This window comes from Sceloporus occidentalis, unplaced genomic scaffold (assembly GCF_023333645.1).
Source record: "Sceloporus occidentalis isolate IW3139 unplaced genomic scaffold, rSceOcc1.0.p SCAF_32, whole genome shotgun sequence".
NCBI lineage: Eukaryota > Metazoa > Chordata > Lepidosauria > Squamata > Phrynosomatidae > Sceloporus > Sceloporus occidentalis.
In genome coordinates this window covers 2,704,012-2,776,100 of record NW_028317012.1, presented here as the reverse complement: position 1 = coordinate 2,776,100, position 72,089 = coordinate 2,704,012, and the positions used below count along the sequence as shown (strand labels likewise).

Sequence of the window (72,089 nt, the reverse complement as noted above, 5' to 3'; positions counted from 1 at the left end):
GTTGCCGGGAATAAACTACTGGAAAACTGTAATATGCAGTCTGACAACATACAACTCTTAAAGAGCTTGTAGCCCCGGTACAGAGAATTTGCTCTAGAGGGGCTTATTTTAAAAAAAAAAAAAAAGTTTAATAATGTTTGCATCCTTCTCTTCTAGTTTATATTTTATAAAGATCTAGACATATGCACTAATTAGGATGATCATGGCGGGGATAATTAATGTTTAACTATAATTGTCTAAGCAGGAAAAGAAGAAAGCTGAAATTAATTATATGCTATGCAGGATAATGGAGTTTTTAACTTTTATACTGGCTCTGGAATTGAGTGTCGAACAGGGCAATAGAACCTTTCACCCGTCTGAAAAAGTGGCGGAGTAATAAAGATGGAATGGTTTTAATTTCAGGACAATGAGGTGAAGTGAATAACACTGATAATCTTGTTTTCATGGCGCCTGTCAGTGGGTGGGATATATTGGGCAGCAAGTGAGCATTTAATTCTCAAAGTTGATGCGTTAGAAGCCGGAAAAATGGCTTTGAAGAGGGCCAAATGATGATGAGACAGCTGGGTCAGAGCATCTCCCAAACTGCAGCTCTTGTGGGGTGTTCCAGGCCTGGAGTGGTCAGTAACTATCAAAAGTGGTCCAAGGAAGGAAAAGCGGTGAGCCATCGACATGGGCATCCAAGGCTCATTGATGCACAAAGACTGGCCCGTGTGGTCAAATCCAACAGAAGAGCGACTGTGGCTCAAATTGATAAAGTGTCAGAAAACACAGTGCATCAGAGTGGGGACACCACAATATCAGAGGTCCAGAGTGTAACCCAGGAATCAACAGGGGTGCAAGATCGCAGAAACCAGAAGAACTGCTGGACTACTGAACGCTGGGCTTCGGTACAGAAGGTGGGGCTTCCCCATTCATTATTGAAGATCTTGGAGCTGTCGGAGTGATTCCCCAGCCTTTAGGTTGCGCTTTTGGAATCATGGATGTTAATAGAGGGATGCACACGCACAACGGCAAGGGCCGAGCCGGTAGGAACAATCTGGCAAGCCATGCATGTGATGGATATCCTAACAAGGCCAAGGACAAATGATTTGAGGTTATTCCGGAGGAGAGGAGAGAAGGGGCAGATTAGATGGTATCAAATTCTTTCTATCTCACGTTTCATATGCGTTTCTCAGAATGCATTAGACCTTAACAAGCATGGCATGGTGTCACCTGGGAATCATACGTATTACAATGATTCCTGCATTATACACAAAATGCATTATAGACATTAGTTTCCATTAATTAATCTGGATTACATATTATGCGGCCATTTTTTGTAGATTAATCCATGAAGAAGTCTCTTTGCCAGCATTTGTGTGTAGATATCTTAGTTTTTGAAATTAGAAAAAAAAAACATCTTTGCAATATCCCAGACAATAATAACTAACTCTTCCTGGACAGCCCCAGGATAACATATCAATGTCTGTCTGGAAAGATATGAAATTAAGTTTCAGTTGGATTTTTTCCCTTCCTCTTGCTAGTGGCAATTTACAAATACAAAAATAATAAAATATTTTCTTCCAAAAAAACTCCTGTTAATCTTGCGATTCAAGCTTAACCCCATTCAGCACAAAAAATATGTAAAAACCTGAACAGTAATATGATAAGGGGCAAAGACAGCCCACTCCCTGCCCACTTCCCTCTTACTCCTCCACCCCCCCACTAATGGCTGTCTGGGGCTAGTCCTACCCCTACATGCAGCGAGACCTACCCCTTAACAAAACTGCTTCCCGAGAAGAAGGAGAGATCTTGGTAATCTACCATAGAAATTTTCTTGGCATGCCCAATAAGAATAAATGGTGTTATGCCAACATTAGTTAGAAGGAGCTGAAGCAGAATGTTTCACATACTTCAAGTAAAGTTTATATAAATATTATGCTTCTGTAGGAAAAAATCTGATTTTTCATGTCTTATGCTCGTAGTCAGAAAACTGCAGACGCTGATCTTATTTACATATTGCCAAACAATGATTTGATTTACCTTTTTTTTCAGGTTTAATTGTGAATTGCTGTAGGTCAAAGACAGATTCTTTACTATAACAAACTTTTGATTCGTCAATCTAGATACAGAAATTCTGGATTGATTTTCATCATAAAAGTCGTGTAACAGACGGGACTGAGTAGTGGGGGATTAAGTTTTGGGGTTTTTTTGTTTTTTTTAAATGTAATGTATTTTGTCAAAATAATTTTTTTTTTTTTAAACTCTGGCATACATTTGCTTAAAGTCTCTAACCCAAGAAAGAACCATTCTTCAAAAATAGAAAGAAAGGAACAGACAAAAGTTTCAAGTAGTTAATTGCCAAGTAATTTACAAAAGATTAAAAAAAACTTGGCTTTTGTCAAGGTTCCATCATTCAATCAGTTCTATCTTTCTGTAGTCTGTATCCTTCTTGGTGATTCCATTAACAAACAGAATGACAGACAGAGCAAACACTTTCTGACACACTGGGCTAAAGTGCCATAAAAATACCTAAATCAATCCAATAATAGTCCATGCTTTTTCATTTGAGTCTCTTGATCGTCTTTCCTCTAATTTCTCCTGCTTCTGTTGTGAATCCAATTATTTGTTATTTTCCTCCAAGCCAATCCCTATGTATGTGTCTCTCTTCCATGCTTCAGCTTTCTGCACCCCTCCCTTGATTCGACCCTGTTCAAACCTGAAAATGTTCTCTTTCTAACCGAAACAAAGTGTCCAAGAGCACAATGGCACCAGAGTATACAAACCTGACCATGGAACTCTTTTGACAATTGTCAGGAACTCTAGCCTCGCAGCAGGGTAGCTGTTCTATAGCTCAATTTAAAAAAAAAAAAAAAAAGCAGCTGAATGCTAAGTCCCAAGTATAACGTACCGCAGAAAGTTATACTCACTGCCAAAGAACTTCTTAAAAGTTATGTATATATACATCTTACATTTTATATTTAGTGAAGGAGAGTTAACCCAGGCAAAATATTAACAGTGTATTTACTGTTTGCATTGTTTCACACATGTATGTCTTAATAACTAAAAAAAAATAATAATAAATAAAAATAAATTTCATGAAATAGAAACAAGGGCAGGGCTAGAGAGCATTATATGGGTTGGGAATGAGAGGAGAATTGGGTGGGGAGTGGGCGTGGCTAAACATTGCTTTCCTGCCCTGTAGAAAGAAGAGGGTGACTTGGAGACCTGGGGAAGCAGCAGGTTACCCTGAGACTCTGGGTAAAGCCAGAAGAGATCCCATTTATGATTACCTGTTTCCACAGATGTGATCACCTGAGAAGGGGTCCTGAAGGTGCTGTCTCATCTTAAATACTGCATTAAATGATGTCATTTCAACTTCCCTTCTGTTCTTGTGGATCTATATAAAGTTGGAATCTGTTTCCAGATTCTAAATGTACCTTAATTTGTTTATATATTTGGCTGTGATTTGGCAGTCACAATATTTATCAACTATGATTTAGGTGAGTTGACACACATGTCTGATGGCATGATGGCAGACAACAATGTATGTAGAATCATCGAATGAATATAAAGTGGTATTTAAGTTAGCTATTATTTTACTAATATAAGTTTTTAATATACAGTATTTCAGAAATTAACCATATGAGAAATCTCACCCAGTAAACTCCAAAATCCTATGAAAGCCTTGTTGTCAAAGGAACCAGCAAGACGTGTGTGTTATAGAAGCGTTTGCCTGAAATCTAGAGCACAGTCAGAGGTAAAGAAATAAATTCACAATTCCACTTTTGTTTCTCCGAAGTCCAACAGAGTAAAAAACATTTCCGAATTACAGGTAACGCCACGAAGTAGAATTGCCTGATTCCTAAAAAAAAATTCCTTGTAGTGCTTCCCATTAAATGTCAAAACGCGGAACTTTTTTTGTCTGACCTGTCTAAGGCTACATTTACACAAAAATATAGAAACACTGATTTTGAATTCAAGAAATGAGTGTCTCTACAGCGATAAATAGAAGGACTGAATGGATGTGACTTACTTTAAGGCCAATCTCAGTTTTTAAAAATTCCAAGACTGTTTTTTTTTTTTTTTTTAAATCTACAAATCATTAATGTTTAATTGAACAAACTTTCTTCATTTTGTACTCTGCATAGATTATGAATCAGAATAGGTAAATGGATGAATGCTCACGTTTGAACTGAGACAGATGCCCAGGTTGGTCTGGCCCAGCCTTAATAACACAAAATTAAGCCAGATCCTCGATCAGTTTAATTGTTCCTTCCTCTACTGGCAATGGATTCTAGCGGTGTCCTCCTATACACACATTTTTATGAGAAGCAAGTCTGCTCAGCTTTTGCACATGCTCTATGAACTGGGTCAGGGTCTTCATTGCCTTTCTTACTTTGTCTGAAGCTAGAGCCATTGCTGGGGAATCATTAAGTTTGGCGATGCTCCAAGTCTTGAAAGCCCTGACCCTAATAGATGAGGAATATGGAATGTTAGAGTATGTTAAAGCAACTGAGCTGACGGAATATAGCATGATCAAAGTGCTTCAGTCCCTTCACCATCCCCTGCCAACACTCAGTGGAGTATTCTGGACTAGGGCAGCAGGTCCATTGGGCGGCAGCCCCTCCAATGCCTAACAGGGGACTTTGAGGCAATCAGTGCATCACTGCTGTTAAGTGGGATGTTAGCGGCCAAAGTAAATACGTCACTGGCTAGACTGGTATTTGAACCTCAAGCACAAAGGTTACGTATTTATTCACCATCATTTTATACAATATTATTTTCCACATATTACTTGTAGCAAATGACCCTCCCATCTTACCTATGCCTGCAATCCAAACAATAATAATTAATTTAAATACTTTTAAGGCTGAAAAATAATCGAAAAATTCCATTCCAGTCCGACTAGTACTAACGAATGATATTTTTTCACATAAATCATATTTGTATTAGTGTGTTCATCAATCAAACATGTGGTCGTACATCATACTTAGTGTGCCGGATGGAATGCAAGCAAAAACAAAGACCTTCCTACTGAATAAGTGTGTATATGTATATATGTGTGTTCTTGTATGTTTAAAATCATGTTATTGGAAGATGGTTGCTTTCTTTGTTGTCCTTTCCCTTTGATAATGCTGGTATCATCTTGACAACAAGCACAGTTTTAATGCTCTAGTCAAGGGTTTTGATAGCTGAATCCCATGCTGACATCTTACTCAGAGATCAAGGAAGCAATTATCTTTCAGGAACCAGTGAGGACTCAAAATGATGTGGACACTGACACCCTCAGGTCATCTCAAGACTTTGTTTTGCTGCAGGGATATTTCAAAACACTGCGGGTTGTTTGCTCTACAACTATGTATCCTCGGTCATGCAGCAAATAGAATTTTATTGAGTTTTCTTATCATGTTCCTTAAAAAAAAAAAAAAAAAAAAAAAGACGTTTAAAGGAAAAATGTGTATATTATAGTTACACAGAGAAATCAGCCCGGCTGGCGACACCAATTTCAGCCCTTTTACAATTCCCAAATCCCCTTCTTACATGACACCTTCTGCCGATTTAAGAAGAAGAAGAGTCAGTTGAAAGGATCTGTTTTCCTGACACCAGCCAGTTACATTCTTCCCAGAGGGAAACTGTAGGATATTTTTATATTGTAGGTCTGTCTTATTTCTGCAGCAGTGGTTTAAAACTGTTAGGTATGAGCAGATCTATAATGGTTTTCGTATGTTCCATTCCCGTGAATTATTACAGTTAGGAGGGTTTTTTTTTAATCCTTGACCTTGTTGAAATCTACACAATGGGAGGTCTATAACAGTGTCTCTGCGGCACAACTAATGGAACTATGAGATAAATAGTAAATTAATTATATATAGGTAGTGGTAGGTCTTTTCCCAATTTCTATCTTCAGACTTTGGGTGCAGATAAAGTTCTACCATATAGCAATGTATTCAAAATCCACAAATAAATCTTTGTGGGGGACCTTTACAAATTGGAGTTATTTAATTTTTCCATATGAATTTTGATGCAATAATTGCCCCAGAAGAAATGTGCCTTTTATGAACAAGGTATACGGTCATCATTGACTCATGGAATTGGCCCCAGTAATCCTTCACCATCTACTTGCCATCTTTCTTGCTTCACACATCTTCTGTGCAATGGGCACGATTATATATCCTAGTGCTCCATCATAGAAAGACTTATAGTGCCAGGTAAAGATACTACCGGCTGTGCCAGCTTGGCAAAGCCCATTAACCAATCAGTCCACTAGGAGCCTGAGCAACCAAGAGAATGATCTGGCCTCCAGTAATGCAGCAGATGAGATTGTTCCCTGGCATAGACCTACGATCTTAAGCCTTGTGCTGAGGCATGGTTAGAACAGATTGGCGCATCTCTTGTCTGCTTTATGGGAAATTACCATGCTTGTTGAGGATGGCAGACAGAACTCTTCTCAAGAATACCCCGCGGATGGGGTTCTTAGGACATTTTAAGACCTTCTGCAAAATTACAATGTTCAATTTCTGACAAAATGTATCTGAGCTGGGATCATACGATGACACTTTAACTGCAACGCTTATTCTCAGTGTCAGTATTTGCACATGACTCTATGCGCTACTGCACAACCTTTCTGTGATGTTACAAAAATAATTCAACTGGGCATACTGTAATATCCTATATGTCAACCAATGTAATAGAAACATCCTGCATTAAATTGTTTAAGATGTATCATGTCTTTTAGGCGCGTATTGAGGGTTCTGCTGTTAGTAGGGACATGAGGCGCAAAAATATAGTGATGCAGAAAAAACTTTGCTATGAAAATGATCAATAAAATTCTTGCAGTCTTAAATGGATAGTACCAGCAAAACATGTATTATTAGAAGTGTTTTTAAGGGTGAGTGTTGATAAAAATCTAAGGAAGCACGACAAGAAGGAAACCACTTTGGGAATATCTCTGACCCAGGCAGTCTGAAGGTAAATAGAGCAACCCATGCAGGAGCATGAGCTTGGGGGCCCAGAAGCGAGTTACCAAGGGTCAGGTAGAAGAAGGGATGTCCAATAGTCGAGGCAGGCAGGTTCAGTAATGATAAATCAAATAAGTCAGGACTGGCAGAAAGAAGTATACTCAGGAACTTGATGGCCAACAGAATACTAGTGGCCATTAAAGCTCTTGAATAATAAGCACCAGTGTGTTTGCTTGGCACAGCTTTATAGTTTTTGTCCAGTTTGCCCAGAGTGCTGTTTAGTATGTGTGTCCATGCATTGATTGACATTCCCTTGCGTACACATTATTTGTAAGTAACGTAACCCACTGGCGTTCACGCTCACTGACATGCACTTTGATGTGCCAAACACTCATAGCCACCATGGAGTCGCACTTGGAATAGGGGGCAGCAAGGACATGTGCTGGCGCAGAGGTTGCTGCTCACGTACATCTATTCAGTGATACACGCGCACTCAAACGGGTGCGTTGCCTGACTCCTAAGGTAAGGCATGGCAGGGTCCCAGATAGGGTACAGTGGTGTCTTTTGTGACTTCATGTCTGCCCAGTGAACAGCAAACTGTAAACTGAGACCATCAGGATTGTGAAAATGCAGCAACATGGGAAATAATGAATAGGATCGCTGCAGGTATTAAACATGGAACTTTTTTTTAACAACTATCCTACATTGGAAGTAAGAAAGCAATACACAAAATATTATATAACTACATTTAACTGCACAGCTAATTAAATCATTTCTACTTAAGGGAATAGTTAATAATGTTAAATTGTATTTATGAATGATTTAAGAAAGTTCAATTCCTTGAATCCTGCAGTCCGCTGAGATAATCCTAGGAATGCCCTCCTAGGAATGCTTCTGTTTAGTGACTGAATGTAATAAAGCGAGCCATTGAGTCCCTGTGTTTTTTCTTTCTAAATCAAAAAGATAATTGGCATGCATTTTGTTTAGCACAACTGACAAAGTTAACATTACTCTCCCATATAAAAAGCTGGATATCAAACTTTTATTACAATAACAATTTAAGTGACTATTTGAACAAACGTGGCTGCGGCAGATTCAGTTCATTACTAATTACTCTATGTAACCAGTTCTAAAGACAAGCAGCAAGCAAACTTGAGTAGTGGTGTTACTATTGTTACATATTATTATATTATATATACATATACAGTATATATATGTTTTATTTTATCCTTCCTCAATGTCAGATTGGTGAGCTAACTCCAGTCAAGAAAACTACTGCATCATCTCTTCTGGGACAAAAGTGTCTGCTGCGTCCTCTCAATGCTTGAACCAGGGCTGGAAAAGAAATTGTGTATTTTTATAAATGTATAAATAAACCATTTTATAATTGGTCTGCTAATCCAAAATATTTAGCTAACAAAGTAAATCTGTATCGGCGATGTTCTACTTAGACAAAACATTAATTGGACTCTCTTAAAAGGTTTAATCACATAAACACTGAAACTGATACATTGAATAGTCCTAGAAATAATGTTTCTGAGGCTGTATTAAGTCATAAAAGTATTAGATTCCATAGGGTAGGTGGAACAGAACTTTAATAAAGTCGTCTAGGCCTAGACTCGCCAACGTGCACCGAGCAGCTGCTTTCTCTAATATGTTTGGCTGATTCTTAACAGGTCTGGACTAGCCATCTGGCATACCGGGTATTGGCCCAGGGAGGCGGTGGCCAGTAGGGCCACATACTTAATGACCGGGTCCTGCAGTGTGCAGCTGTTGACTGGTTATGGGAGGCCATGGGGGTTAGTATAAAAGCCTAAGATGCGGCCACGTGTATCTAACCAGCAGCTGCAGGTACATTAGGTGGCCGTTGACCTTAAACTGCCAGGGCAGCCTAGTCATCCCCAGTCCAGCGCTGGTTTTTAAATAAAAATAGTATACTATTTAAGTAGTTGTTGAAAATTAAGTGATTGCTTTGTGTAGTCTAGTCGAATGTTCACCTTAACAGTAGCTTCCTTAGTTTGGTTAGACTAGAAAGTTTGGCTAGAGGAACAAAAAAACTAAGTCTAGAAGGTAGATTCTGGGAGCACAAGTCTGACTTTAAGAAAGCAACACTTGTGTTCAAACTCAACACAGAGTACTGATATCAGGCATTTAATAATTCTGTAATGGGAACCGGAGGGGGGGGTCTAACTGGATGTCCCTGGCTGTCATTACCACCTACTTTGCACAGTGGCTGTCAAGATTGGTAGCCATCAAGTCCTCAGAAGTCAAACGAATACAGGTGAACAAGATCCAGACGAACCACCAAAGTAACGATGTGACACGAGATGCAGAAGGACACTTTATTGACAGTGGGCATAGTTTATATGGCTTCCTTACCAGAGGACATACACAGGAAACAGGAAAGGATTAATTAAGTGAACACATAACATAAAGACAAATACAAAATAATAACTGTTAAAAGTAAGTAGATAAATATAGGTTCTTAATGATGTAGATGTGACCTTTATTGAAAGGTTGATAGCATTTATTTATTATTAATGTTTCTTCAACTTACACAGCAGCAGACATCAAAAATATTTATGGTACTATGCTGCCATCTAGTGGCTACAGTTAATAATGCATGGCCTTAGAAGCAATATAAATGAAAATTGTTTAATTTATTGGTGGTTTTTTTTAAATAATCTTATTTAACAGAAACTACAAGCGCTTTTTACCTTTTTTGCATATGTTGGTTTAATCAAGATTCTCATTTTCCATGTTTGATGATGTCTTTGGTAATAGAAGTGTGTGTGAGCATGAATGTGTACTTTTGTGTGTGTGAGCATGGATTTGTAAGTAAGGTAAGATGGAGTGTGTGTTAGTATGAGTAAGTGTGTATAATTTGTGTGTTTACATAAGTTTTATGTTAGAAGGAGGGGGGTAAAGAAGGCACAGACTAGCTGTTGAAGTTGGGGGTCCCAGGGTGATTTTTCGCGACAGGGCCCGGTGGTTTCTAGTTACGCCCCTGGTTCAAGGTCAAGCTTTATGCCTTTCCCATGCATGTTTAAATTATCTCACTGTAGTTGACTCTACCACCTCTGCTGGTTAACTCCCCACCCAAATGCATGATGCAAAAGCGAGTTTTTAAAACTGTTTGTTTTGTCAACATATTGGACAATATCTTGAGTCCTTTACAATGTCCCAATGTCTCAAAGTAGCAGTGACTCTATAGTCAGCCTTCATATAACCTTCTGGCGGTTAACTGTTGCCCATGGAATGTTAGTGCTAGAGGATACTTTGAATAATAATAAATATAGAGACTTAGCAGATGTATTTGTTACTCTCTAAAAGATAAATCTCACGCTTATGCTCCATTTTCTTAATTTCCTTATTGCAACCAGTGTGCCAATTCTAACATAAGCCAGAAGTTATTAAACAGTTATTTTTGGTTTGCAGACAAATAAATGGAATCTTCACAAAAAACGTCCCTGCCAACTTCTACCATCTGTTTTACGGCGTCTAAAATAGACAGTTTATTGGCACATAAATACCCTTTATTTTGTCTACAAATAATATCTGATATTCTATGCTCTCCAAATGAGGTAATTTCCCTTCCATGAACTATGTTCATCATGGGAAAAACTCACCATACATTCAAGAAATTAAAGATATGATATACTGTATAAAGCAATAAAACATACACATTCATGTGTTTTAGAGCTGAAACATTCCAAAAAGTATGTCCTGATAGAAGAATATATGGAAACATAGACTCAAACATTTCAGTCCTTTGGGATATCAGGATATAAATATTCCTACCCCATGCATGCTTGCATTCCCTCACTGTATTAGCTCCTACCACTCCTGCTTGGAGGCTGTTCCATTTTTCCCATCTCCCTCTCTGTAAGTGCAATAAATGCAATACATGATGGAGATCACTATAAAAGTGTATGGACCTCTGGAACTGGTGGTGTCAGCATTACCTAGAGAAAGCTCATCATTTAATCTATTGACCTTGAGCTGTATTAAAATAAAACCACAACTAGCGTGCAAGAAAGCATTTTAATTACCATGCAAGAGAAATTAGAGGAATTCAGAGGTATATGTGGGGGTAACAAAATAAAGGAAAAACAATGAGTGACCAAGGAAGCTTTGAAAGAAATGGCATGTTCATAGATGAAATGGTCGAATTTATTGGAAGAAGATCATATAAAGATGATTTCAAGGCGAGTAAACATGTGAGATTGGGATGGTATGTCTGCAATTTCCTCTCAAATAGATTAATGCTAACAGCTATGATATCACACACTATATCACAAATCACTTACTTGTGACATAGATAAGATCTCCGATGGCACCTAAAGTTAGTCAACAAAGGTTAGAAAAGTTTTGTACCATGTTTTGGTGGGGTTAAGAATGATTGGCGTATACAGGACTACTGGTCAGTGATGAAAAGTTTTCTTGGTGGTCATTTTGGATTTCTGAATGAAACTTCTTGCATCAAAATCATGAAAATGTATAAGGATACCTAGGGTATTTCATGATTGAAAGAAAACAAATAGTGCAGAAGGTAAAACAGAAGGTATAAAGCACGGGTGCCATTTTAACCCAGCCATGTATTACCTGCCAGTTCTTCAGGTAGACAACTGTTCACTAAAAAACAGACTCGCAACAATGATACTAAGTAGGAGACACAAAGATCAGTGGCTTGAGTGTTTGCTTGGTGTACCTAGTGGCCAGTCCAGGCCTGGCTTCCACCATGGTGGTGTCCAAAAGTCAAGCAGTGCCCTGTTTCATCTTCTGCTTGGCTCTACACCCATTCCCCCTGACCTGTTCACTCCTGAACATCCCTGTTTAAACAAGAAGCCTTGTGTCCTTTATACATGACAATTTGTATTAAATAATACAATATTCTAAGTCTGCGTCAAGGAGAAACATTGTATTTTTTAAAGAAATTAATCTGAAATGTATCTGTTATATACTTGTAATTGTCCTTGTAATCCAACAAAGGATATAAATTCCAGTCTTCTCTTTACATAATTAGAATTTCTTCATTGCAAGAACTGGAAATAACATATGGAGCCAGCTCCTGACATAAACCCCGAATAATCATTTAGAAACATTGATGCTTATTTAGAACGGATGAACGAGGCAGCTTTCTCAATTATGGGTTCTGGCAGTATTTCTTCCAAGAATTAGCTTGGTAAATGTATAAGGGCTGCCTCCGCTTTCAATATATTTTCAGCGTGTTTGCAGTACTTTCTTAATTAGGTCCCCAGCACGGCAGGTGCTCTGGCAATGTCTATTTCCAAAGCTGGGATCCATTCCAAGGAGCAATATTTCAGCATTTTCTGTTACTGCAAATATTTAGCAAAGTGATTAGGAGTTATTCTTTACAGGAACATGATCTTGGCATGGTGGTAATGCAGCAGATTATAAAGGAGAGGCTAGATTCCTTTTGTCACATAATTGCTTAACTGCCTTTGGAATGTAATTCTTTCAATTTGTACTTTTTGCTGCCCACAACAGAGGGATCTAGGAGAGTTGGCAGGAGAGTTTGCCCTTCATAATATGTAGTCAAATGAAGGAGTTGAAGCTGCAACTCTCCTGCCAACTTTCCTTTAGTGAATAAATCCCAAGCTACCAACACTTTAACATTTGAAAGTGTAGCAGTCATATAAGCAGGTTTACACTCATAGTGTCCAAATCTCACAATGAACACCACTCCACCTCCAGCTCATCATGTCATGCATGTAGTAGTGTCCCATTGGGGGAACGGGAGCATTTAAAGAGTATGTTATAGTTGTGAAACTGACACACAAGTGTCTAGAATTGCTAGCGCCCAGAGACAGTTCAATCATATGTTTGGATGTTGCACAATTAGTTCACTGGAAGCATTTCACTGGATCACTTATGCTCCTGTTCCCCTTCCCAATAAAGAACAGAAATGTATAGAAACAAAATAGGATCATTCAAGTATTCAAGTTGGAACACACAGATGCGAAAATCATCTAAAACCAGACTTTTTTGGGGGAAAAAATGATTTTATACTAAATTATTATTCACCAGTAAGGAACTCAACTCCTATGGCCCATACATAAGTAACAAGTACAACCTCTAAAAAACATGTACGGTGCTGTTCTCAATTAAAAAAAAAGGCTGCTAGTCTAAGCAGGTCATAGCAAACCCCGACAATGTATCAATGCCGAGTAGGAGATTGTTTCACTAAATATGTAGGTTCACTTGTCTGGGCTTCATGCCTGCACATTTTAGTCAATAAACATTGATAAAAAAAATATTCCACTTAACAATGAAACATTGTAAAAAGTTGAGCAATAAAATGTTTTCATGTGATTACTACCATACTTCACTAACACAGAATTTTTTTTTGTTTAATAGTCTTTGCAATGCTGGCATCTATTTAATCTGCCAAAGAATGGGGTTAAAATATCAGTGCTAAACTGTTTTTTGATTCTCTTATTAAAAATCACTTTAAGCAATGTTAAATTTTGCACACCCCATTGAGTCAGGTCAGATCGTTTCCTATTGGTCTCTGTGAAGCATATTTTGTTTTAGCACTTTTAGTGCTTTTTAGCAGTCTTTATTAAACAAGCACTAACCCGTGTTTGCACAGGTCATTGAATAGCTAGCCATGCATTTTTCACCTTAATTAAATCCAATTAACATTTAGACACCTCGTTGAATCATGCCCAACGTGCCTTGATATCCTCATCCTGAGTTATTCCTGAACACTGTTTAGAAATCGCCCCCTTCGGTAAGATGGGAACAGGAATTACATTTGAGAACCATTGTATACTCTGGATTCAGCATACCTATGATGCATAGGTATAGATTTACAGATCTATTCTAAGATCATTTCAATGGACAGATGTTTATTTTTATTTGTTTAGAGGGAATATTGTTAAAATGTACTATGATGGGGGCAAAGGGGGATCCACCTCCCTGACAATAAATGTTTTAATAGTCAAGGGATCTGGTTATCGATGATTTGCATTACATGCTCTTATCCAATTCCCGAGTGATGCGGGAAAAGAATAGGGGCCCCGTTTGATCATTCTGCTCCGTCCCAGACAGGCCGTCTGGCACATCAGACAAAAGCCCTTTGGACGTTTAGACAAGAGTGCGCCTACCCATCCATACTGCCTCTCCATGGGCAAGCCCTGCAGCACACAACCACATGCTGCGAGAGTATAAAATTCATGCATGTGAAGCTGGTGAACGCACATGTCATATAGAGATCATTGACCTTAGCATGCCAGAGATGCTTGGTCAGGTCCCCAATTCTCAATGTATTTAGCAGACCTACTTAGTTCATGACCTATCATCTACCCCTCAGCATAAGAGGAGAAATTGTTCTGTGTCACCTTTAAAATGATTGACCTTATGGATGGAGTGGGTTATGGCAGTGCAGTTCTCCTGCTGTACATTAAATAGGGTGTAACACATTTGGACACATTTGTTCTCCTACAGAATACTTTTATAGGAATATCAGTCAGGCAAGTAGGCTGGTGTACACACACACACAAGGAGACTAATACTTGAGAGAGGACCTGCCCACTGTGGGAAGTGATTTAGATTGAGACTGAGTGGCTGTGCCTCAACCCCTATAGGAGGTTCCCCTATAGGAGGTAAGTGTGACAATGCTCAGAGCATAATATGAAGAATGTAATTCCAGACACTGAGAATCTGCCCATTCACCCCTGGGAGTCTCAAATATCATGTTTAATATATTAAATATGATATAAAATTGAGACAAATAAATTACATTTATGCATACAACCCCTTATTAAAATACCCCTGTATTAAATTTTAACTTAATCTGTTTAAGTTAACATAGTAGATGTAGCTAGTGAGACCAGTAATTATATTATTGCCTCTACATTTTTGTATCTGATCCATTGTGCTCACAAACATCTGCATACAATCTCATGCTGGAACACAGTTTACTCATTCATTATAGTCCATATTTCTTTTAGACTACAAATTCCAGTGCACACATTTTTTTTGGTTTAATTTGGCTGTTTAAAATTGAATGATGGCAATCATAGCACATTTGTCTTCTACACACACAATGCATATTAATACCAAAACACAACAATCATCTCTGTTTTAATTATCTGTAACAAAGGAACATCTTCTTTAGAGTGGGACAAATAAAAACATAAATTTCTTATATAAAAGGGGTCATCATTTCACCCCATTCCATGCTGAATTCTGCATGGAAACAGAACAGCCAGCTGATAGACCAGCAGACCCCCTCCTGATCATTAATCCCGTCTAGCAATATTCATAAATTCAATTTGAAAACAGACGGAATTCTTTTCTTTTATTGGTTTCTGTGTTATTAAATGAGGCTGTTCCCGACTAATGCACTTCAACTTCTCAACCACCGCTCTGAGCTGTTATTCAAATCAAATAACATGCCCCTTTAACTAATGCCTGGGACCAATAAATGCCACCCCGTGATACATCTCCTCTCTGCTGTCACAAATATTAAAGCCGGCAATAATGCTGATAATGTGTCATAACTAAGTTGATTTCTAAATAACTCAGATCCGTCATCTTATACAGAGGAGGAGGGGAAAAAATCCAGGTTTAAAGCCTGGAGCGATTGTGTTAACTCGTTTCTGTGTCATTATTGCCAAGATGCAGAATGAACTAGAATCTCATGATAGTGTCTGGAGAGATTGCAACCTAAAAAAAAAAAAGACTTCATATCTAAAATGCGTTTAGGGTTATTAATTATTGTCTGCAGCAGTAATCCTGTTATGCTAATAGCATAACCATCATTCGCTGTAAGAAAAATGCGTTCATTTTGTGTACGTCGTCCAAACATTTTTTGTACCCTGTCTTGGAATATTTCTTATATTTATATGTTAAATACTTTGACATTTATTGATGATAGTATTTAAGAAAATAGTCAACAGTAGCGGAAAGCAGCAGAATGCCTGAGCGGGAATAACATCTGAAGGTGGTGTATTTAGGTGTCCTGGACCTGACCCAGGGCAGAGCTCCATCCATCCCCTGAATCCATGATGCCGTCCTGCGTGCTGAGCACCTGGTCGTGACATCCTTTCCCAAAGTGCCACCGAAAAATCACAATAACGTTCCGATAAAATAGCAAGGCAAAGTAGAAAAATTATATATTACACTGTGTGGACACAATAATTGTGTATAAAAATGTTAACTTAAGTAAAAACAATGAGGTTGAGCCACCAAAGAGTATTCTTGCCTGTGATGCCATTTGGTTTAGGGATGTTCTTGGCCCCCCCGGTGTGACTGCCAACTCCCAGATCTTCAACGACAAGAATGGCGTAAAATTGATTTTCTATTAAAAAACTATGAAATCTGAAGAACAAAAGACAAATTATAGGCCGCAGTATATTTGACAAGAATATCACACGGGTTTCCACCAAGTGCTGATATGACCTGGAGCGACACTTCTAGAAATCTGTTCTGAACGAAGACATGAAAAAGCACGTAATGTAACAGGATTATAAAATTGTTAATTTACTTATACCACGCAAGCATCAGGCTGTTGTCTAGAAGACCACTTTTGCAGCAAAAAAGATCTGATGGGAGCTTTTGAACCATTTCAACCACATCTGATATATATATCATCTGATGCTTCTTGTTTTTATGATGGAGGAGCAGGGGGCTGGTATTTGTTCTATGGCCCACACAAGTGGAATGTTTAATTACATATTGACCAGGAACACCGTGGTGTAACAAAACATTCCGGGCCATCCCTGTAAGCCTTACTACTTATGCACGTGGGCATACCTCCCATCTGTCTATTTTGCAGTTACAGTCCTAATTGTTTGGGCAGTGTCCCCAAGCTTCCCCACTTTTATGGGCAGTAAGGATCATCGGCTGGTTGCGCTGATCCTCTGATCTAAGGAGCTGTGGAATTTATGAAATTCTGTGCAGTTCCAGGGCAGTTCTTACATGGCCACTATGTTCTGAAGATGAGAGCCGCAAGTTGGCTCCTTAGGTAAGGTAGGCATGAAGTTTCACCCCTGGCTTCTCTAGCTATAGCCAAACCCTTCCCAAAGGCACCACACTTTATCACTGTTGCCCAGAAAAGTTCTTTATACACAACCAACAAATCTATCACGGCAATAATATTCAGCAGGCTGTCCTCCGGTAAAAAGACGCCAAATTACCCTGTTTTAATCGGCATGAAATCCTATACTTTTACAGATTTTGGCAACTTTTTTCTGTGTAAATTCTGGTGTTATTTACCTTCTCCAATATACATTTATCACAAATGATTTCAGAGACTGCCCACTAAATCAGATTAGTCCTCTAGATCTTTTAGTACTTAATAAACAATTAGTAAATCTGGTACTCTTTTGATATGTTTTTAATAATAAACGGTAAACTCCAAATCCTGAAAGGGTATATGTCATATAGTACTATGTATCACGGCGATGCTGTATGAACATGGTGACAGCAGGGGGCAGCTCCAGCCCATGTTCGGAAGGGAATTCTACGCAAGGAGCACCATTACCTTCAAGAAGACAAGCAGAATTTAACTTAGAATTAAGTGGCCAAAATTTGCCCTTAGCTAATAGGATCGTTGAGTCTTTTTGCTATCCAAAGATCTTAGTTTTCTGTATTGAACTTTTTTCTACACATATTTACGCAAGTAAAATGTATTATAATATTATCTAGATGTGCCAGGAGGCTCGGACAGCTGCCACCGACTGTCACCCGAGAAAATGCCCCCAATGTGTGGAATTAGGTGTGGCATCTATTAAGGTTGCAATGAAAACCTCCACAACACATGGGGGCATGTACAAGAGATTTCTGCCTATACTGACATTTTAAAGGTTAAAAAAGACATAGTGTGTGTGTGTGTCTGAGGCTTCTTGCTTTGGATGCTATTGGGTTGGTTTGGAGACTTTCCTTTATACACATACTAATGTGACCTAGTGTTTGCCAGAGTTACAGTCCCAAAGAGAAAAGAGCATGCCACAAAATACATATTACAGCTTCTCGATGGAAATAACATTTTCACAAAATAATTCCAGAAAAAATATGTAAATAATAATTTTGGTTTTGCATTTTGTACACGTCTGATGAGTAACTTGGTATTTAATGATTTATTACAAGTCGAACGGAGAGTAGTTAGTCTTTATTTATGAAAGGAAAGCTATGAATGACCTCAAACAGGAGAACATAAAATTATTTTAGTAAATCGGCAAATTGGGACTTTTCACGAAATGAAAAGGGCAAAATCAAGGGTTAACAAGTTAAATTTTCTGGTAGGCTGCATCCCCTGTGACCGGTCCTGAGTGGCCATCCAATTATATGTGTGACCACAGCTACAAAAGCAGCTGCAGAGGCAAAAAAGATTTGTGCCATTTGATGCGCAGATCTCCTAGAGATCTCTCTTCGAACTAACCCTGTGCATCTGCCAGTCAGTGCTGTACTAGATGTGATGTCTTATCCAGCACAGTGCTGATTGGTAGATGGTGAGGAGAAATGCTTGTATGAATATGAAGTAGGGTGTGCTAAGGGTAAGTTATGAAGGTGATGTCCGTATGTTCATGGGGAGCCAGAGAGTCAAGCCACCCGATGGTGTTAGACGAACTACCTACCTTACACAGGGTTGTTGGTTCAAGTTTCCCTCACTCCTGTATGTAAGTGTATATTGTAGCTGTGTGTGTATGGTGTTATAGTGAATGGGTGTAAGTACATAATGTATGTGCATAGTCATGTGTAAGTCTATAGTGTTGCAGACTGTGTGTATGTGTACGGTCTTAGAGTGTGTGTGCATATGAGTATACGTGAGTCAGGAGCAGGCATGCATCATGTGTCCATTGGGAGGTAGAGAGTCCAGCTGCCTTGTGGCATAAAGGTTAGGTGTACTACCTACCATATACAGGGTTGTTGGTTAAGATCACCATGAGTCCTCTATGTAATTGCTTAGTGCAACTTTGTGTGTATATATAGTTTAGTATACACATTACATATAGCCACACTAATGGCATATACATACATACATACATACACACACACACACACTATACACATTCTCTCTCTAATAATTCATGCAGCTCACACATGTCCTCCCTCTCTCTTATATGTTTAGCTTGAATTTATATATACATACACAGACACTCTAGCTGGAATGGGCTGATTTTTAATGGAATATTTTCATAGGCGTACAGAGGCCCTTTATCACTCCTGTGTTCCATCACTCCTGGGTTCCAATGGCGCGTTGTGTTCGTTAATACAAGTTTAAGTTTAAAAGACAACTGATCGTTAGAAAACCCTTCTGCAATTAAGTTACAGATAGAAATGTCCTTGTTTTCCATAAAAACAGTTTAGTGACCCCAACAGTAGTATGTATATTAAATAACAATTATAATACTAGTGGCTATGCTGAACCATCTTAACCAAGCTATGCTGGTTCTGCTAAAGTTCTATGTACACGTGAAGCTAAAACAGAAATATTGTTCCCTGATTTGTTCAAGGCTATCAGACTCAGCTTAGACTCAGTGCCATAACTGGGGTAGAAGTTTCTTTTTCCGCAGTTAACAACCAACCCAGGATTCTTTTTTGGATGCTTTCATGCTGTTTTCCAAAATTGAGGCTACATTGATGGAACTCAAGTGTAGTCTATGGTTACAAATGAATCAGTAAATAGGTTAAAATAGTTACTATAAGGAACATAAAAAAAAGAATCTTCAATTATAGATTATTTTCAAATACTTATGTGATTTTAAATTTTTGATTCAAAATTTCAAATCAAAACTGCACCACAATGGTATTTTTTATCATTTAGAAAGGATTTTATTTGTAATTGGATACAACAAAAAAACATAATTGAAGCTGCTAAAAATGTGTTCCATTCTCTGCTACGTGGATGCCTGAAATTCATATGTGCTTTTCATCCCGAAAGCAACTTACTGTCACCACCGAAGTGTAATGAATTGTCTTATAATCTCTTCCATCTCCGTACCATTAGCCAGCTTTGGATGTTCGCAAACACGAGCAAAGAACTCATTTTCCACTGCTTAAGTCGTACAATGAGGCAGGCTACTAATTCTCTAAATGAAATGGTTTGTGACCACTCAAGCAGAGATTTAATATATCATGGCAAATTAGGTTGATTTTAATAAATTACTTATCTCTCTGAATACTTTACATATGCTTATGAGCGCATGCAAACTGCTCGCGAGCCGTAAATCCTGTTTCATTTTGTAAAGAGGATTATAAGGGGGAAAAAAAGTAGACTTGAAAATTGTTGTGATGTATACATAATTCACTTTATTATTATGTGGATGTAAATGTATGCCAGTGCGGTAAGAGTCACTGTCGAAGTGTTACATACTTATTTAAATGTTTTACTGATCCGGAAACACCGGTAAGAGATCCTTTTATTTCATTAATGTATTTAGAGGGGGTCTGTCACTTTCTTAAAGCCTACATTTTACAGTTCAGTGCATTTAATAAGCCCATGTATGTACTGGTGTTCACAAATAAAAAAGCAATTTATATGTATCAAAAGCTGACCTTTTTTGTGTACCATGGGGGCCACCATTTTAACTCAAGATCTGCATGATTATTTCTCCCCATAACTTTTGGGCAGCATGATGTCATGAGTTTAATTCACTAGTCACTTGTAGGTTATGTTTGTTAGCCTCTGTAGTTATCATTATTATTAATGGCTTCCCCTCTCTAGAGTTCACGAAGCAGCTTCTCGTTCCTATCCCATTTTCTGGCCTTTATTGGGCATTTGGTCCATTACCAGATGACAGATGCCAAATTTTGTCTGCATACCAACTCATTGACCTGATTTCAGTAATATTTTCAGTAATAACCAAGCGTTTTTTCTGCCTCTTCATCCTCTTCGGTGATCGCTTATTCACTAGCTATGAACAGGCTACTCCTTAGACGGTGACACTCTGTATTGAGCCTCAATTACCAGAAAGACAGCAGGCGTTCCCAGTCAAATGCCCATCACAACGCACCATGAAGCTTTTATGCATACCAAATTTACTAATAAATGATCGCTGCAATTCTACTCCACGCAAAATCTGTGAAACCGTAGCGGAATTCCAGAATATCCACGTTCAAAACATTTCAAGACCTATCCCATTCTCTAGAATATTCAACATCATCTAGGAACAGACTTCATTCACCATCGTTTAGTGAAATTTTGTGATTTATTGGACCAGGTTTGTGCAAAATACAACAATTAAAGATACAATTTGTCCACATCAACAGTACAAAACATCACTTTAAAAAACAATACTAAAAAAAAAAACTGTATTAACATATTAATGCCAGTAAACAAGTTTCTGATTGACCCGACTGGCACTGTGTGTCTACTCAATGTAGGAAAATAAATTGGTGTCGTCCATATTGAAAATAGTGTCTCATTATTAATAAAAACAATAAAGGTTTATATTCTATACAAGTTCTTTTAATATAAATGTATTGTAATAATCATCATTTATCTTTAAACATTGTAAAACCTCACATAGGATACATTGTCCCCCTTGGAGATCTAGTATGTATTATATAAACGTAGAGACTACCATGACCTCTGGTGCATATTATACCTGAGATTTTATCCTTGAAGGTTATCACTATATGTATTATGTTATAAGAAATGTATTATGAAACTAAGAACGCGAGCTGTGGCCTGAGAATCTGTGTCATGCTCAACTTTATTAGGAACATTTTGAACATCATAGGTAGAGAACGCAGAGAAAGCAGCGTGGATTATCTGGGAGTCTTCTTAATCTGCCAGGATGGATTGAAGAGCCACAGCGGCCTCCACGGTCACCGTCAGCCTCCCGATTACTTTCCCATCAGACTGGGTGTCGTAAACTAGGCAAGAAGGGGAGAAAAATGGTTGCAGGTTTCAGCAGTAATATAAAAAATAGAAATCGCCTATTGGTGTCTGGATATAAAAACAAATTTCACCTCCTGAAACATGACGAGCCATAAAAAAAAATGTCCCATAGGAACTATGATTGAAAACACACGGAAGTCCATCAAATTCAATCTACAAGTGTGGGCCATTCAGATTAAAAAAAAACTAAAATAATATTGCAGAAGGAAATAAAACATTTAATAGTGGTTAATAATGTCCAGTTTAATGATGAGGGAAATTCCCTGCTTCCATTACAGCAACGCGTCTGCTTGCTGGTAATCATACCTGGGAATTTATTGGGTTTGGCCTGGATTCTTCAGTTGAAGAGTGTTATCCTGGGACTCTAGGTTACTATCTTAAATCTCCAAGAAGATAGAGCAGTGTTTGGCTATGTCTACTCAATGCCTGATCCCTCACATGCAGACAACACCACTACCTGCTCTGCATCCCCAGACGGGGAACATCCATTTAGCCGACATGGGAAGTTACCAGATATGCTGATAGCCCTACAGTGACCACCGGGCATTTCTTTAACATAACTAGGGATAGTTCCCACAAATCCAAAATCCGTATCATTTCATAAAATAGATTTTGTGATATATTTTAGCGTAAGGCAGAGTCACATAAGCCAGTTCTCAAATGCATCAATGTAAATTTCTGCATCTGGTGGTAACAGTCTATCATGGACAAAAGAAACTCTGAAACATACTCTCGATGCTTCTGTTGATGATATCCTTGCGAGTCTGCAAGACCTCCTGAAGGTTGATATTAGCGAAGCCAACATCTTCACATTCCAGCTCTTGTTCATCCTCCGGTGGGTCGCTGACTATAGTAAACTTCACACTAATAGAGGGGCACAAGAATCAAATGAACTTCTGAATTCCAGAACTCACTCAAAGCGAGTCTCCTAATGGGTAGAGTGTCATAACACCCAATGGCACACAGGACAAAAACAATGCATGACTAAGAAAGGAAAGCATTCGATCACAATCCACTTACGTGAACTAGAATAGTCAAGAAATGGTTATTGTACCTTTTCTTTGTTTCTTGGTTACAAGAACATAAAATGTCTGAAAAGAACATTTAACCCTTCTGCAGCCAGAAATTCCAAACTCCTTGTTCCTCTGGGTACTGTTCCACCCCCCCCCCCCAAATAAAACTTTGGAAGTATAAACTTTTTTCCCCCCTTTACAAAATGATTAATACGGAATCTGTCCCACAAACCCGTGTACGACCTGAATTTGGATCCCAACTAACCACAGTAAAATGTTGCTTCCGCTGTAAAATGTGGAAAACACACACCCTTGGTAGGTTATGAAATTTAAGACGCGCTTTTAAGACTCGGAAAGATGTATGCGTTCTTTAAGTTGTGTTTCAGCAATCGGCCTCTGCGGCCAGGTTTTATTCTTCCTCCAGAACGCTTAATTGTAGTGCATAGCACAAGATGCTTTGAATTTGTGGCTTGTGCGGCAATCAAGCCCCATTTTGGGCTGGCTCGGTGTTCAAAATGCAGGAGGCTGCATTTTGATGTTTCTTGGCACCAGAAATCCTGCTGTGATCTGCTTGTAAAGATAACCGGTTTAGGGCTCTCAATAAACCTCATTAGGTTATATTAAAATTGGGTCCCGGTTGTGTCTGTGTGGAAACCAAATTGTCTCCTATTCTGAAAAACACTGTTTTATTAATGTCACATTTCAATAAAGTCAACTCTCCTCAGCCTTCTCCTCTGGGAATGGCAAACAATATTCCTTTGATGTTAACGATACTGCTGAGGAGGTTACTAATAAAACATAACGCATTAAAACACAGCAGGGCTCGCAACCGTCCCACAAACACTGAATGTAACAGCTGTTAATATCTGGTCATTCGGCTTTCCCCTTTTCTTTTGGCTTTTGTCACATTTAGACAGGTTACTATTAAGTTTACTTTTTTACCCCAACAGGTGAAGTATTCGCTCTGTAAAGGCCCCTGCGACGGCCACAAATATTTACAATAGTAAATACAACTAGGATGAAGATGGCCAAAAAAAAGCCAAAAAGACTCACCTAAAGTGTATTTTCACTTTTCATAATTCTACATTTTACACTTTAGAATTTTTACATCTTTTTCTTTGCTGAACCAATAAAAGGTATCAAATGTAAAACTCTATTTTCTCAGATTTATATAGCAATATGTGTTTTGGGTAGTTAGGGTAGGGTTAGAAGGAAGATAACTTCATGATAGAAAAATCACCAACGTGCTACCTTTGCAAGATGTTGCCACGTATTTCTGTGATAAAACCGTTCGTTCATTTCTTTTAACCAAATCACTCTTAATTACCAAACAAATAGTTCTGGTTATAAACAATTCAGATTGATGCCTTTTGTTATGGTAAAATCTTGAAGGGACCACTGTACACATCAGGAATATCCCTCGCCGATGTGATATAAATATCTAAAGCCATAGGCTGTCGAATCGTTAATTACACAAGCCGGTGTACCTGGCATTGCTGAGATTTGGATCACACAGATTAGGTTTTATGAAGTCTCTCCTCGGTTGGTTGTTTTCTTTATCCACATGAATCACTGAAGGCAGAAAACACACACAATTATATCTCAACAAGAAATCAGAAGGCGTCTTAGATAATTCTCAAATACGATATAATCCATAACGACTCTGTTATGGGGCTTCATTAAATGGCTGCTATTGGGGCGAAAGAAGATACAGATATTGCGGATAGTTATTAAGCAATATATTATTAATCTGTTATATTAGATGCACATGCTAATTCCTCACATGGGGTTAAGATTTACGTCGTGTGATCCCATTACATTTACTTATTATCACTGATCTCCCTGAAATGGAACAAAGGAATCTGAATTCTGCATTATTCTGGTGCAGGATAGAATTAAATGATACCTCATCAAGAATATATAGCAAAAGAGACTCGTTCAATTGTCTATGGCCAACCACTTCTTATACGGCTCCCCGTCATCTATTTTGTGGGTAGTATAATTTATAAAATCAGAAATAAGGGAGGTTGCACAATAAATGTGTTTTAATTCAAATCGTTTCATTAGCAACACCAATGATGCATATATATGCAGAACACTGTTTTGAATGGAGAAGATTTTGAATAGATACTGTCATGAATAAGCACATTTCAGTATGTATAGAACTCAAATTCACAACTGCTCCTCCCCACGCCTGCTCGTTCCACGTGTTAATACCATTGCTGTAGTTGTAGTGGATCTTCTGCCCCTTGGTAGGCTTCTGGAGTGAAACGGGTGTCTCCACGGTTGGCAAGTTGCAGAATCTATACTCTACAAACAATCTCTGGATGGTGTCATTCTTAACAACATCGGATCCAACATCCAAGCTCAGGGAGATGATCTCAATGCAAATTCTTTCAGTTGGCTAAAAAGAACAAAGAACAATACTGGTTACAACATACACTACACTCTTTGTTCCTTAGGCTCATGGATGCTGTTTTGACTAATGTGTAAGTGTAACGGGTTGAACTTTATTGTCTCTTTATTGATGTATTTTTCCAACCCTAATTAACATGTACCAATGTAAGTCAACCGATCTAGATTTCAGTTGCCGTTGGTCTTGAGTGAGTTGAAACATTTCTTGGTTCTCCTTGTAATGGAAAATCATAAAAGAATGTATGGTATACTGTCAGGCCTCATCCAGGCTGCGGAGCTGCATATCTCTGAATTTCCCAGTCTCACTAGAGTTCCCCTTTGGTATAATCCATTCCTGGATTTCCATATGCTCTATCCTGTTCTTCTGATTCCTTGATTCCAGTTCTGCTCTTTGCTTCAGCTCTGTTTCCTTTATAAGGTGTGCCCCACCCGGTTGTTCTGTTTGTCTCAGTCTGCAGTCTAAAGGTATGTCCTTTTTGGTTCTGTGTATAGATTTAATGTTTATTTGCAGCTTATTAGTGATTCAGTAGGCAGGGTTTAATGTTAGGACCCACCGAATATTGAAGTACTTTGGCGTAGTGGTGGGCTAAGCATACTATGGCCATAAGATGTGACGGAATCTCTAATATTTATCATACAGTCCTAGGCTAGTCCTGTATTTGTGTAGCCTGTCCCTGTAACCTGAATTCCTCATTCTGCAACCTGCTTCTACTCCTCTAGCTTTGTCCTGCCTTTTCTGTTCTTTGCTCCAGATATCTCTATATCCTGTTATCTTTACTGCATACCTCCCGCTGCTATTTCACGGTCCTGGTATGCGGCCACACAATCCCGATGGCCCAACACACAGGGAAGTGTGGTTACTCTGCATCTGTTCCTGTGTCTCCGCTCTTGCATCATCGGGTATTGACCCAGTACGTGACATATACAATCAAATGTCATATGAAGCTATTAGCCAACTTAAGCTCTTAATCAAAATGTTGGCTTGCCCAAATGCATGCATTTATGTGGTAGATTTTGATATGTGTGTAGGTGTGGTATCTTTTTTCATCTCACCTCATTGCTTAGCAGGTGCACCATAGTGTCTTAAACAGACACACACGTTTCTGGAAACCATGCAATAGAGAGAACTTGGCTGTCATCGTATTTTGTGTTATCTGTACCACAGGAATATTGTGTGAAATGCGTTTCACATATATAGATGCAAACTAACTGCATATAAAAAGAACATTTTCAGAAGGAGGTCTACATTTCAGCTGCTCTACTTTTTTATTTTTTGAAATTACTTTCTATTCCCTGATGCTTTTCAAACAACCCTTCAAGGACTACTAACCGTAGCATATTTACAAATAACTGTTATTTCACCAGAAAAGTCTAGGATATCAAAATGTCGGGCTGCGATTGGTTCTTTAAACGAGAGTTATTCTTTTATTTCTTGAAACATTTGGAACCAAAAAAATCTGGGAAAAGCCATTTACAAATAAGCTAAACCTAAAGGGACCTGTGAATTTCTTTTTCATGTGCTTATCATCACATCGAGAGTTTTTGGTTGATTTATTTATGTGTTGAAAATACTTATCTTACCCCAATCTGAAACACTTAAAGTCTTTGTCTAACTGCGTAATTTTTAGCAATACAATACTAAAGTTATATAAAAAAATCTGACAGCAGATAAGAACCCCGTCTAGTCTGCCATTTTCTTTAACGGATGTAAAGAATCAGCCCTTAATCATTGCTCGGTCTTGTCTTAGATTCAGGAGCCATGTGCCTACCCCGCACATCATGTCCTGGGCATAACCACCATACTCTTTCTGCTATTAATGCCTCTAGCTATACAACCCAGCACCCTACTTGTTGTTTCTGATGCTTTGTTGCATTGCCTGCTTACCATCAAGTTTCAAAAGTTATCAGGTGTTACAAAGCAAGAATTATTGCATCTTAGAATATATCATATAATGCATATTAAAAAATCTGTATAATGGGTAAAACAAATGGGTATTTTTTTCCTTTTAGTTTTAACAATCTCCTGTGTTTTTATTATATTATTATCATTATATATATTTATTTATTTATTTATTTATTTATATCAGAAGGCTTTTTATTGTAATAGCTGTATTTTTTCTTCTTGGGCCATGTTAATGCATCCGCTCCGACAAAATGCATCTTGCAAAGAAAATAATAAAAAGCAAATACCTTATATCCCGATCCCAACTTATTTGCGCCCTACGAAATTCCCAGATGTGTTCTTTTGACTCTTTCAACTATTAAAATGGGAACACGCCTAAAGAATATATGTTTGAAAATGTATTTACCATATAGGCTAAGAGCGAGTATCAATTTAAAAAACCGACAATTTTCACAGCCGTCAAGCCATCTGAATATTTGATGTGTGCAGGTTTCTCCTCTCCTATAAAAGAGACATTTCCTTTCATCTTGTACCCTAACGTACCCCCTCCCCAAATCTGAATATTTCAATAAGGGTCTTTCATTATTCACTAGGTTCATGGAAATTTTACTAGGCCGACCACATTTCTCTGTCGTTCTGCATACAGGTACAAGCCTTCAGCTGGCAATATTACCCCGATTAGCATAGTTTGATGAAATATTTAAAAGGTTTTCCTTTTTTTTTTATTATTTTATTACACTAAAACCTTAATAAATCAAATGACTGCCAAATGCCATTAAGGTGACACTCCGAATGCAATGTGCTTTTCATATTCAAATTTGAAATGATGAAAGCGTGCGCGGCTTCTCCAGTAATAGCCGCCTGCAGCTTGTGCTCGTATGGATAAAGAAATGAACGCACATTAGTTGTCTTGATAAGTGTAATAATTTAATCCTCTCGGCGTCAGCGTATCCTCTACTGTATTATGTCATCAGAAAGGATTTTTTTTTTTTTATTATTAAACAGATCTTTCTATCGGGTACAGAAAAGACTGCCGTCTAAATTAAAGAACAAAAAGTTTAGTGATTGGAATGTGCTTTTTCCAAACAAAATCAGTAGAGAATATCACAAAATAGTAGGCATCTTCAGCTACGAAATCGGAAGCCGTGGGTACGTGCCAATGACACGAGCAGTCAATGACCCAATCCTTGTAGGCTGTCAAGCGGGGGTCCGACGGTGTGTGATGAGCATCGGCAGTTAAGCTAAGGGGGCTTCTTTTTCTCAAACTTTTAATATAAACATGGCTTGTGTATTTGTATTCTTTAGAGTGGGGGGAAAAAGTCCAACATAATTTGAAGTTGAAAGGTCTCTTATAATCACATGCTTTGGCTTCTAGATTGTAAGCAGTGTGGTGCAAATTTCCACCATGGCGGAACGATACTTTATAACATGTAATGTACGCTGCCAGGGCTACAGAGAAATAAAGATATATATATATATATATATATATATATATTGTCTGATGTCAGATTCTCAATCATTAAGTATGATTTAAGACTCGGCAACACTGAAAAAGTAAATTATCCCTGTGGCAAAAGTTCTTTTCGCTACTGCTGGAAATAAAATCAAAAATTCAAAAGCCTTTCTTTCACTGCTCATAATACTAAGTAAATGCCACTTTCAATTAAACTTTGAACAACATATAATTTACAGATTTATTACATATATAAACATGCAGTGTATACACACACAGAAACCGCAATAGATATATCTACTTTAATTCATTGTGGTTTATGTATAAAGGGTGGTAGAACCTTTCATTAGCAAAGACCTACAATCAAAAGCTGTACAAACCCAACTGCGAATTAAAGAATTGTAGTGTCTTTCATGACGATCGTATTTGTTGCTCACCAAAGACCAATTCTATAATCTTTATCTATAATGGAATAACTTAAACTGAGTTGACTGGAAAGATGTAGCCTTTAGTTGAGGTTGATGTCTTTTATTGGGCCAACTTAGAACGTAAAGGTAGATGAGCTTTCAGGACCTCAGAAGCCTCATCTTTGGAAGGAATCTAAATTGGGCTGTTTGCCTCTGAAGAAGAGACCTCTGAAATCCTGAAAGGTTATGTAACATGAAATCTTTTTTATAAATATCCTTCATATTTATTCTTGGGCCGGCATGGCTATAATAGTTTTTATTATTCAAAAAGATGTGAAGATCATTTGCTGAAATCATTCACATGGGACTGATTACCTGCTCTCTCTTTAGAACATCACCTGGCAGCACTTTCATTGGTTGTTTGTACCTTTTATCTATCTCAGTTGCCTTATCTCATCACAACTCTCATAGTATGTCTACTTCAGCATGTAAATATGCTGGGGCCGGTGAACGAGATGAGTAAACCCCTTCCGAGACACATCCAAGAGAAGTCTCATGATGATGATCTTTTGAGTCACTGGAAGGTTTATTAGTAGGTTGCAAAAACTAAGCACTATCATTCAATAAACTTAAGAGTTCACGCTCAAGAATAAAGCATCAGTTTGTCGGTCAGATGGACAACTCAACTCACCAACGTCAGAACACGTGATGTGGATCTTCCAAGAAGGGTCAGCTTGACGCCTAACAATCCCTAGCTTAATCTGAGATTCTGTGAGGTTATTGCTGTGACGGCCCTTTTGCATTCTGCATTCCCCCTTCCTTCATAATACAAATGCTGGAATTTTAATTCCCCGGTACATGGAGAACAAATGAAATACATTCACATAGCCGGTGAACTGCGGTGAGGAGTACAATACATCCCCCTAAAATCCCAAGCGTCAGATAAATGTCATTATTCTGAAAGCTACATATATCTGGCATAATTAGAGTGAAACGCGCTGCTTTATCTTGATGAATTTTTCCTCTTCAGTATTTTAAAAGACTCATAAATATTTAAAACAGTTCAAGTATTTCAAAGTTTAATGATGCTGAGAAGGCTTGTTATGGCAAGGCAGAATTATAGGAGTGTTTTATGAACAAAATGGTTTTAAATCAACCTGACAAACTCAACCGGGACCCTGGTGTCCCTTTCCAAATGAATTTGTCGGGTGCTTAAAGATGTAAAGATAGGAATAGACTTTTCCATTTACGAAGCATCCTATCTTATAACAGATATAAGGGGGATCCGGGTTATCATTCAATCAGGTGATTTATTTTTTTTATATGAATCGTGGCATCACATAATAATATTTGGGGGTTAGCGTATAAAAGCGATTTTGGTGCAAAGTTTGAAAAGTGGCGTTATTGCCATGGCAACCAACAATCACTTAGTGATTTGACCCTTCCATTGGTTGCTATGGTGATAAGACCCCTTTTTATGTTGCCTCTTTTGATATAACTCTTTTTGATGACCATGTCCGGAACTTCCCAGCGATAACGTATGCCTATACATACAGAAAGACGGACAGGGGAACCTCTCTGAACGTTCATTGTGTGGGGTCCACACCTAAGCTTACATTCAAACGGAATAGATTCAAGTTAAAATATCAATTACATGTAAAACTGAGCCGTACGCCTATCCCACGCATGTTTCAATAACCTCTACCACTTCTGCTGGGAGGTGGTATCACTATCTCCATCAAAAACATGGTTAGAATACATTTAGGCTGCTGTCACATGAAGTGTTACAGGGAAATGAATTGGACTGGTTGGAGGATCAGGTTTTAGTGGAAGCCCTAAAACAAAATCAATTCATTATACATTTCTGGTTATTTGACTATATGAAATGAATGTATTATGCGCTTTCAATGGGTTGAGAGGAATGATGATTAGAGAAGACCGTAACTACTGGCTTATCCAGACCATCTCATCTAGATCTTCCCTCCCCACAGGCTTTTCTAATGGTTTGACATAAATAAATGTTGTTTGACAATCGGCGGAAAGAGATGCTTAATTATATGACTGCCACAGCGGGGGAGCTTTTATTAAAAAAAAAAAAACCCTGTTTGGGGAAAAAAGCTAAAAACAAGGCAATTCTACATTTTGGGGATAAGAATACGTTTTGCATCAATTACTTAATGAATGTATCTTTTTTAAGCATCAGTTCAGGTCAATAGAGCATGTATATACCCACCATATCGTTTCTCCTTGATTGACTACCCATTTGTATTTTTGTCATAATGGGTTATTTTATAATTAATGCAGAAATCAGGAAATAGCTGGGCTATTATGAATAATACATAATTTGCGTAATAAATTCAATAGAACTGATTGTTTATCTATATATATAACAAACACCTTAATTAAAATACTTGTTCACGTACATGAGATGGAATACACGGACCATTTTACACTATGCTTTACTGAAGTTTTAAGTGAAAGGTTCACTTTAACAGATAGGGTAATCCCTAACTCATTTAGGTTTGTCTAATAAAATACAATTTTTTTTAATAAGGATTTCTTCCTTTTACATTTTGTTTTTGGCTAGCAAAACAAACAAAAAAAATGCTTAGACGGCCATAATAAATGTAAGTGATTTCTGAACGTGTTAACTGCACTCACCGGCTTCACATCCTTGGCTAAGGGGATAATGCAGTCGTCGCTATCGGTTGCTGAAGACTCGTTTCCATCCGTTGTCTGTTTCCCATCGTGATCTGATAAACAGAAAAGTTACAGACTTCACCACCGACCACAGATTACGCATAAAGATGCCTTCGCAATAACGCAACGGTCCTGGAGAAACTTTATAGAGACTTTATCCTTAATACAAGAAGATATCCCACTACGTGGCAGGCAAAGCCGTTACCCTTGTTGTGTATATCCTTTCATTTGTGGACAATTTGTTTTACTGCTATGGTGTGTCTTAGTAGTATTACTAGTATAGTAAATATATATTAAAGCCATCTATCCATAATATATATCAAACTAAATTGGATGATGAATCAATAGGTATTTAGGTGAGCCGGCAAATCTTGACAAAAAAAAATTGACAAAAAATCAAATCCAGATTACTATTTGGAATGCATGTCCATGTGCGGCATCGACTTCTCTGTTATACATGTAGGTAATCGTGCATAGTCTAAAGTGATATTTTGTGGAGAATTATTAAGTTCTGTGAGCGGAAGACAGAGAGATACTGTACGCATTGTGAATGAGGATAAAGCTCTCGGCATATCACTGTCAGGCGAGTCTCTGGTAGCGAGTGAACCGAACTCTCCATTTTACCTTCTTCTTCCAAATCTTCCGTTATTTCCGTTTCATCTTCTGACGTGTCATAGCTTTGGGCTTCTAGTTGTCCATCTGACAGCTGAGAAGACTCTTCTTTCTCTTGCTGAGGTTCCTTCATTTTATCTTCAAGTTGTCCATCCTCCGCTGGTTTATCTTGTGCCATCTACAACATAAAACATGCCAGCGGACAAAGGCAGACCATTGTTAACTTCCACAAACCGCACGGCATATAAAAAGTGCTGAGACACGGGACATGTAAATAACACGGCTTTACATTAAACCTCACTTTAAGCTTAAATTGTTTCCGTTTTATTAAACACATTTTACCCCGGCCAAATATGATTGGCAAAGTAGAACTCCAAGGTCTTTAACCGGTCATATAAATTAGTCTTAATGTAGAATGCATTGTTGTATTTGCCTGGGAGCAGGTGGTCTTTAGTTGACGGCGATACCCCTTTATAGGGTCATCAAAGAAAAAATGTAGACCTTTTTTTAGGATCTCAGAGGTCTCTTCTTCAAATGGAATGGCACGTGCGAAATCCCATCTAAAAAGAGACCTCTAAGGTACAAAGAGCGTTATTATAAACTTACCTAATTGTCCATTTAAAAGCATTTTCATATATATATATATATATATATATATATATATATATATATATATATATATATATATATATATATATTGAACAGAACTATTAAAGAGGTATTATGATGTCATACTTTACCTCTATTCTGAATCCTTGCAATAGAGATACATAAAACATGCCACTTCTATACATGTTAATACATTCGCACTAAACTCAGAGTTCCAGGGGGTCTATTATATTTATACCAAACATAGTTGCACATTTAAGTGTACAAATTATCTCCAAGAACCTATACACTCGCTAGTCTGTATTCACGTTGTTACTAAAATAATCCAAAAAAGGCACAAGATCCTAAAAGGTGTTCTTGGGTTTTATAGAATCCCTAAAGCTGTATACACATTTTTTTCTGATGTTTCTTGTTTTACCTGCGCTGCAGAATGCGTGTTGTCACGCGAAACAGATTGCTTTAAGAAAAAGATTTGTAACCCCTTTTTTTGAGAATAATGCAGTTTCTTACGCACCTGAATTATGCAAACGATAAGATCTAAAGGCAATCATTTACGTGGGCACGAACCGACTAGCCGGTATAATATGCACCTGCTGTTTCTCGTAAGAAAAATGGTGGCGTCAAATTCTTGACAAGGAGCAAATAAAAGATTTGTTTTTGGAAATACAAGATTGTTAAAAAGAAACATGAGAATTGTCAGCTTTTGTAAAATAGTTTTTTTTTTTTGTGTATATGTGTTTTCAGTACTGAATAATAGTCACGCAGGATTTAAAAAACAAAAATCGTAATCAAAGTTAAAACTGAAATCTCTAAGCCATTCTTACAATGTGCTAGTCTCAGATAAGACCTGAGTGTGTGTGTATATATATATATATATATATATATATATATACATATATATACATATACATGCATACATACGCACAAGTAATAGAGACAATTCTAACTTGAATAACTGTCTAGAACTTTCAACCCCACCCCAGTTCCCCAGTTACACACAACACCATTCAAAAGTCACTTCAATTTTCTTGTTTTTGAAAGAAAAGCAGATTTACCCCATTTAAATAACATGAGAAATACAGCACAATGTTGTAAATGACTATTGTAGCTGGAAATGGCTGATTTTTTATGGAATATCTTCATAGGTGTACAGAAGCCTTTATCACTCCCATCACTCCTGTGTCCCATCACTCCTGTGTCCCATCACTCCTGTGTCCCAATGACAAGTTGTGTTCGCTGATCCAATAAAGGCTAATTGAGCATTACAAAACCCTTTTGCAAAAATGTTACAGCTAGAAATGTCCTTGCTTTCCATGAAAACAGCTAAGTAACCCCAGACTTTTTTTGAGATTTTATTATATATATATTTTTTTTTAATTAAGTTTACCTCAGGAATATTTAAGATGGTAACTGGATTTTTTGACACTTTTGAGGTTTCTTCTTCAACAGTTTGATCAATGGGGTTCTGTAATCACACATAATACATCCAGTGTTAAAGTCAAGCTGTGATCCGCACAACAATAGTTAGAAGAAGTGAGGGCAGTTGAACTTAATTTATTATGTACTGTTCTATACAAATTGCCACCAAGCTCAGCATAACAGTGGGGAAAACATCTTTCAAATGTAGCTTTTCAATTAAATGACTGATCAGCAACCAAATCAATTGGTACACATTTAACCTAGCAAAGAAAAAGCTTTGCACCACGCACTCTTTAAGGGTAAATGGTAAATAACATCAATTCACACTCCATGACAAAAGGTCAAAATAAATGCTTTTTTTTTTCAGGTAGGATTAACGCTGAGTGCTCACCAGGTTTTGCACACTAGTATCAAAGAAGGAGACTTTTTTCTCTGCCGGAGGTTTCCGTTGTCTGGGCTTCGGCATAGGCGTCTGCAAAACATTAAAAAATAATCAAAAGAGCTCACAGACTACCTATATCCTATAGGAAAGATAGTCCTATAATGTATGTGGTCAAATTCCATTCCCAACAAGGAAAGTGATGGGTTGATGCTTAAATAGAAAGTGGTGCTGTAGAGGTGAATTGGAAGGACCAAGTAATAAGCTCTCAGCCACTTACTATTGGAGCAGGCACTTCTGGTTTCTGTGTAGGAGCCCGTATTTCTTCTTCTTGCAATAGTCTGACAGGAGCTGGCACTTCCCTCGGTAATTCATCGACTAATGGTGTTTTGAGGATGGAGTCACTGGGTGGAAGATAAGTCACCTTCCATTTCAGTGTGACTTTTATGGTACCTTTGGCTTGCCCACTGCGATCTGTCAGCTGAAATGTGCCTAACGAAAAACAAACACAGATAACCTAAATTATTGGCGCTATATAAATAAAAATTATAATGTGGGTGGACCTGATCCCCAGGTGCAAGGGGGGAAACCGCTAGAAAGTGCAGGCATGCACAGATACCCACTAGTGCCACCTGACATCAGCAGGTAGCCACCAAGTACAAACATCAGTGACGCTTGGAAAATTATTAATTGAAAAGGTTACTTTAGTTCTATGCAGAACCAAATCTGCCATGTATATCATAAAATATACAGCTGGCCTCCTTCACAAATACTAATGTAGTTAGCGCTGCAAAAGAAAAGGTCTCACCTGAAATACACTTGTCATGGGCAAGGGAGATGAGAGGCACAGAAGCTTTCCCGATGTATGCATCACTCATCTCATTATCATCAAACACATAGACAGCGAGGCATTCGGATTTCAGATAGCGGTCCAGGTCGCTGGTCATTGGCACGGGGAAGGACATATGGTCTTCAAATTGTGGGTTGTTGCTGCTTGTGATAATGGGGGTGTAATGGTCAGAGAAGTTGTAGAAGGTGTAGGCCACATAGGGACTAGGCTGCTGTGGGCTGGAGCCAGAACTCAGATTGCTGCAGCTTTTAATGGTGATGAAGAGCTCATTCAAGTTCTTTTCTGTTGTGGAAGAGAGGTTAACCTGTTCAATAAAATAAAGAGCTAACATTAGGGTTAGAAAGTGATAAAGTACAGAAAATAATATCAATATTAAATTATTGTTACCCTGAATGACGGATTCAAAGGTGGTATAAATCTTAAATAAAACAGTCAATTTTTTTATGAAAGGATCATAAATTAAACAAAATATATTTGGTATGAAAATAGAATATTCCACACATCATACTCAAATTATATGCTCAGGTAGTGCGCTGGTGTGTCTCTAGAATGTGGTAAACACCATTGACATCTCACTGCTGCCACTGACATTAATACCTGACTTAGTTCTGGTTCCTGGAGGTTGGAGGCAATGTAGCCCAGGGCCTTGGCCCTCTCCTTGTAGAGGCGAATAGCTTGTTCCATGGGAACTCTTAACCTGATCCAGTATTCCAGCGTACCATAATTCTCAATGCTACTGTCAAGACCTACAATAAAAAAAGGATGGAGACTGTAATGTGAATTCAGATGTCTTCTTCCCCTCAAAGTGCATCATACTGATTTGTGTGTCACTCACCAACAAGCACGGCACTAGAGAAGATACGTCCACTTTTTTCCAGCATTTCTTGGAAATTAAGTTGACAAAAAGCCACAGTTTGATAATCTGTCCCAAATGCGACATGCAACTCCAGCCTTACTGTACTTTTCTGGATATACTGCAGAAACATATCATCCACACGGATCAAGTATTGGGATGTAAAATCATATACAGGTTGCATACCCCGTACTACAGGGGTTGTTTGCAGTTCAAAGTCATAGAAAGCGTATGTGCAAAAAGTGCTAGGTTCCTGATCGCCGAAGCTTCGGCCAGCCACGGGTGAGAATGCTGCTTTGGAGATGTGGATCTCAAAGAGGTTCTCGCCACGCTCCAGTTTCAGAGATTCATCAAACTCGGCCACATCATCATCTGGTGTGATGTCTGGTGTGAATTTGTATTGCTTGGTGCCATATGCAATGTCTTTTATTTGGGCTAGAAAATAGCAAGGAGAATGAAGTAATGTAAAAGCTTGTCAAAACAACATACACTTTAAACACTGACTTCTGTGAACCTAAAACCTCCCTGCTTTCGCCTTGAAACTCTATCAGAAACTCTAACAAGGTCTAGCCAACTCGGCTAATCTACACAACTATTTCCAATGATCCTAGAAGCATCCTATTGTATACGGTTATCCCAGAATATGACAATATATTGTTTGCTGCTTGTGCGTCATTAACCATGATTCCCAGCAGCATTCAGCAAATGTAAAATGTGTTATATTTTAAGAAACTGGGTTTTCTGGAATTGAGATACGTAAATCTGCCCAAGTGTATTTTTCAGCTTGGAGTGCTCTGTATACTGCTTGATTTTTTTCATCATTTCACTACAAAACATAAAATTGTGTGTATGTCATTCATTTGTACCTTCAAGCTTGCGTATGCGGGCAGCTCTGACGTCCAGCAGATGAGCATACTGTTCTAGTTTTAACTCATAGTCCTGCTGGATCCCCTCCATCTTCTTTGTTACTGCTTCCACTTCGGTCTGGAAGTAAGAACATTTAGATTGTCCAGCTATTTGTTAAGTATCTGGTCTTGTTAAGAACATGATATCTGTAAAGACTTAGCCTTCTTTGATTACCTGGGCTGCCTCATTCATAACATTTTTAGTTTTAACCCCTACAGTGGTCATTTATTTTCTTCATGCACACTTACTATGCTCTTACCTGGTAGTCCTTGTTAATTTTATGTTGCATTATCAGCATGTTCCGGGTCTTCTCCAATTCCTGCACTGTCTCAGCATGACTTGCCTGCAGGTCCCTCAATGTCCTCTCCAGGTCTTTGTGGACGTCATCATCTACTTTTCCCAAAAACGTCAGGTCACCATTCTTTTGCTGCTTGCGTGCCTACAAAATAATATGTTATATGATCGCTACACTTACATATTAAACATGCTGGCACACAAACCGGCCAAGACCTATGTACAGAAATCCAGAGAGTGATGCTCTAGCCGATTTGTCCTTCTAGACGTTACAAGGGTTAAGAAGAAGAAAAGGTTGACTTGAGGTTCTGGAAAATCTAGCACTTAATAACACATGGAGAATCAAAGATGTTGATGATTAACAAAGCAGTATTTAATGCCAACTAATTATGACTATATTATGAATGCGTCTTGGCCACAGCTATTGGTCCAGTCTGTTTGTAATTGTGAAACTGCCAAAACAGCCGCACATTTTCAAAGTCATTCCCAAGCCATAACCGATTAAGAAGACAAACTGCACATGCTAGAATTAGATAGTTTGACTAGCGATGATCTAATCTCAGTGGGAGTCCCAAGACCTGTATATACCTCAAACATCTTAGACCAAATAGATCACAAATGTACAGGCTGGGATCTACAATACCATTGCTTTACAAAAGAAGAGCAAAGCATACATGAGAAGGGAAGCTGAGAAACGTATGACAAAGTCTTAGACGCATGAGAAATGCACATTTGAACTTAATAGCTTGAATACAAAAACCTTATGGAACCATTAACATACGTAAAAAGAGCGGCACATGGAAAAGGTTGGCGTCAGCATCTGTAATTGTGATATGTGAGCATAAAAATGCTGTCCAAAAAAGGGTTCTGAAAGCAGATATGTTTCAGAGCTGGTTGGTGTTTTCTTAATTACGTACATACATAGCATAGATCATACGACATTTCTTGACAGCAAGATCCCAATCATTTGCACAATTAAGGGGTCTATCTCCAGTGCATGCAATTGGTTTAATTATGCACAAACTAGAAAGGTGCAATACATATGTTCAATTGGTCATTTATATTCAAAATACATTATACACATTACAGCGGCATGACATTAAGAACATCCTTGTACAGTTAAGACCAGTTATGAAAAGAAGCAGACACTTATGAGACATATAAATCTGTTTCTAGCAATTTAATGTGATGCACATTGAACCAGCATCAATATGGTTAAAAAGCTAGTGGTATAGTAGAACGGAGCACATCATTTGATGCAAAGTTGGAAGGCTAGACCCATCATCTGCCCTGTTAATTCATTTTCAATGTAATTATAAAATATGCAAAAGATGTAAGAGTATTTTTGCAGAACACAGAGTTTCTCGCTGGCTTTACATCAATAAAATTCCTGTCGAAGGCTGACAGGTCAGTTTAAGACACAGGTACGGAAGGAGCGTCTCGGAATTACCTTTATCAACATTAGGGCTTCGCTGAGTTCGGCCACATCCATATCACTCTCCTGAAGTGGAAGACAGAGAGGAGATCAGATGAGCAGAAACAAATCCAAACTACGTCTTAAGAAACAAAACAGAATATGGTCTGGCATAAACCTGTGCTGAGTGGTATTAAATAATAAAAAACACGCCGCACGACCCTTCACACTGACGGAAATGTATTACTTTGTTAAAATTTAAATAGAACGTTCCCCATTATTTTCTGCTTCAAGGTACTGACTGAACTTTGAGTAGTTTCTCCAGATTACTGTACATGTGTTAGGTCTGAAAGTAAATGAGTTGAAATAGGCCTTTTGATGTATTTTGTTGGATTTCCAGTTTTTACAAAGTAGAATTTCTGGGATTTGAAATCAAATGAGTACGTTGGTCAGTGACTTTTACAGATATAAACCATACAGCCAACCAATGAAGTATAGAATAAGATTTGATGCCCGCTCGATCTAACAAAACTCGTCACCATATTCGGTAAATGGATATTCTAGCGCCCAAAAAATTATATTTTGATGCATATCAGAATCCAGTTTGCACGTTCTCCAAGGCATTTTACTGCGCAGGGATTATTAACATATTGGGTCAATAGGACTTCTGCCACGTGTCCCCCCCCCCCCCCCGGCTGCCTATACTGAAAGCAGGAAGCATACTAAAGTATGCCCCTGCACATGCTCTGTAGAGCTCCTATTAAATGATTGTAAGCTTGCGAGCAGGGCTCTCTCCACCTAATGTATCGGTTTGTCTTAGTCTGTCAATTCTTGTCTTGTCATACCCATAGAATATATGTATTGTAAGAAGTGCTGCGTAAATTGTTGGGGCTATATAAATACAAGATCATCATCATCATAATAATAATAATGTGAGTAGAGGATGCCGGCTGCGGTGCTCAGCTTGCATATATGTGATTGGTTTACACTAATCCTATTGATTTCAATGGGAGCTCATTGTGAAGAGTGACAGTGACGATACATGTATTTTCTTTGTTATTTCATTGTTATTGCGGCCTCATTGATAGTGGGGAGTTGGGAGCGGAACGTGGGAGGGACAGGTAAAGCACCTTGGTAAAGAAACGTAGCCTGCTGTGAAATTCATCCAGTTGCTGCTTCTGTTCCAGGCAGCGTAGTTGAAGTTTTCTGTTCTCTTGATCCAGCCTCTCTGTTTGCTCTTTGAAAACAAAAATTGAGCACGCAATAAAATTACTACGACAATACATTGGTCACGATAACTATTTGTTTCATACTATCAACAATCTTACAATCTCCCTTGTCTGTGAATGCCACCCTAAGGATGTTTTACTCCATGTACAACCCACGTCTTAAGTGCCCACTCGGAGCAATTATTATAAAGCACACCTCTCTCGCGTCTGACTCTGTCGAGAAGCTCATTTCTTTCTGCCAGGTCGGACTTGAGTGCTGCCTCCAGCTGGGCGATCTGGAGCTTCAGATGCTGCTCTCTTAACTTCCGCTGCTGCTCCTGGCTGCCGCTCACATCAAAAGCACTGCGGCAAGAAAGAGAATCTTTGCATCAGAGAGCAGTCGACCCAGTACCTGCTTATTAGTAAACTTGGTTTTTTTTTTTTTTGTCTTGTTTTAAGCAACTTGGCCACTTTTTGTACCATCAACATCACAGTGCATACAAGTAAACCTTTGCAGCATTGTTTTGCAGATTAAAACAAGCAACATATATGTACTAGAAATCCACCTCATATATATATATATTCAATGGGGAACGATATCAAAACTCCCTATTCTCTGGACCTTCATAATTGGTCCTCAACATTATGTTATTTATGCCTTATTTTTAAGTTACGGATTGTGGGTTAAGGCAGTGTTCGTAAGGCAGAGAAAGATAACTGCGCATAAATGTATTAAATGCGCTAGTTGTGACACCAGAAGCCACAGATCTCACAATCTTTAGTTATTATTATCATATTTTATTTATATATAACGCCAATAATTTACCTTTAAAATTTAAATGTAATTTAACTCCTTTTAGACTAATATTTTTTTTGGTCTACTTTTTGCACATTGGTAACTAGTGGAAAGTAACATTTCTCATTATAGGTCTACTGAAGCCCGGTAAGCCTACACTAACCTCCTTATGTAATGCATAATATAATTTACACAGCGGAAGGTTAACATTGAAGGAGATCGGGTGTCGCTTACAAAAGTCTTGACTTGATTTGGGAGCATTAAACAAAAATGAAAATCATACTTTCTCAACCCAAAAAAACGTCTGGAGGATTTCACAGTTATGTATTCAATTTGGATTTAAAGAACAAAAAAAAAAGAGTGAAAAACATGTCCAAGAATGTGGGAGCATCTGAGTGGGGAAAGGCTCTTTAAAGTTACAACGCTTGGAAGGGAAGGGTAGTGGCACAGAGATCACTTGTCCTGATGTTTAAGGAATTAGCCAAACATATTCTGTTATGCTGCCGCTTAAACCAAAGGCGCCTGCACAGGCTGTGGTTGGGGAAGATGAAAGACTATGTGGGATGAACAGGGGACTGGCCTTAATTTAGAGAGCCAGCTATGCAGAGGGAGAGAGTGAAAAGTTGGCCGGGGATTCACTATTCTCTGAAATGCTGAAGGAAATTAGATGCATAATGTATCGGAATCCAAAACGCAGTCACCGACACGACCACAGAGCTTGTAAACTATGCACTGAGACCATAAGCCTGGCAGCCGGCGCTGTGGAAGGCAAAAGGCACGTGGTGGTTGTGTTACCAAAAGGTGACACCAAGAAATCCACTAGCTTTTTAAATTAATTATCAAAACCCCCTTTCTTTATATTTTGCACGGCCAGTTTCCCGCCAGGTGTGTTCAATACGCAGACCTTTCTAGGTGAAATTTGCCTTTCGACATTCAGGGGTTAATAGAAAGGACAAAAAACAAACAAACAGTATTTCGATGCGGATTAGGGCCAAATAATATCCGGCTTCACAAAGGGGTGGAAGTTTTTCCCTCCCCGTCTCAATCAAAAAAATGAATGCAGAATGGACTCAGCTCAAGCAGAAAATGCAATTTAAAAAATGATTTCCAACACAAAGAATGATATGGCATCTAATAGAGAATAATGATTTAATAAGACATGATGTACTTTACGGCCCGCTGCATTGTAGAAAGAGCTTACGTACTTCTATATATAATAGACGTACATTACCAACTCATTAACTATTTGAAATGAAACAGGGAAAAGGGGATCAACAATATCCTGACAGGTACAAAGGTGCGGCGGACAGGGGTTGGTTCATTTATTAAATTATCTGTTGCCCTTTAGAATGTGCGACCAAAACATTTTGATGGTATTAGATTTCTCCAAGATACTAATAACATGCAAACTATATTATTAATACCTAATCATATAGCAAATTACCCGAGTAACCAAAGGAATACTTCTGCTGATTGCTTTGAATGATCTCAAGCGGTACGCTGGAGTAAGCGTGATGTTATGTGTGGTTTCGTCCTCATTACACAAGGCAGAATTGGGCTGGTCCCAGTAAACAGAACGTTTCCACTGGAACGTAAAGCTTGGAGACTGCGACTGTCCGGACAGAGGACTGTCGGCAGCTGTGACTTTCGGCATTAAGTAAATCAGATTAGTTAATTCGGTATGAATGAATTAGTTTTGAAGTTTTTCTATTGTTTACTGAACCCAGTCGGGGGGCTTTAAAAGCCCACAATGTGTTACACCCTTTAACATCAAGCAGAGGGTTTTGCCTGAGACTATATAGCATTTCCCATGGAAATGCCACACAGTACATGGAAAATAATGGAAAATAAATGAAAATCTTATTGAATGACAGTTCATTTATAGGAGGTTGGAAGCTGCTGCTGCTGCTGCATGCGGTGACCTAACACAACTCAACACACTGAGCTTCCTTTCATGCGCACAAAACAGTCAACAATATAGTGGCGAGGGAGATTGTGATTTTGCTACCTGTTGTAAAGCTTGTCGTAATTTTCCTTTAAGAGATCTCGTTCTTTCTCCAAGTCACCGATTCGGTCAAGTAGCTAGAATATAAAATAATGGGTCGATGGTAAATACGGGTTGCGTTACTATGTTCTTTAGTAATGAATAGATTATATGTAATTGTGGAGAAGGATAGACTGAAAAAGCATAACATAAAAAAACACATGCGTGTGATGAAAAACATTTGGTTTGGGTAGATGGTCCACTATGCGAAAAGAAGAGAACGCTTGTGCTTCCAAAAAAAAAAATGACTTGATAATAATAACAACTAAATACCTTTAGGAGAAGCTGCAGCTCTGGAGCTACAGTGCACTGCCCCTGTCCATGGTCTGTTTCACATTTTCAGACCACTGATTGCTGCATAACGCATTCAATCGGTGGCAGGAAAGCACTCTAATTGAAATCAATGGTCAGTGGCGTATTCTGGCCCAAGTATAGGTCCAGGGGAGGCAGCCATCTCTGCTGGTCAACCTGCGGGTGTACTTACACTATGGAGATCTGAAGCTAGCTAATACAGCCTCCATAGTAACTTGGGGATGCCCAACCGAAATACACCATTGTCTATGGTGTTCTAGACTTGGGGGAAAAGGCATAACATGTAGAAATGAAGATGTAAATATGCTTTTAGTGATCAGCTCGTGATCCTGTTTCCCAAACACTGATGAAAATGTCTCTGATGAAGGCCGCCAAATGGAGTGTATAAATGTCAAATGTACCAATAGACAAAGAGAAAAACCAAGACACTCGCAGTGCATAAGCTACATACCCAGTTATTTTGCATGGTTTTATCGCACGACCCTTTACTTTACTTCTATTCTATTAAGTGATTTTTTTTATAGGGTATGCCACATGTGCCTTGGCGTTGGTGTTCGGTGCCAATTTTGACTCTCCCCATTTAGGACTCTGGGAGTATGCATTGGAAAAATGTTAGCCTTTGACCCACGGTATCAGAAAGAATATAAAATCAACCGAGATTTAAGCGTACACATGTACATAATGTTTTCAATTATTTCACATCACATTGAACATTCTAAGGAAATATTTATGTTAAAAGCACATATTTAACATCTGCGTTGGTTTGTACCAATATGAAAACATACGAATATCTTACACAATGTTAAACTGTATAATATGAATATAAAAAAAAGGCAAAATTCTTTACGATTGCTTTTATAGCCTGTTTTTTTTACATATCAAAGGAGAGTTGTTAAAACATATGTACGTCGGGAGATCCATATGCCGATTAGAAAGTGCTTAATGCACGTTATAATATTTAAATAAAATAAGTCTATAGAAAACAGGACGTGTTGGTAGAAAGAGTATTGGCATTACTCACCATACTGAGTATCTTTATTGCATGAAAACAAAAGATTTCCCCTGGGGAAAATATAGCTTTAAACAATAAGATCTAGATGTATTTTCTGAAAGTAGATCCCTCCCAAGTGTCCCTTCCTTAACCGGACATTCCTAATTTCTATTATATCCTAATGTTTTCTGGGTATGAGTATATCCCTGTGTTCTACAGCCCTAACAGTTACTATAATGTGTTAATAAAATACATTCTTACTCCGTTACATTAATAACTATCTACCTCTCATTAAGTCACATAAAAAGTATTGGTAAACCCCCAGCCCCATGACCACACCCATAACCACGCCCCCCTAAAAAGAACAACGCCCCTCTTGGGCCATTTGAAATCTTGGGAGGTGCGCACTTATTATTCTAATATGGAATATTAGGGCTGGATTTACACCCTAGGGGTGGCACATAAGTCGCTTGAATCACCAGAGGCATAGGTAAAACTGCACCATACCCCTGCGATGGGGCACAGCAATAATACTGGTGGAAATGGAGGAGGATATGAATTGTTAGTCTATTGGAAGAAAGCTTTGGAAGACTATAAAAATATATGATGATCGCAGTCTTCCAATTGAACTAGAATTACATTATATATAACAGATTTACAGACCCAATGAGGGATCTTAATCCAATGGTCTCCTAGTAAGCAGGTAACACTGTATAGGTTATTTGTTCCATGTAGATACATATACAGTATAATATATATATACCGTATTGGCTCGAATATAGGCCGCACTTTTTTCCCCCACTTTAAGTCTTTAAAGTGGGGGTGCGGCCTATATTCGGGGTCTAGCGCCCGACGCCCGGGACATGCAGTCCCGGGCGCCGGGCAGGCAGCGGCGTTAGGATACAGATCCCCCGCAGCGGTGCAGGGGACCTGCATCCTACTCCCCGATACGCTCAGGCAGCCTCCCCTGCCAGCACTTCCCACGGAGGGGGGGTGCCGGCACGGGAGGTTGTCTAAGCGCATCGTGCGGTTGTCTAACCGCACGATGCGTTTGACCTCTGGCCCCCCGCCTGACTTACCGGAGCAGACTCCCGGGTGTCTTGCGGGGCCGTGGCGGGCATCTACGCAATACGCGTCCGGCACCGGAAGTTGTATACGCGTATTGCGTAGATGTCCCCCGCCGGCCTCGCAAGACACCCGGGAGTCTGCTCCGGTAAGTCGGGGGGCAGAGGAGGACAGTGGCAGCATATCTCGGGGGGGGGGTTCGGACAGTGGCAGCATATCTCGGGGGGGGGGGACAGTGGCAGCATATCTCGGGGGGGGGGGGCAGAGTGGCAGCATGGTTTTTTTTGTGCTTTTTTAAAGAAAAAAACTTTTTCTTTAAAAAAGCACCAATCTTTTAGGGTGCGGCCTATATACGGGGGCGGCCTATATCCGAGCCAATACGGTATATATATATTTATTTATTGTAGAAAAATCTCAAACATTAAGAAGCTCAAAATATAGCGCTCCTGATGACAGAATATAAAATATCAAAAGACCATGCGCACGCGACTTAGTTGACAAGAGATTTGAATTTGGAAACCTTTGCCACAGTTGACTCAACTCGTTAAATGCAAAATTTCAATTACATGCTCTTTAAAACCTGCCAAAGTGAACTACTGGCAAAGAGGGAGAAAAAACTGACTTGGCTTCAAGAAAGAACAAAGATGTCTTCTTTTATGATTTCATTTCAATGGACTGTGACATGCACTGAAATGCAGAATGGCTGAATTATTCAATGGATGTGGCATGCATAATCCTAATTTCCTTGTCTAGCTCCAGAAAAGCGCTGTCACTAAATCTCGCTAAGCGAGAAATCAGTACTAAGGGAATAAAAACGAAGCCGACGATAAAGACAAAATTATATAATGTGGGAAATAATTAGGTAGCATTAGGATTCTTTTATCCAAAGGGAAATTTGCCCATTAAGTACCAAATTACTATGCCGAAATATCTTTGAGAGCCTCGAGGAGGAGAAATGATTAATGACCCTGCTTTAAGCGCTCAATACGAACCTCTTCCACCCTTCTCTGTGACAGGCTGCTGGACTGCAACTGCTTCTCCAACTGAAAGTTCTTCACGCGTTCTTCCTTCACCTGACTGCTCAGTTTGTCCACTTCATTCAGGAAGGCTTCTTGACTGCTCTGCGTGGCCTTTAGACTCTGGTCAGCGGAGATAGAAGCGTAATGAACACAATGAATGAACACAATGAATGAACACAATGAATGAACACGATGAATGTGAAATCATCCACGGGCTAAGAAGGTTTGCACTTCACAGTTAAAGAAAACAAAATCACTCCCAAGAAAGCGCTCCCATTATGGGCACACTATGGGTCTCGTTAAATCAAATGATGTGCCGGGAGATGTATGTAGCTGAACACATCTACTGCATAGAAAATTGCATTGGTGTGTAGAGAGAGGGGCAAAAACCACACGAGGGCTGCAACACCCCCCTCCATGCATTATAGAGGGGGATATATAATTTCCCCTATAATTTGCATTAAATTGCATTTAGTGGCTGGAGTGCCCCTTTAAATTTTCCAGCGCAAGGCAATAACCCGAAACGGTGCGAGATGGTGAAACTCGGTATTGCACATAATTACATCTGTTTATAGAAGGGATGACCTACATCCCCAGAAGAAGACACTACAGTAACTGCCTTCTGAGTCAAGGAGTAACGTTACTCATTTAGTTTGTCACCACCGGATGCACTGCAGTGACAACAAGATAAGAAATGTATCTCACGGCCACTCACGTACTACTCATTCCTTTGGAGAAGTTCCAGCAAGATGGATTCTGCATAATATACTGCTAATCCGACTATTTACTATTTAGACAATTAATCTATTGTGCCAGTATATGATCTGAAGTGAGGTAAGTTCCTAAATATACCAATATATAAAAACGTAGAGCCACGTAAACTTTCAGGACCACCGGAAGAAGATGGTCCATGTTGGTCCAAGAAGAGATATTCTCTTATGGCTAAAGACTTGAGAATTGGTTTTCAACCAGCTGTAAGAATTCCCCGGCAGTAAATTGGTCCAGATTCACTCAGCATTAACACTGCATTGTGGAACTAATACTTACCAATGTATATGGTTCGGTATAAACCATTAAACCAATAAGAAACCAAATAATGATACTTTGCATACTTTACACGTTATATATAAATCTTCAGCAGTGAAATGGGGGAACACTAGTGTGTACTTTTGGGTTTCCTTTTATAGTAATAAGAACAAAAAGCTAATTTTGTACCTCTTGAAGAACGTGAAATTTGCCTTCCATCTCACTTAAAGCATTGCTTTTCTCTGACAGCTGTTTCTGAAGCTTGATCATTGATACATTCTCCTTTATGGTAGCCCTAAAAAAAAAAATGAGATTATGATGCCATCTGCCATTAGATATAATAATAATCTGGTTAAAAAAAGAAGATACTCCTACTAAGAAGAAGGAGTTAATTCAGTCTTTTTTTTCATAATAATGGCAATTCAATAGGTGTAGGTTATATTTACGGAGCTGGGTGACAGATTTTTGGTCCAATAGCATATGTTCCATGAAATAAAAATACACCGGTGGTCATCAAACTGCATAACGTCAAGATAACGTTTTGAACTGGCGAAAGCTATTATTGGGAAATTTACTATAATCATACATCATTTTTGCTCTAAAAGTCTAGTTTCCACTAAAGCAACCCGTCACTCTTGGCAGTGGGGGCTTGGTGGTAAAGCTTCATTGACATAAAGCAGGTAGGGTCCTTGGGCATCATTCTGCGTATAATTAATACAATATTTTTGAGAACTTTGGAAGCAGATTCCAGATTCTCCTACTTTTTCGCTCGGCATTTTGGAAACACCGTCGCAAAAGGCAATCTTGAAACCAGAAATCTATAAAGTCCTAACATCTGTAATCCATCTGATGGCCAGCAGAGCTCATTTTAGTCTTAGAAAAATCAAAGCTCGCTGTGATTTGGCATCAGCCTGCCCGTTGTCCTCATGCTGGGAGATAAACAAGCTCATAAGACTGGGTGGGTCGCAGGGAAGAAATTAACGTCCTTAAGTTGATGTTGAAATAAGCAGATGACTTGGACACGTCAGACACATAAATCTGGGACGTGGTGAAAAGATGCAGCACTGTGGTCCGCGTGCATCATGCGCGGGGTTAATGTGGTTTGCATAATTCTCGATATCTTGCACCACAGATCAAAGAAACCGCGTGGATGCCGTTGGAAAGAAGCAGACGGCTTATTTCAGCTGGACGCCTCTGCGTGCTCCTGGTAATTTTGTAATGGTGAAAAATGATTTTGCGGTAAAAAAAATGCTTCTGAAGAGCAGACGCCAAAATACCACTTGCCTTCTCGTATTCGGAGGTCTCGCGCTGAAGCAAGCCTTTCCCTGCCTAAGAAGATTGTGCTGTAATGCATATAACCAGCGCCGAAGGAACAGAATAAAAGGTTTAAGTGGATCAAAGCATTTCATCGGGGGGGGGGGGGGTAATTCTATATAGGCCTCCTGACATGGATACATAAAGAGAGGTGTTATCTAGAGAAAAAGAAACAGTGATGTTCATTTGAAAAATTAGTGGTTACTGCTGACCGAAAAACTGGTTTCAATTACGCAAACCAGATTTAAGGAAATATTTCCCACCCAATGAAGTAAAGTTGGACAGCGTCAAGACGTTTTTTTTTTCCTTCTTCTTCAAAGTATTTAAATAAGTATAAATGACCAAAAAAAAAAGACAAACTAGAGTAAGTCATGCTGTGAATCTGAAAAGTAATACCTTTAAAAAAAAAATAAAAAAAATGTGGGATCGAAGTGATTTAAAGGACAAAAAGGGATACCCAAGGAATCGGATTTCAAGGAGTTTCTGCATGGAGTATAATATGATAATTTTACAGAAAGTTATACGGTGATATTGCCTGAATGTAAAAAAAAAAGTTGATGGAACTACGATGGAACTAAATGTAACCAAAATCACTAGTCTTACATAGCCGACACTGCTGGTAATTGGCTCATGATGGTCCTACACAACCCTAGATCATCACCCAGCAAGAATTCCTATTGAAGGAGATGTGATTTTATCCGTTGAGGAGACTTTTATCCGATTACAAACATTTAGAAGAGTATTACTGATACGCTATCACCGGCTCTGACAAAGCAACGTTCGACAATATGCCTGATGGAGGTTGCTCCTGGTCCGATAACGCAATTTCAGAAGCCTTAGACCTGTAGCCTCCCATTAACCCCACATCTTTTACACGATTGATCATCCGGGCATCTGCCTGCCTAAGCACCGCCGCCTCTGATTCCTAAATATTTTCCACATCGCACAGTGGAAATAAAGGCAGGACAATGCATCTTGCTGGGTATGGTTGGCTTGCCGAATCTTCACAAATTTAGCAGTATCCCAAGGTTCCTTTTCTCGTTCCATATCGACCAAATGATCAAAAGACGTTAGAATGCTCTTCGCTGTATATTATGCTCTGAATGACCAAGCAAACCCCATTTAATTTCAGAGGCTTTCTCCTTTTTCACAATGTTTTAGCTTAGCAGGCTGGCTTCCCAATATCAAACCGGCACCAAACATAATAGCGTGCAGCTGTCAAGGTGCCTTGAGGTCACAACATACCCCTGTCAACCAACACATGGCCTGCATAGCCTAGGTCGATGGGTATAACTCCCTGATAATATTTTTATACAATTAAATGGGGGTATTTCTTAGGATTTGGGGAAAATGTTTTAATATATATTTACTGTATATGTATATATATATATATATATATATATATATATAATCTTCCTCTATTTTACAAACAAGCATTTTGTAGATAAAAGGTTGAAAAAGCTCGATATATAAAAAGCATAAACTGCTCCATACTTCTACAAAAGGCAAAATGCCAAAATTATACCATATGTAGGTTTAAATATAACTTATCCCCATTTTTGCTCAGAAAATAACAAATGGTGGTGATATACATAAAAAAAAAAAAAACACACTTCCCGACGAGAATCTGGATAGACAAATTGAAACATCAAAACGTTAGGCATGTTGGAAGATGCAATATTCGAATAAAAGGGAGTCCAAATGCTTATACCAGCATCTAATAAAACGCGTATAAAGAGATTTTACGAGTTGGCCCGCATACGAGTTAATATACTTTCCGCTCACCTATTATAGCATTTTGTTTGCTCGCAACAAAAGTTCCTTTTTAATAAGCTAAATGTTTTATATATTTCCTTTTTTTTTTTTTTTTTTAAGATCAGTTGTGGTACAAAAGAGATAATTGCATAGGCCATAGTGTTGCATAGTGTAGCTCAGTATTTATCGGAAACGTGATAATCGTGTACTGTGCAGATCACATGTGAATGTACATATTTCCAATAATTGGTCACAAAGCCCAAGAATGAATAGAGGATATCAATAAAAATTGGTCTAACATCAAAGCAACAAAAACCTGGAAAGTAAACTGGTATGTGGCAGCCAAACCATACTGCCCATTGTGGAACGTACACGTCATGCATTGATCAAAACTATTCACTATCTTATACACTACACAGCTTCGTCACTCGTCACCAAATCCGGGACAGACCAAGTTTGACTCACTATTATGCACATCAAGATTATTTAATGTTCCACCACAGTGGTTTAAGGCCTGTTACTTGTGTATTGATTATTTTTTAATCAAATATCCATCGATGTGCAATATATCACATAGTGAGGGGCAATTGGGGCCTTTCTGAACTTGGACCAAATTTTATGGAGCATGTAATGAAATCTGGCTTCTCTGTGTGTGTGTTAAGTTGTATTTCGTGATAAGCGGTTTCAATGACAGATCACTATTATTAATCATTGATGGATACGTATATTTAGTTAAAGATAGACCAATGAAAAATACTATATCAAAACAGTAAAATAATAATAATAATAATAACAAAGAGTTCCCCAAGGTTGTCCTCCTGTATTACGAGTTTTTCGCAGACAAACACATCCAGAAAGGAGCCCTGAAACACATCTATATAAATATATAGTGAGACATAGGATAATGAACAAGTAATCTACGGTAGGTTCAAGAACAGACCAAACACATACCTTTGACCTGTGGCTTGCTGCTCCCTTAGATGTAAAAAAGTTTCCTCGTACTCTTTTTCCTTTCTTCTCAGTTCATCTTGGAGTATATTTGATGAATGTTCTAGTTCCTCGATGTGACTTCGCTGGGATTCCACCACATTCTCCCTAAAGACAGAATTGCAGTAATACTCAAAGTAGGAAAATGTAATGTAATTAATATAAAGTTACGAAAAGCCTGATGTACAGATCTAAGAGCCATGATGACCTGGTGACCAGGTACTGTCCAGTCTTGTTATTACTGTTTTTGCTGAAGGCCAATAAGAAGAGAGGCAGGGAATAATAGGTTTAGAACTTTTGGGTGCAATCTTCAGCTATTTGTTATCCAATGGATCAGACATGTTTTATATGTCAGTGTAGATAATCAAAGCTTTAAGACATACAAGTTTCTTATCTCTGCCCTGGCTTCCTCAAGCAAACTGTGCCCATAACGTGGAAGAACAGCTTGGGTAGATTTGGTCATCATCTCAGGATCCTGCATTCTCATTCCTGGAAGAACAAACATAAAGGATGCTTAATTAAGATAACTTCATGCCTATACAATATATCAGTGTCAAAATCCCAATTAACCCAATTAAAAGACTGATATTGCGATTTCTCCTCAAAAGGACTACTAGTTTTCTTTTAATCCATTTGTGTTTACTTATGCTTATTCTGCCATTATGCTCCACATAGGCCATATTCCAGAGTCTGGTGTACCCTGGTACCAAGAAAGGGCTCAGTCACTTTACAGACAGAAATTTCTAATTGTGTCCATAAAAACATTCTACATCTATAACAGCTGAATTTAGTATCACCTTAACTGTTTTCCCCATCCAGTTACTTAAGAGTGTCTATTGCTACACCAAAGATATGTCTCTTATAACATCTAGGCCTACATCTTCCAAAGTAAATTACAAATTAAGAAGGATTCCTTGGGTGATGCTTTCATAAATGTATTAAGTACACCATGGAAGAACAAAAACACATGGCTCTAGAATAAGACAGGATCAGTTGAGTCTGTAGGCTGAAAGGCTGAGGAACATCAGCTATTTCCTTGGACTATGACCACGGATCAATCTACATTACACTCAACGCTGTTTGGTTTCACACACAAAGTGATTAAAGGATCAACTTCTACGCAGGACGAAACCATTAATTGGTAATAAAATGACATCTGTAGTTAAGATTGACTGGGCAGCAATCCAGGAAGGAGATCTATGATCCAGTGCCAGTACATGACAACAAGCATACCTCTCCGAATAGTCTCCTGCACCAGGACCCCTTCTGTCGTTTTACGCAGGCCAGAATTAATCCGAGCCTGCACATAGTCGTACGGGGTGTGCCTGTGGCCCTGGGCTTGTAGCTGCTGCTTGGTTGCTATTAGTCGGTTTTGCAAGCTTTCCTTCTGCTTCTCCAGGTCTCGCACATTCTCCTGCAACTGCTCAATCATCTCTTCCAGCTCCACATCCTTCCCCGATCTCCTTGGAACTCCAGGACTTTGCTCGGCTTTCTTCTTGTCTTGCACCAGCCGAATCAACTTTGTAGCCATCCTTAAACAGGACATGTATGGCAGCGTTAGCATAACGCTTTACACAAAATATGTATCAGTCAATAACCTATTATTATTCCCAGTGTTAGACAAAGTAATGCAGAAGACTGAAGTCATTTAGATTTTTTAGAAGCCAGGATGGAATATAATCATAGAGATTTGTATAAAATATTACGAGCCACGTGCAAAATCTAGAACCTGGGATGTATCCAGAACTACTTGTTACAAATTCATAAACAGCAATGCAAGTTAAAATGATATTACCGCGGCACCACTGAATGTCCTGTTCGGTATGGCCGCGGTCAGCATAGCATTGTTACTGTATGTAATTGGCAAAGACCTTGACACTTCCACAAGGTCACAAACATATGTGCTCTAAATTTGCTGGTTATTTGTTTTGCTCTAGCCTTCCTAGTGTAGGTAAGCATTTCACATTTTGTGGCTAGAACGTTAAAGAGAAAAATGTGCTCTGCTTGTAACCGCAAGACCACTCCTTCTCCCCAATTAACACAAAAGATGAAAAGGAATGTGAAAGTCAGCAAAAAGGAGTATTGGGTTGAAGCTTCCAGTACGCAGTGAAATAATGTTTTGCAGATTTTGATAGAACTATTACTGCCTGTGAAATGGTCCTTTGAAGATAATTGAAACCACTGGGTAGCAATCTGCTTTATAGCACTGACAAATAACAATTTCCTAAGGCTTATCATTTAAGTGTGGTAAAAGACAAAAAAAAAAGGACACATATTTAGTCCACATGTACTGAAAGTTGCATTGTTACGGCACGCCTGGCCCTACAGGACAAGCTGCGTGTTAACGTACAAAATTGTACGATAGGAAGACAAACACAACGTCTTATAATTTCGAAATGGTTTGTGGACTGCAAAGAACTGGCTCATAAACAGGAGCATTAGAAGGATTTCGGGTGTTTCCACCTTTTGTGCAAACTGAAATTATAACAAAATGGGAAACAGAGTTTTGCGTATTCTTCAAGCTCGAAGGCAGCTTGGCAGCAAAGCTTATTTGTCACCAAAATGGTTGTGGCTATAATTTGTATGAACGTTAAGATCAACCAACAAAACTGGTGAGAAGAAGAAACAGTTGGCTGGGTGTCCACCAAGAAGCCACTGGACGATCAGTTCATTGCTTTCTTGATAATTTTAGTTCATGTGGCACTTACAACCAGGCCCGGACTGGTCATCGGGCACACCGGGCATTTGCCCGGTGGGCCGGGCCGGATTGACTTTGGGGCTGATGGAGCTGCAGCTCCAGGCCCCTACCTTAAAAACGGCCGCATTAATGCCACAACTGCGACCGGGTCCGCCACTCTAAGGGGGGAGGATGTTAAATAAAGTTAACCCTCCCCCCAATGTTTTAATTGTGCGGCCGCAGACCCCTAAGGCCGGCCCTGGTGGGGGCTTCCCGGCCCCTTAGAGTGGCGGACCCAGTCGCGGCGGGCTTAAGGGGCCCTGCGTTAATGAGGCCGTAGAGGCCGCATAGGCCCAGTCAGTCCGGGTACCTATTTTAAGGTAGGGGCCTGGAGCTGCAGCTCCATCAGCCCCTAAATCAATCTGGCCCTGCCGCAGGCCTGGTCGCAGTAGCTGCTTGCTCCGGCAACAAGGTAAGTAGGGTGAGGGAGGGGGATGCAGTGAGAAGGGGCAGAGGGGGGTTAGATAGTGAGAAATAGGGAGAGAGGATAGATAGTGAGATGGGGTACATAGTGAAAAGGGGGAACATAGTGAGAAGGGGCACATAAGATGGGGAGAGGGGGTAGTGTGAATGCGTATGAGAATGAATGAATAAATGTGTGGATGAATTGTGTGAATGCGTATGACAATTAATGAATTCATGTGTGGATGAACTGCTTGAATGATTTGTGAGACTGCATTAATGAATGTGTTAATGATTTGTGTGAATGAGTGAGTAAATGCAAAGATGGTACATGAAGGGTGGGCTTTAACAATAAATAAATAAATATGGGCCGCTCAGGCTTAAATGCCCGGGCCTATTTTTTGTCCCAGTCCGGGCCTGCTTACAACTGTACTAGAACTTCAAAACATAGTCACACACGCTCATGCACACACTCATGCCATGTTCAGATTCAGGCTAAATTATGCTGCCAAAACCACAATCCCACTTAAAATCTATGGGTTTTTTTTTGTCTGCTACAAGTCAGATTAGTGATTTTCCATTGGTCCTTAAACCTGGAGAGACAATATCAAACTTTAATCCCCCAACACAGAGATTCCAATGTTAAGAAGAAATGCGATGACAGTGAATCAGCAGTGACACATAATCCGCGTAAAACAGGAGCATATGAAAATTTAGCAAAGAGGCCATATGAATTTAACACTATGGTATTTATTAGCAGCAATGGTTTGAGGGACATAGGTGCAGATGCTGTACTGTTCCCTGTAATTCAGATATATAAGAACTCTGCACAGAAAAACATATATATATATATATATATAACAGTCATGTCACAATGTCACAGCACCTACCTCTTGATTTTGTCCTCTTGTTTTCGAGCGTGCTGTTTAAGCAAGAGGTTTTCATCATGTACTCGTAAATATCTATCCTCAAGCTCTTGGCGACTAATCCGGGACACTGCCTGACGCGCCTTCACACTTTGCGCAGAGGGGGACTCTATAAACGAAGAGAAAACAATATATCTGACCGGTAGAAAACCTGAGTGTTAAACTAGGCTTTATCTAGAACAGATAATACCTTCACTATTACTTAAATACACTTATAAATAACCATTGTCAACTCATTTATATCCAAACCTCACAATCCAAGGTGTTCTACAAAAAAACGGGAGGTAGGGGATGTACACATTTGTTATATACAAGTTTCTCAATGTAAAAAAGTAGTACCCAAAGGATTGCTTACCTTGTATTCCAGCGAGACTCGGTCCATTGTCCTTTACGGGTAGATCTGCAGCCGTCTCATCAGCCGGAAGAGCCATTGTGATAGTGGTCTATAATAAAAAGAGGATGAAGTCCCGCAGATCAATACACAGGTTCACAGAAAACAGAAGAAAGTGTTATTATAACGGTAATAACGGAAACTGCTCCCCACTGTTAATGCAGCCAAAACTAGAAATTCAGAAGACAAAAGTGGAGGTGTTATAGATTTCTACGTAAAGCCAGGTTGTAAAGTCAAGACATTGTGTTATAATTTCGAAATGGTTTGTGGACTGCAAAGAACTTGCTCATAAACAGGAGCATTAGAAGGATTTCGGGTGTTTCCACCTTATGTGTGAAGTGTAAACTGGAGTTCTAATGATATAATGCAAACTTGTCTATGTTCACAGGCCAGGGAGAAAAAAAAACATTCTTTGTTTGTTTTTCCTTCTTTTGTTGCAACAATTGCAGTATTACTTAAAAAGTATAACTGTTTACAGAAAAAGAAGTACATTTTACCAAGAAAGTATACAAAGTCTCCAGCTGAACTACTGGGAGATATTCCAGAGGATCTGACATACGATTTATGGAAAGGACAAGCTATTGCTCGTTTCAATAAATGAATCTAATTATGCTAAAATCATCAGGGCAGACAGTTCAAGTCCTTGATGATCATCATTGATGTGTTCATATTTGCCAAAATCTAGAAGATCTTGAGGAGCGACACTTTCAGCCATGAAAGTCAAGGCCAAGCCAACGTCATGCCACATTTCGCTCTTGGCTACCAATTTACAGATGATACTCTGCAAGCATGACTATCCTTACAAATTGTGGACTGCTGGCATCTATTCCTGGAGGATCCATTTATAAAAATCGCGCTTTCGAAGAAAAAAAACTTACATTTTTGTAAATAACTGCTCTTTAATAAACTGTGTGAAGACATGTGAGTGCAAAGCCCGAGTAGCTGGTATCCCAGACATTGCAATCTCCATACATGTATTTACTTATACTGTACATACATGTAGCCAAAACTACATCAGTCTTACAAGCGAACACTACATTCCAGAACACTAGTACACCATATGATATGCACATAGAATATAACGGGTGTTTCAACCAGACCTTACGTTCCAATGGATTCTTATGGGAACATCTTCAGGCCTTCTAGATCGGTAACGCGTCGCCCTCTCCGGTGCCCAGCAACGGTTGCTAGCGCCCTCACTTCCTGCCCGTTAGCCGCAGTGCCGCTATGCCTATAGGGAAATGTAGTTGATTGGGGTGAACGATTCGTTTTTTGGGAGTTGTAGTTTTAGACGCTCAAACGTCCGTACAGAAGGTCCACATTTTGACTACAAGACCCATACTTCCTATCGATAGACGGAAGTCGAAAAGGGACATTCAGTATGAAACGTAGTGACCACGGTGTGTGAAGGGAAGCTAAGGTATCTGATGGTTGTATTGGCGCGTTTTTTTAAGAAATTAATTTTTGTTGTTATTATAGTTATAAGAAGTGTACAGACTGCATTCACAGTAAAATGTACAAACGGCGTTGGTAGAAGACATATCTCTCAACTGTCCCTCTTTTAGACCTTAATCCCTATACCTATTTTTCCTTCCCTAATGTCCCTCATTTCCAAGAGCCCAGAATGCTTTCTCAGTATGATGGTATTTCAGTGTTCTACAGCCCTAGAATTCATAGTAATGTCTATAAAACCAACAGGAAAGGGTTTATATTTTAAGTTGTGCCATGAAAAAGGTGAAAATACGACTCCATTACCGGTGGTGTGGTTTTTGCTCATTTGTGATTAAAAAAACCAACATATTTTCTGGGTAAATTTTGTCTGGAAAAGTCTCCACATTCTATCCCAATTTAATTATATCTGAGAACCCCACTTGTATACAGGTGACTTAATCAGACATCCCAACTCTCCCAGGAGTCTCACACATTTTCATAGCGGCTCCCTGACGCCCGCAAACCCTAAGAGACATCCCGGAAATAGATTGTTTTTGAGAGCAAGCGTGAGATAGAGTTCAGTTATGACTATTAACCCCTTAAGGACAACGGGCGGTCCCTAAACCCATTGAAAACAATGCATTTTGAGCCCGCATTGTCATTAAGGGGTTAAATTCTTACTCGCGCTTGCTCTCAAAAAATCAAAAACTGTGCTCATGTCCTCTTCTCTGGTGCGTCCTGATAGGTTAGTTAGCGCAAGCAGAGAACTATCAGTTTTCTCGGTAGGCAGGATAGGTTAGTTAGCACAAGAGCGACAAATCAGGATGCACGCTGTGTCACTTGGAGTGACACAGCGTGCATCCTGATTGGTCGCTCTCCTGGTGTCTCCAGAGCCTGTCTACCACAGTGGCTGACCAGGGCACAGGGTTGGAAGTTGGGGGGGGGGGGGGGGGAGACAATCATGGTCGCAGGGTTTGCAACTGGGCCGGGTAACTGTCTGTTCCTTTAAAGCCGCTAGGTGCGGGTAACACCCACAGCTAGCAACACAGAGACTGTAGAGATCATCCATAGACATCAATACATAGACATTAATACAGTATGTAGTTGGTTTTCCTTTGCAGCTATAACAGCTTCCACTCTTCTGGGAAGGCTTTCCACAAGATTTTGGAGAGTTTCTGTGGGAATTTTTGTCCATTCATCCAGTAGAGCATTTGTGAGGTCCGGAACTGATGTTGGACGAGAAGGCCTGGCTCGCAATCTCCATTTCAGTTCATCTCAAAGGTGTTGATGGAGTTGAGGTCAGGGTTCTGTGTGGCCAAGTTCTTCCACACAAAAACTCATCCAACCCTGTCTTTATGGACCTTGCTCAGTGCACTGGGGCGCAGTCATGCTGGAATAGAAAAGGACCTTCCCCACACTGTTCCTACAAAGATGGAAGCATGGCATTGTCCAAAATGTCTTGGTATGCTGTTGGTGTTACGGCCAGGTGTCCCAATACTTTTGTCCATATAGTGTTTCTGCCGCACAGACGTTATTTCCCGTTGACTGACGCATCTCTTTCTGCTTTCCTTGTCGCAATAACAGCCATAAATAAACACTAATAATATTGCTGCTATAATGCATTTGTGAAGTATGTTTTTTTCCCGTCACCTCTACCCTCATCTAATCAGAGCGGTTACCTAGAGGCTACCATTTATCTTCTGCTCCCATTATAATTATTATTTGTAGTGCTAAGGATATATACTTCACGTGTGCAGGAGACCGTAACTTTGAAACAAGTTATTGATCTGGGCTCTGTGATTTCTCCTTGGTTTGCTGTCAATAACATTTCAGTATCAAGCTGTACTGTGGATGACCTCGCAAATCTTTATTTTTCTCCCTTGTTAATCCTTCTTGTGCTGAATTGGAAGGGTTAACCATCAGTCTAGTATCCTTTGAACTGAGTCGACCCTCACTGAAATGTGAACTGATGGCCACAGCTTGATAAACCAAGGATGCCGTACAAGCAATACATGTTTGTTTTTTTTTTATTGTTTTTTTTCTATGTCTCGTCTTGTGGTACGAGGCATTGTGGTCTGTAAACCACCAATGGTCCCTAACCTACTTCTGGGTGGTCTACAAGATGATCCAAGGAACAATTGGGCAAATATCTTGGGATAAAATACACAGTGTGAGCAAGAATGATTGGTTTCTTGACTTTGTATTAATTTAAACAAATGAATCCAGAGTTGGACATATCCAAGCAGCAAGTAGCCATGGCTTATAATATGTTGTGCTTTATAATAACCTCCATCGATGTTCTATTCATGACTAAAATGTTTTAATTTAAAAAACAACAAACGGAGGCAATTTCAAAGGTATTTTTAATAAAATATTCTACATGTCCTATATATTCAGAACTGGTAATTTTCTTTAAAATACATACACATTTATAGCCAGATAAACATAAATCAACAGCACATTGGTCACATAATAATGGATATACAACATGAGTCACTGCAGTACTGAACGATGATGTGTTGGTGAGAATGGTTTTCAAAATCCTGTTATATACAATTTAATAGATACGGATTGAGTTGTTAATGCCGTGTGGATGTTATTTGGCTTTGACATGGGTCATAGACTTCATTATTGTATCTGGGATGCTGTCACCTTGAGGGCAGACAAGTCATCTGACCCGTTCAAAGGCACAATAAGGTGCCATCCGATTTACCCTCTGGTTACAGGTAAATGACTTAACCGCTGAATGAGAGGAAAAAAAAGGCACCCAAGGCAAATTCACTGACCGGCTGTCACAACACTACACGCAGCAATTTAAAATGGTTGTACGTTAGAGCGTTAGCAAGGATATGACATTTCCCTGGCTTTTGGACAGAGAATAAAGCCACACAGGGTAGATAACAAAGGATTAAGTTATCGCAGGGCTATATTGTGAATGACGAGTCAATAACTTTTGAAACATATCCAAGCTTCCTGAAGTCCTGCAAGAGGAGCTTATCCTCAATTCAAGGAATTTTTATTCCATAGATCATGTGAAAGATTATATATACATGTATGTAATGTAACTGCATATGCACATGTATGTAATGTGATATCTGTCCTACAGTGTAGGGAACTCATTTTAGAGACAGTACATTGATAACATAAAGCAGGGCTTGACAAATTTGTTGTGAATCTAGGCGCCAGCTAAAAAAGTTAGGCGCCAGGGTTTTTCTTTTAAACTAACAGTTGGTTAGGAATGATCTGATCATCATCAGCCCACTTGCTAAACTCACAGCATTTGACCTGGAAGCACCCTGGACTTTCAGGTCAGTGCTGGTTTTTGTTTTATTTTTATTTTTTTAACGCTTTCAATGCTGATGTTCCATTGGAGCACAGCATTGACTGATATTTAGTTAACCCCTGCAATGCCACGAATGTGTTATACACAATTGTGGAATTGAAGGGGTTAACACTGCACTGTCGCTCTCATGGAGCGATCAGGCAACAGGGGGGTGTTGGGGCTGGCCTCCACACTCATGTGGAGACCAAAGAGCCCTCTCCCCCTGTCCCTGAAGCTGCCTCTGGCAGCTGGGACACAATTGCTGGTCTATAGACCAGCCATTGCAGGGGGGAGTCTCTGATGACTGTTGTAGGCTTCCATGCCTACAAGAATCATCAAAGGGCTTGTGGGGGCACCAGCAGCAGAGCCCTGTACAAAACGGGAATTAACCCCTAAAATGCCGCGATTGCGGCATTGAAGGGGTTAATGCTGCACTTTCTCTCTCATGGAGCGATCAGGCAGCAGGGGGATGTTGTGTCAGGTGACCCAATCAACACTCAACACCCTTTCCTGAAAACACGATTGCAGTTTTTCCTGCAATCGCGGCTTCAGCCTACAGAATCACTCCGTGGGAGTGATCTCAGCGCCCCCGCGATCACAGGCTGACAAACACCTAGGCGCCAGGACAAAATTCTGAGTTGACCTGGCGCCTGGGATTTGTCGAGCCCTGACATAAAGTCTGCCTTTTTTCCAATTCTGTTTATAAAACATGAAATTCAGAATAAATTTTAAATCCGTATTTCGTATATAGACTCTATCCCACCTACCAATTGTAACATTTTTTAACCAAATGTACAATAAGAGACATAGTACTAAATGCCCAAACCCTTCTCCAAAATAATTACTTAATCATGTCTCACTTTTTTCAGGGAATACTAAATACCCATGTGCTAATATGAAGCCGATCAAAGGTTACACACAAGAAATGTTGTATTTTACAGTTACAGAGAATCCTGTTTAATACCAAACAACATAAACAAAGAGGGTTATTTATTAAACAGTGGATTGCAGGAATGTTGGTATAAAGTTAAAAACCTAATTGTAGCGCGTTAGTTATGCATTCATTATTGTGCGTTATAAAGGGGCAATGCTGGTGCAAGGAGCAGAGCTGCATAATGCAGAGTTAATGCCAAGAGAAACCTTATGCTATTGACTGCTTCTACAAATGTATACACCGATCAGCCATAACATTATGACCACTGCCTGGTGAAGTGAAGTGAACACTGATAATCTTGTTATCAAGGCACCTGTCAGTGTGTGGGATATATTAGGCAGCAAGTGAACATTTTGTCCTCAAAGTTGAGGTGTTAGAAGCAGGGAAAATGGGCAGTGTAAGGATCTGAACAACTTTGACGACGGCCAAATTGTGATAGATGACTGGGTCAGAGCATCTCCAAAACTGCAGCTCTTGTGGGGTGTTCCCAGTTTACAGTGGTCAGTACCTATGAAAAGTGGTCCAAGGAAGGAAAATTGATGAACCGACGACAGGGTCATAGGCGGCCAAGGCTCATTGATGGACGCAGGGTGGTGAAAGCGGGCCCGTGTGGTCAAATCCAACAGACGAGCTACTGTAGCTCAAATTGCTGAATAGGTTAATGCTGATTCTGATAGGTGTCAGAACACACAGTGCATCGCAGTTTGATACGTATGGGGCCGCAGACCAGTCATGGTGTCCATGCTGACCCCTGTCCACTGCTAAAAGTGTCTACAATGGGCATGTGAGCGTAAGAACTGGACCACGGAGCAATGGCTGGGTGCGGGTGTGTTGCCTACTTGGAAAATACATGGCACCAGGATGCATCCATGGAGGTTCCACCTCGCAACTTACAGGACTTAAAGAATCTGCTGTTAATGTCTTGGTGCCAGATACTACAGCATACCTTCGGAGGCCTAGTGGAGTCCATGCCTCATGTGAATCCGTTACTTTTTAAAAATAGTTTCTTGTGTAACAATGCAGCAAAAGTCGTACTGCCCCCTTGAGGTGTGTCCTGGTAGTAACACTTGATATACATCTAAGACAAGACCAAGGATTAATTAAGGTCTAAGTGTTTACAGCAGGAATAATGTGTAGACTACATGAGCCGGTTCTTATCTGGCTTCAGGTTTTGTTTCCCTGCTGCTTTTGCCATGGAGGAGTTAACAGAATTCTTCAGGGTTTAACTCAAAACGGCATGGCAGGTGCATGATTCAATAAATCTACTTCCATAATTTGTATGTTTTTATTAAGTCTTCTTTATTCACACACACACTCTTCTGGACAAGTTGTTTGGTTGCATAATCTAATTGATACTTTTGAGCTGTAAATGTAAAGAAAATGAATTCTTTTGACACACTCGGAAAACAAGGAAGAGATGTTCGACTTGGTCTGCCGTTTTTATTTTCTCATGACACATCTTTATTTGTTTTGCGTTATTTAAGTTGAGAAAAGGAAGTGGTAAATAAATAGAGCTTCGGGGGAGAAACAAGCCTCTCTAGTTTCTGCTTCCAAGCAAAATAACTTCAAGCCGCTGAAGATGCTGTCAGAAAATTGGGCATCAGCGTAGCTGTCAAAGGCAAGAAGGATGGAGAGCAGTAATAAGCATCTGTTCCTGATCTGTCCAGACGTCTGGCACACTCCTCTATCTCTTGTCAGTCTTATGTCTGCCTGAGCGTCGTGACATACAAGGAGCGAGATCAAATGTGCTTGTGACACCCAAACGTATTCAGGGTCTACTAACAGAATCTCGGATAAAGCTTAACTTGAAGTAATGACATTTGTAGCCGCTGCAATGAATTATTCAGGTCCTATCACTCTGGTGGATTGGAGTGTCGGTGATTTAAAGGGGAACCGAGGCAATAGGCAAAAAAATAATAATTTATTGATTCTATTGAGAAAGCAAAGCCACATCTTTAATGTTCATCTTGAATTCAGAGTCCCACATTTGTAGTAATGGAGAACATACAAGCTTGATCTGTTACATGATGCATTTTTTTCCTTCCTTTCAGTTTAGGTCTAATCCTTGACCCTCTCAGGAAAAAGAACAAAAGACGTAGATGAAATACTGTTGTCATAACAATTACTTTAAACTACCCGGCTCTGAAATACAACCATGATTTTTGTGGTTTTGAATTGTTAGAGGAGAACCCAAAATGGTGGATTGTTTTGGCAGAGATTGTGTAAACATGGCTGCTGTGCTGTATTGTTCTGGAAGAAGCATGCGATTAGGATCTACGTGTAATATGATTTCCTTTTTAAAATGTGTGGTCTGTGGGAACTTTAACATGGACTTGTTTTAGCTATTAGTTTGCCAGTAAGTAAAGAACGCAATGGCGCTTAAGGCCAGACCAGTAAATAACAGCAAGACTCTAGATAAATTAGCAAAGAATAAGTTTATCCGCTTTTTAATAAAAGGCCTACGTAAGGCCTGTTGTTGAGATTAAAATAAGACAAGTCCTTAGCTTTTGTAATAATGTTCTTCCATTTATTTATTAAAAGTAGCTGTAACTTATGTCTTCATTTTTCAATAGATGCCATTGTTTTCTGCAAAACACCTCATTGAAGTTGAGATTGTTAGCAGCCTGTGGCAGAACCAGCTTTAGCTGATCAGTTTCCTGTACAGACATTCTCTCCATTTTCCTTGCCCCAATAATAGGGAAGAGATAACTAAGCAAGTGGTAATAACCATGTGGATTCTTAGAAAACGTAGTAAAGGTATGTGGCCAGGTCATATACAAGTTAAGTGTATAAAACCTCATATGTTTATTTACTCTATAGAACTATAAAATAGTATTTGTTAAAGGTGGAAGATCTGTTGTAGGGAAATGTCGGATGTGTTTTATGAAAGGGAAATTACAGGATACCCTTTACAGTCCATCTGGTGATTGGTATATGACAAAAGTTTGAGTAATGCTCTCCTGCATGCAAGGTCCTCACCACATGAACCAAGGGGGTATATATGGGGGGAAATACATTCATCCCTAGTAGCACTCTGTGTTTTTTCCATTAAGGTTTGAGGTTTGACAGCACCAAACCCAGTCTACTTGCCCTAATAACAATGGAAGCATGTAATTAAAAGAGAACAAATATCAGGTTGCTGGTGTACACAAGAGGGCAGCCATTATCCAACCTTTTGTGGTCCACTCGTTTTTAGACGACAAACTTTTTTTTTTTTTCTTGCCCTGTCGGTTCGGACAATTGAAGAAAATGTTACATTCAGAAACCAAATTTCTGGTGCTTTTTCACACTTTCACGTTCTCTCACACTCTCATTTACGTTCTCTCACACTCTCATTTACGTTCTCTCACACTCTCATTTACGTTCTCTCACACTCTCATTTACGTCTTTCTCTCCCTACCTTCTACGCCAAAGAGCCTCCGCGCACCCTCCCTCAAATTGAGGTGGCCAGAATAATAAAGACAGGTTGAAAAAGGGAAGAGTTTCTGCACCTCTCTTTCTCCGCGTATCTATCTGTGTTATTTTGGCCTCACGGAGACATCCTCTCCCCAGTTCCATCGATTGAGGGAGAGAGCGTGAGCACTGAGGCTCCGCCCTTTTGTGGAAATTCACCGGGAGGCCATGTCCACAGAGAAGCGGATGAAGAAAAGAAGGCAGAAGAAGAAAAAGATGCAAGAGAAGAAATGGTGTTGCACGGCAAGAAGACAGGTACATGGAAGCGGTCAGCAGAGAAGGTAGGTAGACATTCAGAGAGAACGTGAAAGAGAGTGTGAGAAAACCTGAATGAGAGTGTAGGTGAGTTTTTGTTTGTTGGCCACCCTCGTTTTCGAAAATTTGCAGAAATTGACAAAATTAGCAGCTTTTGTTAAAATTTTAATTCATACAAATCCGAACGCACAAGTCTAGTAAGTAGTAGCCTAGAATGTTCACATGAGAGCATCCCATGGAGCAATTGGCAGCTCTCCCCTGTTATTTAACTGTTCCTGCAAATGTTTGAATCCCTCGGTCTTTAGTCCTACAGAGTTGTATTTAGGCGTCTCATAAGTTTAAAAACATTGTTTAATGACTAAAACTAAAGTTTAATGACTTTTGGCTTATCTAGTGAAGTTGTGCCGAAGAACCTGCTGGCCCGTGTCACAACCCTCATAGTTACGTGAAGATTTAATTTAATTGTAAAAAAATATTTGTCCTATCTGGGCTTTCTTACCCAACTCAACTCCCTCATCATGTCCTGTATGTTCAATAATTGCATGTCAAAACATATTAGCAAATACACACTTGTGATGACATCAAGGTTCTATATACACGTTGAGTGAGTGTTTGGCTGTAAGGCCCACACACAGCTTCATAAACTAGCTACTTGTGCCTGTAGTTTTTGAAACACCTCTAGGTGTCCTTATAAACCTGCGTTTGGTTTGTAAGATTCTCTGCCAATGCTATATCTCATTAATGTTTTCTTCCGTCAGGAGGTTTGTTTTATTGAGCAAAGGGCACAAGCTAATGTATTCATTCCCATACTAAGGGGCGTTTAAGGCCTCGGTAACATGCCCTTCTCACAGCCAAAGGCCTGTTAATGGAGCTTATTTGGTGTAATAATTAGCAGATGACTGCCACTAACCACAGTGCTTACAAACACCCAAGGTGTAGAGGTTCGTGACAAGTTACACATTCTGTGACAATTAAGGTGGGGCTAAGGGGTGATCATTATGTGCTTTGTCCTACTTACCAGATAACTGGTTACATTAGTGTTGAAGTTTGACAGAGTTCTTGGATGCCTGAACTAGAATCCTAACCTTAACAACATATAGTTGCCTTTGGAGGTTATGTACAAGAAGTTACTATGGTGCAAAGCTAGAGAAGTGGTCTTGTCACCAAAGAAACCAGCTGGAACGTTTCTGCTATTCTTGGGTCACCGCTATTATTGCTATGGTGATAACAACACTTTTCAAACTTCGTACCACGTTTACTTTTTCCACTTTATTCTTTCAGGAAGACCTATAAAGCGTAGTCAACCATTCAGGTGAATGTGGATTTAAAATACAAATAACCACGCAAGGCAAAAAATAATTTGATTTAAATATTGGTATGGTCCATCCATATAGTTGGGGTATAATGCATTCCAATTACATAGTACAATATAACAAGGTAGTTTATGAAGTACTGCTAATAGTTTAAATTTACAGACCATAAAATGTGTTATTTCAAGCAATATCCCTGCATTTGGTGGTTACAGCTTCCAGCTGAATGTTAAATCTAATGGATTATAAAGTTAAACTTTGAGACGTTTAAGCAGAGAGCTGAATCTTTCTAGAGTCTTAATGCCACAATGTTTTGGAAAATGTTTCACAGTTGATAGGTCTTGACGTTTTATCATTTCCATATGTGTTCACTGGATGGGACTTTAACTGTTCCAGGACCACAGTAGCACAGAAGAATTAACAATGTTTCACTTGCCCTCCTGGGTCTGAAAGGTTTAACCAAACATACTCTGTTAAGTGATCTTACACATGAATAACCTCAGTCGTACTTGTTAAGTAGTTTGCGAATATGCATGATGGTGTGGGAACGACGAGAAAGTGTTTGTTTGTGGAGGGGATGGGGGCAGAGAAGTATGATGTGAGTAAGATTTTGGATAAGCTTGGCAATAGGATATAGTACTACACAGGTCAAATATATTTCTGTTATTACGTTATAGTCTGATAACTGATTTTTAACATTTACTAACATACACATCATTTTAGGTTTCATTTTTTTGGTAGCCACTAAGCCAAGAAAAAAAAAATCAGTTTGGCAGTAATCCCAATAATATATCATGTGTGGAAGTTTACAATGCAGTGATTCATTTTATCTAAACATATTTCAGATACATTATTCTTGTTATAATTTTACCCCAGCAAGAAAGACATGAAACTTTGTATCAAATGACCCCATTGTACGGCACTGCAGAATATGATGGCGCTGTATAAATCAATAAATATCTGATAGGTTACTGTGTAGTATCGTTCACCCGTCCAAATGCGTGTTTGTTCTAGTCTACCCAGTACCATTAAGTTGACTCCATATACAGTATGCTACCTTTGGAAAAGATTGAAATGTTTCTTAATGATGTAGGTTTTTGTTCTGTTTTTTAAAACCAAAAAAAGTTAGTGTTTGCCTGTAGTATATTATTATCTATATGTTTCAAAGTGTTCAAGATTCAGATATATGATATGAGATATATGTTGAAAGAATGCAAGGCACCTGTGTATCTTTAAAAATGTAATCAATAAGATCACACTTTTAATCCATTTTCAGTGGAAATCCAAGTACCCAAAATAACCATCTGCTAAACTCCAGAGAATACCACCATAGTTGTAGAAGGTGGTCCGAGAAGGATTGTTATCTTCATTTTACCACTGCTTGCCTTTTTTTTTTTTTTTTTTTTTTTGGTTTCTCCACCCAGGTTGCGCTGGCCCTGTATAGTTCAATGGATGAGAAGACTTTGGAGAAATTTCACTGATTTAACTATACTTTACACAGGGCCGGTCAAGCTTTTCTTGCAGCAGAAGCTCTCTTGGGTTGGATCTTCATGATGTTATGACGCAGCCATGTTGCAACACAACTCTCCTGCAAATTCTCTCTTTAGGAAATAGATCTAACCATCTTTCAGGTGAATGAGATCTTGAAAAAAGGCAGCGGTGTTGAAGCGATCATAATAATCCTTTTTGGATCAGAACTAATTTACTTATTTATTTTTTTCTATTAAAATACACACGGACCAACACTTTTTTATTTACTTACAGATTGTACAATATAACACTGTATGAACGTATACATTGAACCAGTTTTGTGTCATTTCAGAATACAGCCTTGTGATTAATCTTATATTTGAAGCTTGAATTTGTACACTTACTACTTTTAACTTAACTTGAAGGAAAAGAAGTGTTGCAGGCTGGTGAAATTAGCTTAGACATAATGGAAAATTTCCCATTAGCTGAACATCCTTTTAATGTACTTAGATTAATGTAAGCTATTTGCCTTTGTCTTGGTCGTGTTGCTTTATACTGTTAATATTTAAAGTGTCAGTAACATATTGGTAAAAAGTATTAAGCTCAATCGGTTTTATTCTGCATATCATTTTAAAATGATCTTATATTTATTTCCATTTTGGGGCAGACACAAACATTCCTTCTAAACATCCTTGTAAAATTACAGAGGTTAGATTTAAAAAAAAAATAAATATATATATATATATATATATATATATATGTTCAATAATACTAGTAATAGACTGTGGTCTGCTCGCAGCCCTCCATATACCGTTAGTGTGATATAATAACAGATAAATAGGTTTAGGGGCTGGGGTATTTTGAAATTAATATTTTATTGATCACATTCTGTTCAAAACAAAGAATATTCCCCAGGCTGATATGAAGTTTTATTGGAGAAAACACAGCCTGTTCTTATAATTTTCTTTTATGTATTTTTTATTGTCATTTTATACGATTTCCTAATAACGTTCTGATCGTTCTGCAAGAGCAGAAACCCCATAAAGCAAACCCATGGTTATAAGTTGTTTCATTTCAATGATATTCAATAGGGGTCTCTGGCAATGTGATCTTTTATCCTTCTGGACCGCAAGGGCTTATTCGGTATATGAATGCAGACATCATTGGTAATATATTAGATTTTTCCCACATTAATCCCTATGAAGCTCAACTCGGGTCATAGGTCTACAATTGTGTTTTATATTTCTGTGCAATATATAGACATTTATGTGTATAAGCTTGTATAGTGTATTGTTACAATATGGTAAACAGTTTGGTTTCCTGTTTGGATTATGGGAAAGACATTTATTATGTACATGGTTTCTAAGCATTGTACAGAAGGAAATCAACCTATAGTTAATATTATCAGAGACTTTTGACCAGTATGAGAGTCTATTATACTATGCTCCTTTACGGCATACAACAAACTAAGAGGCTGCCATACCAGAGAGCTCTAAAAGTTTGACAGGTTTTGCAATTGAATCAGAAGGTCCCCGGTAGAATACATTTTCGATGTTGCCCAGTCTGGAGATGGCTTTATGTTCTTCTTTGATTTGTGGACAACTATCCCGAAAGATGTTTTTTTGCCGCCATCTTCTTATGTAGGTAACATAGATAAAGATAATTGTCCCCAGCTTGTTGACTCTGCCCACACAAATGAATCCAGGGGTCCTTGATCAGGCCATTAATATTGGCTATATCATATAGACCTTTATCTGTTGGTTCCTAGTAATGTTTTGGGTTTTTATAAAGGGTTCCTCATCATCTCAAGTGGTGTTGAAGTTATTTTATTAATTTTTATAATTAATCATCGTTCTTACTGATTACAAGTTAAACTCATGTTTAAGACGGTTGTGTACAGCAAGACAGTAAGTCAAAAATATGTTAAATAGTCTTTGCATTGTTTCAAGACAAAAATGGAAAAAAGAAAAACAGACTCGGTGCAAGAAATCCATGTTAATCTTGCTTTCTGATATAACAATTCACTTGTATTTTCTCTCTGCTATTAATAGATTTTTGGATGAAGGATTTTCATCTTTGCATTACAGATAACCCTATATTTATATTGTTTCACGAATTAAAGTGCGGCACCAACTCTGTGATTTATCTCAAGCATATTGGAAATTTCCTGATCGGGGGCAAATCTGTTTAGCTGGGTGATTGACAGCCAAGTTACCAAGGCAACACGTTTCATCTAGCACCCAGCATTTAAACAAACTCACAAACATTTGGCCCCCGGCCACTCATTTTAAGACGGCTTCTCCTATTTTGTCCCTGTGTCAAAAGTCACTTTGCAGGAATAAATAACGCCCTGCAGCCATTCTCAGAAAGCCTTGTATGCGCAGCAAGATAGATTGGTTCTCGGCAGCGAATAAAGTAGAGATAAATTGGAGCACGGCTTCACCTCTTTACCCTCACTTGGCCCTTGGACTGATTTCAGTCATTGAAACAAAAGCTGAAGGCAGAGTATGTTCTGCATTTTCAAGGCAATCATTTTGTTCTTTGAGATCATTTGTCTCTGAATGGTTATGGTGGAAGTTAATAATAATAATGAAATAATATCCAGGGATACACTGAAACCCCCTTTCTAATCATAGGGGTGTGAATGTATCTGCTGAACAGCAAAAAAATAAAAAAATAAAATAAAAAAGGCACTTTTTGAGTAAGTTGCAGAAAAACCTTGTGCACAATAATGTAAGATGTCTTTATTAGATGTTCAAAAAACAATGTCCCTTCCCGCTTGCAATTTCTATTCAAATTGGACCCAAAATAGATATTGTTGTATGGGTACCAGAGATGATTTGTGTTTGCGATAAAGTCAGTTCTGGATCTTAACATGCAAACATTGGCACACTAAAAGGTATCTTAGGCTACCTTTTAGACTCTAGAATGTGGAGAGTATTCTTCCGCATTTAGTCTTAATAATGATATATACAAATAATTTGGTAATCCTGTAAAGTAGAAGCTGTTTTATCCAAAGAAAAAATATAATCTCTGTGATCAATGATAAAGACATCCAGCAGGTAAACCATTTAAAATAATGTTACTCAAGTGATGAACACTGAGAAAAATCCAGGCAGCCTCCTTCTATAAGGGTGAGTGTGCATACATATACATATATATATATATATATATATATATATATATATATATATATATATAATAATATATATATATATATATATATATATATATATATATAATAATATATATAGATGGGATGGAATGTTCTCAGTTTTGGCTAGAGATCTTTTTTTGGATTTTGGATAGAGAAACTGTTAAAAGATCTGTCGCTTTCCAAAGAACCGCTACTAAAGTGTTTTTATTTGTTTATTTCAAATAAGAACAATGACTAATGTATACTTTTTCTCAGTTATATGTTGCTTCCCATGAAGCCATTTTATCAGAAAGCTAATAAACTTAAGACCTGAAGCTAAATCACAATGGAACCAAACCAAATGGCAAGCAAGACCGATATCTGTTTTGTTTGTAGATAACTGACTAATCTCTTATACATTGGGTAATGTAAATGCTAACACCATACACCAGGAGTGTCCAAGGTTTTTTCTGCAATGGGTCAATTCATCAGAAATGTATGCGTGCATGGGCCGCACTCATATTTCACTGAGGGAAAATATGGCCTTTGAGCTTTATAATGCATATTAATACAGGGTTAATTTGGCGATAATGGAAAAAAAAGCAGTGGACATTTTTTTTAGATGAACTTTTATATGTTATTCTTTCAATACTAATCTACTCAAACAGTAAAACAAAGTCCGTCCACAAACCATTTAAAACAAGTTTAGCCAAATAAAACTGCACAAGGCTGGAGCACACTATGGGTACAAGCCATATT

General features: G+C 38.8%; 1 protein-coding gene across 1 annotated transcript; it reads right to left on the bottom strand.

Moving 5' to 3' along the window:
- Positions 1-21,702: 21,702 nt before the first annotated feature.
- Positions 21,703-56,059, bottom strand: LOC149298473 (protein fantom-like). Its single transcript, XM_089487294.1, has 25 exons — positions 55,984-56,059; positions 55,593-55,737; positions 52,797-53,095; positions 51,947-52,052; positions 51,528-51,671; positions 47,697-47,802; positions 46,455-46,601; positions 43,059-43,132; positions 40,472-40,617; positions 40,177-40,283; positions 39,083-39,133; positions 37,598-37,777; positions 37,299-37,416; positions 36,415-36,867; positions 36,177-36,325; positions 35,538-35,883; positions 35,010-35,221; positions 34,742-34,822; positions 34,319-34,396; positions 32,318-32,500; positions 31,672-31,728; positions 25,050-25,236; positions 24,320-24,404; positions 22,550-22,683; positions 21,703-21,794 (listed from the first exon to the last, which is right to left on the bottom strand). Exons 1-25 carry the CDS (start codon positions 56,057-56,059, stop codon positions 21,703-21,705), a joined length of 3,756 nt encoding a protein of 1,251 aa, XP_089343420.1.
- Between the last annotated feature and the right edge of the window lie 16,030 nt (positions 56,060-72,089).

What these genes read in the sequence shown, in the direction of transcription:
- LOC149298473 (XM_089487294.1), bottom strand. Translation starts at nt 56,059, where the DNA reads ATGGCTCTTCCGGCTGATGAGACGGCTGCAGATCTACCCGTAAAGGAC. An exon ending in AATTTCACGTTCTTCAAGAG is followed by an intron (nt 46,602 to 47,696) that starts GTACAAAATTAG and finishes TCCGCTGACCAG; the next exon opens with AGTCTAAAGGCCACGCAGAG. An exon ending in AGGAACCAGAACTAAGTCAG is followed by an intron (nt 35,884 to 36,176) that starts GTATTAATGTCA and finishes TTTATTGAACAG; the next exon opens with GTTAACCTCTCTTCCACAAC.